Consider the following 72,089-nt stretch of genomic DNA (forward strand, 5'->3'; position numbering starts at 1 on the left):
ACATGAGTGAGCCATCTTTAATATTGTGCGTCTATAACAAGTGGGACCAGAAGCTGTTCCACCACCTCGTCTCTAACTTTTATTACCCGATACAACATGCCCTGATTCATGGCGAAATAAGGGAACCGATTCTCAGCCCCAGGATTTTGGGGGACCCCATTCACCACAGACACATTTTTGCGAGCATTTTCCAAGGTAAGATCAGTCAGTTGTTCGGTACCAAAATTGTCCCGTGACACCCCCAAATCAAGTATAGTGGGGTTTTGCGGTAGATCCTCCTCTTCATCCCCTATTAACACTGTCCAGGGAAATTCTGTTACCTCGACTGGGGTCTCTACCCCAGTTTCTGAAGTAGTATCACAGGATCCTTTAGGATCCCCCAAGGCCCCTGGGAAGTGTAACTCGAGACCACAAATCCCAGAATAGCGGAAAGTCTCTCCCAATAATAGTGGGGTGCACCAAATTTCCCACGACCCCAACTTTATGGGGGACCACCCCACATTCGGTGTTTATAGACACTTGAGCCACAGGATAGTCCTTTGTATCCCCATGAATACATAGCACCCTCATGCGTTCCTGTGGAATCAACACATAGGGAAGGGAGGCAGACACCAAGGTGATCAAACTCCCGGAGTCCAGCAGAGCATTGACAGTCACATTGTTAATGCTCACTTGACATAGTTGTGGCTGTTGCTCCAATGAGAAAACTGCATCGTACACGGGGTGTGCGTATAGAGAACGGCGGCGCCCATAGGAGCAATCCATTGGTTCCATAAGGGTAGGGCAGCGCGCAACAACATGGCCTGGGCCCTGACACTCCCAGCAAACAATGGGGCCAGTGGGACTCTGTCCAGTAAACTCAAACCTCTCCTTATTCCGCCGCTTCCACTCTGGGGAAACTTGGGGCCTTGTTCCTCTAGGCTTGGCGCCCTGTTTAAAGCCGCGGTAAGGAAGTCTTCCTCCAGCAGAGCCGACTAGAGTGTTCTCCGCAGTGACATATCGTTCTACCAGCTTCACCAATTGATCTGCGTTTTGCGGGTCTCCCTGAGCAACCCTGCGCTGTATGGATTTAGGTAGACTGAATAAATTTGTCAACTACCATTCTTTCTATGATCTGCGTAGGGGAGGAAGTCTCAGGCTGCAGCCATTTTTGAAGAAGATGAAATAGATCGAACATCTGTGACCTGGGAGGCTTATTATTGCTATACATCCACTGGCGAACACGTTGAGCTCGGACCACCATGTTTACTCCCAGGCGAGCAAGAATCTCTACTTTTAGCTTGCTATATTCCTTTGCGTCCTGTTGGGTCAGGTCATAATAAGCCTTTTGAGATTCTCCCGTTAAGTAAGGGGCCACCACATCAGCCCACCGCTCAGAGGGCAGTTTTTCCCTCTCTGCTATTCTCTCATATATGGTTAGGAAGGCTTCCACATCATCCTCTGGGGTCATATATTGTAAAGCCCCTCTCACTGCTTTCAGGGCTTCTTTACCAGTACTCTGATCAGAGAGGACTGCAGTCTCTTTCACCCCAACTGACTCTGTCAGCATAACAAGCTGCTTCACAAGGAGCTGATTTGTCTCCTGCTGCTGTACAGTCGTCTGTACTAGTTGCTTCACCAACTCCTCCATACTTGCAGCGGTTGTTTGCATTTTAATTGCTGTTTGGAGCCAGGACATTCACCAATGTATAAATTAATGCCGTAAGCAGGATCCACAACAGGTATGTTTCCGCTGTAGGCAGTCCGGCGGGAGCAGAGGCCGGTGATGGTAAAGCAGGGGGATTTATTGCCAAACTCTCAGTCATAAGCAAACACAGGCTTTCTCCAGCCATATAATGTCCATAAGGCACCCACAATAACAGTCTTTGTAATCTGATGCAGGGATTGTCACCCAACCTTTTTCCTCAGGGTTTTGCTTCCCTCAGCTCTCCAGGTTCTCTTCACCTGGCTTTCCAGGGACTCTGCACACAGTCTGTCCTCTCTCTGGTCCGGCTGAACACACTCTGCCACAATCTCTCCCTTACTGAGCTTTTTCTGCTTCTTTTTCAATTATGTTTCAGCTGTGTTCCAGGTTCAGGTACTTCCTGGACTTAAATATTCGTGTGACCTGGACAGCCCTTGTCTCATGCAAACTCCGGAGGTATATCCTGGAGTTTACCCCTTACTTCACTACAAAGGAGGGAATGGAGAAGAGGACATGATGGAAACTTTTATATATGTTGCAGAAAGGGAGAGGAGAGACATGATGGAAACCTTTATATATGTTATAGGAGGAGAGAAGGGAGAGGAGGACATGATGGAAACCTTTATATATGTTATAGGAGGAGAGAAAGGAGAGGGGGACATGATGGAAACCTTTATATATGTTACAGGAGGAGAAAAGGGAGAGGAGGACATGATGGAAACCTTTATATATGTAACAGGAGAAGAGAAGGGAGAGGAGGGACATGATGAAAACCTTTATATATGTTACAGGAGGAGAGAAGGGAAAGGAGAGAAGGGAGAGGAGGGACATGATGGAAACCTTTATATATGTTACAGGAGGAGAGAAAGGATAGAGGGACATGATGAAAACCTTTATATATGTTACAGGAGGAGAGAAGGGAGAGGAGGACATGATGGAAACCTTTATATATGTTATAGGAGGAGAGAAGGGAGACAGGGACATGATGGAAACCTTTATACATGTTACAGGAGGAGAGAAGGGACATGATGGAAACCTTTATATATGTTATAGGAGGAGAGAAGGGAGAGGAGGACATGATGGAAACCTTTATATATGTTACAGAAGAGAAGGGAGAGGAGACACATGATGGAAACCTTTATATATGTTACAGGAGGAGAGAAAGGGAGAGGGGGACATGATGGAAACCTTTATATATGTTACAGGAGGAGAGAAGGGAGAGGAGGACATGATGGAAACCTTTATATATGTTACAGGAGAGAGCGGAGAGCAGGACATGATGGAAACCTTTATATATGTTACAGGAGGAGAGAAAGGAGAGGAGTACATGATGGAAACCTTTATGTATGTTACAGGAGGAGAGAAGGGAGAGGAGGACATGATGGAAACCTTTATATATGTTACACTAGGAGAGAAGAGAGGAGAAGGACATGATGGAAACCTTTATAAATGTTACAGGAGGAGAGAAGGGAGAGGAGGACATGATGGAAACCATTATATATATTAGAGGATAAGAGAAGGGAGAGGAGGACATGATGGAAACCATTATATATATTAGAGGATAAGAGAAGGGAGAGGAGGACATGATGGAAACCTTTATATATGTTACAGGAGGAGAGAAGGGAGAGGAGGGACATGATGGAAACCTTTGTATATGTTACAGGAGAGAGGGGAGAGGAGGACATGATGGAAACCTTTATATATGTTACAGGAGGAGAGAAGGGAGAGGAGGGACATGATGGAAACCTTTATATAGGTTACAGGAGGAGAGAAGGGAGAGGAGGACATGATGGAAACCTTTATATATGTTACAGGAGGAGAGAAGGGAGAGGAGGACATTATGTACCCCTTTATATATGTAACAGGAGGAGAGAAGGGAAAGGAGGGGCATGATGGAGACCTTTATATAAGTTATTAGCTTACACCTCTTAATACATGTGTTGCCATTGCACTTATGTACTGTAGACCAGCATATGAAACACCAGTCTAAATAGATATGCCTATAGATGTATAAAACATATAAGTAGCAATGCACAGATAAAACAGGTTTAAGAAAAGTACAAAAATAAGCGAAAATAAAGTGCTCCATATTTGGCCTCTTTTGTACTAAAATATGAACCGAAATGTTTCTGAATAGTAAAACTTATCCATACAAACGCTCCTATATGTGGAAGTTTGCGCAGTCTACACACATTTCCAAGTCAGCCTGTTGTTTGTTTGATTTGTATGAAGCTGACGAAGAAATGCGTTCTTTAGAAATGAATTGTACTCCAAATAAATATGTTTTTCCTGTTCTTCAGGTCTGGCAGCATTTCCATTTCTGGTGGGTTTTTTACCTAATATACATCAAAATAGTGATTGTCCTGTCATTAGCTAAAACAAAGCATTTAGCGGTTCGTGGTGACGCTGCAATAACCACAAAGCTGCTGCCACTTTAGCCACCCGTGGAAACCAACGATTGCTCAATATTGCTGAGATTATCTGCACGATCATGCAGCCGTTGGCTGGCACAGGTTGGCAGGGTTGCCACTGCATGGTAGTTATGTCAACGTCTGCCTATACCCTAAAGGTGCTTTCATGCATCCACCTGTGTAACGTCACTCGTTTCCACCAATCGTTTGTACCTTTGCACATTTTGATTTTTAACCCCATTTTAACCCCATTCTTTATTCAACCATGTCCCAGGCCTCCCAGTTCAGTTTCACATGGTGATAATCAGATCAGCAAGTCGGACCTTTAAAAAAAAAAGGCATAGACATACATACACACACATATAGTATCTACAGGCTGGGCCACAGAAAAGTATCCTGGCACCATGCTCCTATTAAAACTGTCAAAATATAATCTGTCTTTGTTGGCAACAGCAACCAATCACAGCACAGTTTTCATTTTTCTACTGCTGGGATTAAATAAATGCTGCGCTGTGATTGGTTGCTGAGGGAAATAAAGATTTTCTTTTAGATATCTTTACTAACAGTGAGGTGTCGGGGGATCTTCAGTGGCCCACCCTGTACAACCAACTTCACTGGAATATTGCGTAAAGGGAAATAGTTTAATTAAATGTACTAAGAATAAAAGAAAAACCTGTGGAGGCGTCAGAAAAATTTCACTGACCACCAATTAAGTCAGTAGGGCGACAAAGGAACCTCCATGTTGGTTTGCCCTGAGTATTTCATGCATGGAAATAGCCAACGTCTTTATATTGTAGCGACCATTCCTAATTCCACTCAACTTTCCTGAGCACGGACATTTTTATTTTAGAGAATATATAGCTGCTTTGTTCTAGAAACAGCGCCCCAACTGCCCATGGTTGTGTCTGGAACTGCAACTCACACCCACTGAAGTGAATGGGGATGAATTGCAATACCTGCAGACAGATGTGGCGCTATTTGTTTACGAAAGCAGCCATAGTTTTCTAATCCTGTGCAACACCTTTAGCAAAAACCAAGACAACAGTCTGGACCCTGGGGCTCCCGTGCTTCTGCAAAACTACAAGTCTCAGCATGCTGTAAAAGCTGCAAGCTGTCATAGCACAGTGGTGCTTGTTATTTCTTAAAAGCCTGAAAGACCATGGGATGTTTACTGTAGTAATATTTTATTAGAAAATCATCCTTCTGATAGTCTGGAACGTCTCCTGCTACCCTGAGAGCGTCGGATCATCAGATGTGCATAGCTTGCAGACATAGTGATTATTCCTGAGAAGTTGTAATAAACACACAAAGTGCCCTGAGATATTAGATTCCCCGGAGGAGGAGGTCATGTGCCGTCGGAGGCCGTCCAGCTGCTGTGTTACGGGGTGAGCGAGTTTTGGTTGCACTTATTATAAATGTCTTACTCTAATTAAGACATTATAGTTGTACCATCCACCGCTGTCATTTCAGAAGCTTGCAGGAACAAGGATAAAGGCAGGTAAGACATGGAGGGTCTTGGGAACCCAGGAACGAAGGTCTTACATATCATAGACCAGCCCTATAGCTGCTATAGGGTCCAATGAAAGAAGGCGGGGGGTCACATTGCCCCATCTCTCTTCTTCATGGGGGGCAGAGTAGGACAACTAGCACTGGACCCTCCTATCCCAACATGGGGTAGCATGCTTTGGGCCCAGGATTGTCCAATCACTATACTGTACACTAGTGGGGATCATTAAAAGGAAGAAGATCAGATATCCTATGAATTTGCATTGATATTCCTTCCATCAAGGAAGAACAGACTTGAGGATTCCTGAAGACCCCTCTAACTGTTCCCATTACAAAGTCCATGAGAGACGATAGCGGCATTGGCACCTGAACCTGAGTCAGACAGGATGGTGTATGTGAGGTGGGAGTGATCTATGCACAAGAATATCTGCTCCTTGTACTGTCTATATGTAGATGGAAGACATCACACTGTCATCTGGACTTGACCGGGTCATAAACCGCCAACAAGAGGAACCAAAACCCATCGAGTGACCAGTTTTCCAGTAAAATCCCAGATAATACTGGTTGTTCCTTCAAGCCTTAAGGTCCATATCCCACATCTAGGATTGTTGTTAGCCAAGTCCTGGTGTGTGGTCAAGATCTGGGCTGGAGTTCTTATTTATAGAGAGCCATCCTCTTACTCTGATACATGTACATATAGGCATCACAGAAGAGGCGTTTGGCCACTCCTTTCATTTCACGAGGGTTCTGGTTCATGAGATCATTGAGTGGAGCAGCCAGGTAGGTCGCCACCTCCGGACAGAGAGTCACTCTGGGGATATTGTAGCCGTTCTCACTCCCTGTGGACACAAAGAATTATATAAGTAGTTATACCTAAATAGCGTGCTAGAACCCAACACACTCCCAAGAAGCTTCATGGCACACCACACACTTCTGACTGTCTCTAACAAGAGCTTCGCGCTCCATGGCGAGAACCATCGGTACTGCTGGAAGATCTCTGTCAACAAAAAGTTTCATGGGATGCCACTGAGATGGGGCTCTACCTAAATTACAGGCTAAAACCCAAGCACACCCAACAGGCTCCATGGCACAATGGATACGTCTGTCTCCAACCAGAGCTTGGAGCTCCATGCCAAGAACTACTGGCAGCGCCAGAAGATCTCCAACAGCGAGAAACCCCATAGGATGTCACTGGCTGGTAGCCAAGAGGTTCAAGTGACAAAAATCTCTATGAGTCTCAACAAGCAATTTAAGAGTAGAACAAGACAACTTGACTGAGTAATTGTAACCCTTAGCAAAACAAATAATAGATAGCAGCACCAATGTCCCTCAAATGGATAAATGCAACAAGACCGTTCCAGATGGCTGGTCCCACCTCATCAAAGTGCAACAGTATACCAAAAAGATTGAAATCCTTAGATGCTCACCAAATCGGTCGGCCATGCTATCAAAGAACATCCAGCTTCCCTTCTCCGTCCCATACTTCACAAAGGAGACATAGTGGCTGGTCTCTATCGACAGCACGGCAAACAGCTCCAATGTCTCTCGTAGGATCTTATTCGGCGTCTTCAGGAAGCCTTCTGGAATTTTTAGAGGGGTAGGCTTGTGGTTCTTCCGCTTGTGATGCGAATGGACCTTTGAAGAAGGCATATACACCAATCGTCATGTATGTTAGTTTAGAGACCTCACATTGGACCTCCTCTAGTGCAAAACATGGCTTTCCTATTTGCCCTATTTACCACCTCCTTATTTTGCCATTTGGGGTGCTATTTAAAAAGGGGTCATCATCAACATCTCCGCAAGATCTCAGTTTAGATTGCAAATGAGTGCCTGTTAGAGATGAGCGAGCACACTCGTTTAAGGCTGATACTCGAGCGAGCAGCGGTCTTCTCGAGTAACTGATTAATCGTCCGAGCAAATGCGGGGGGGAGGGGGGGAGAGCAGGGTGAGCGGGGGTGAGAGAGAGAAATCACTAGCCCACCCGCATTTGCTCGGACGAGTAATCAGTTACTCGAGAAGACCGATGCTCGCTCGAGCATCAGCCTTAAACGAGCATGCTCGCTCATCTCTAGTGCCTGTGTTTTGCAAAGCCTTTGTCAGCTCTACAGAGCAAATGTCCTTTTTTGACTACTTTGGGGATCCAGTTGGGCACATAGAAAGCCTGATAATATTAATGGTCAACTATTGAAGGACCTGCTGGACTATTTAGAGGCCCTCTATTTTGCACACGGAGGTTAAGCCGTCCCATCAGCCCTTCTGTCCATATATTACCTGTTTACTGCACACCAGACAGTACTGCTTGAGGCCATGGTCGGAGAGGATCACGTCCTTGAAGCACTCGGCACATTCAAGAGTGGCCAGGTTCCCACACACCACACACTCCCGGGGACCTGACAAGACAGAAAGGATGACCCCAATCAATATTCTCTGATTTAAACCTATAGCTCCCAAAAGTCTTGTTTGTTTTCAGGACTGTTTCATGGGACACACCCACAAAGGGGCTGGACATATGTAAATGTACCCAAAGCAGGTGTGTCTGGAAGCTTTTGTGGGCATTTCTGGGTGGATCAGGTGTGGTGCTTATAACTGTACCAAGAACGGGTTTGTGCTTCCAATAGACAGATGACAGAAAGGAGACATAGTGCTGGACCCAAAGACAGAAAGCAACATTCAGTGAGTGGTCTCCGAAAAAACACTGATCACCATAGTGAAAAGTGTGAACATTTTCAGAAGTAAAAACATCTGACTGAAATCTACCAGGTGTACAAGGCCAACCCACAGCAGCTCAAACCCAGGATAGAGGAAAAGTTCTGCAGTGTTCTGCTATACAGTACATTCCTTTAAAGGAGTTGTCCCGCTTTTAGCCGTTTTGCTGCCGTACGCAGACAGCGCCGTACATTCTGCAGTGGCCCAGGCTGGTACTGCAGGCGTATTCCCATTCACTTCAAAGAGTCTCAGCCTATAACACCAACCCCGGCCACTGTGCAATGTACGGAGCAGTTTGTTTTCTGCAGTGAAACAGCTAGAAATAGGACAGGGCTACTGCCAGCTCAGACCTTCATGGCACGTCCACAGGATATGCCATAAAGGTTAGGACGTGCACCTATCTCTGAGGCCCGCACCATCTTTATAGTACTCGCATCCAATGTCCTTGGCTTGGTTATATGCAGTAGTCTGGAGGGGTTGGGGAATACAGAACAGCTGAGCACACTGCACTATTTCTGTAACTCCCATAGACGATAATGGGAGTTATAGAAATAGTGTAGTAAGGTGACCTACACTCTTTCTGCAGCTCCCAGAAATAATGCAGCTTGCTGTCCTATATTGTTCCCATAATGACCATTCAAGTCTACATACATACAGAAGTAAAACTAAATTACAGAATAAAACAACAGTATATACATAAGAAAGAAAATAACCCAAAACCGTCACTATAAGCGCCCTGAAATCCAAAACCATAGATACTATATATCAAAACCTCCGAAACAAAATGAGGAACCCGTTCCCTTACTTTATTTCAGCATACATACCGGTATACTCAATTTAAAAAAAAAGAAAAATAACTAGAAATTTAAAAAAAAAACAACATTTTTTTTAGCTTTTCACCCCCAAAAAACTAGAAAACGGAAAAAAAGTCAGTGAAAATGATATTTAAAAAATTGCCCTATATGTCACGGGAAAAAAAACGCAGCAAAAATAATTTTGGCAGCAAAAGGAAAAAAAATAAGGCAGTAAAACCACCACTGGGTAAAATCCGTAAAAAGTGTCTGATCCTTAAGGTACAAAACTCTCTAAAAACGCACCTCTTCAGGGAGGCATACCGCATTCCCTAAACAAACCCCTCTGTACTCTGCCTGATAACATGCTCCCTGACCTACTGACTGCAATCCCTGCTAGCCATAAAAAACGCTCCTACAGTCATACCGATTCAGCCGTCACACGGCTAAATGTCTGACCATTGTCTATGTGTATATCACCCCTCACTCTCCACCTCACCATACCTGCACATCTCCAGCCCCTTTACCTTCTGTATCACCCCATTACCTGTAGTATGTAAGCTCGTTGGAGCAGGACCCTCACCCCTATTGTTTACATCAACTGATTACTATGTAACCGTGGTTCTGTAATGTTTGTACTTTTGTCTCTCTGTATTCCCCCTGTCTATGTAAGCGCTGCGGAATATGTTGGCGCTATACAAATAAATTATTATTATTATAACTATAGTCTCCAGCCAGTGCATGGCGGCGGCGTTTGCTTTTCTTGTACTTGTGATAATGTGACATCTATTTTATAATTTATACAAATCCATATATATATATATATATATTAGTCACTGGTAATGTGGATGTGGCTCTGCAGCTCTGCTATATCAGGGGGTGACACGCTGATCATGTTATTGCCAGGTCCAATAGGGGCCGTGTACAGTGGTTAGGGGGTTAATCCAGCATCAGTAAGACCCGATATGTGCCAGATTATCAGATAGTCCAGATTATCGAACAGTCATAAAAAAGTCTATGAACCCAAATGATAAAATTTAAAAAAATCTTCAGGAAAATCTGTAGTCACCACAGACTTGGGCGCCATAACGTTGTACTTTAACCCCTTCCTGCGGCCCTTTTAACTTCATTTAAACTTTTTTTTTATTCCTATATTTAAAAAGTCGTAACGTTTTAATGTTTCTAGTGATATAGCTGCACGAGGGCCTGTTATTTGCTTTGTGAGATGTAGTTTCAATGCTACCAATTAACAGATCATATAATGTATTGGAGAGCTTTTAACCCCTTAGTGACCACCCTATCATGTTATAATGCAGGACGTGTATGGAGGGAGATAGTGCCGCTATCTTCCTCCATACATCGCAGGTGTCAGCTGTTTATTACAGCTGACACTTGCGGTCAACAGCCTCGTTTGGCTGCCTGGCTGATCGGGACTGTTAACCCTTTAAATGCCGCTGTCAAATCTGACAGTGGCATTTAAATCCCCCGAACGACGTTCGGGGGTCCTCTAGGGGCCCTGGCGGTGAGATTGGGGGAGCCGTGCGGGTGTCATGGCAGCTGGGGGCCTTCCCCGTGGGGTGGCTTGATAGACTGACTGTCAGAATGCAGTATGATGTAATGCTATGGCATCGCTAGCTGTTGTCCCTCAAGAATCTAGAAGAAAAAGTAAAAATAGGAACAATTAAGTTTTATTAATTATGTAAAAAAAAGTTATAAAAGTTTTAAAAAAAACCCTTTTGACATATTTACAATTTAAAAATCTAAATATCTAAAAATACATATTTGGTATCGCTGCGTCCGTAAAAGTCCGATATATCAAAGTAATGCATTATTTACCGCGCAAAGTGAACGTCATCCGAAAAAAAATAAAAACCACCAGAAATGCACTTTTGTCAAGAAAACACCCTGTTGTCAAGAAAAAATCTAATAAAAAGCGATCAAAAAGTCCTATGTATTCTAGAATGATACTAACGGAAACTACAGGATGTACCGCACAAAATGAGCCCTCACACAACTATATAGACGGAAAGATAAAAAAGTTATTGTGCGCAGAAGATGGAGACAGAAAATAATTTTTAAAAATTAAATATTTTAAAAAAATATATATAAGTAGTACAGCAAAAAAAAAACTATACAAGTTTGGTATCGCAGTAATCGTACTGACTCATAGAGTAAAGTTATCAGGTCATTTTTGTTGCAGTTTATGCGCCGTAGAAACAAGACGTGCTGAAAGATGGTGGAATGTCTTTTTTTCCCATTTCTCTATGCTTAGAATTTTTTTTTAAGTTTTTCAGTACATTATATGGTACATTAAATAGCATGATTGAAAAATACAAATCGTCCCGCAAAAAACAAGCCCTCATACAGCGACGGCGATGGATAAATAAAGGAGTTACGATTTTTTAAAAGGGGGGGAGGAAAAAACGAAAATGGAAAAAAGCAAAACCGTCTGGTCACTAAGGGGTTAAACAATATCTATGTGGGACAACATGGAAGAAAAAAAAGACAAAAACAAAACTTTATAGATTTTCAGTTATGTTATCTTTTATCGGAGGGTCGGTACGATTATGACGATACCAAATTCACACCGTTTTTTTAATGTACAAAACAAATGTGTTTTTTACATTTTTGTCGCCATCTTTTGACTGCCCCCCCCCCCACTTGTTTTTTTATATTTTCATCAATGGCGCTCTGTGGGGGTTCGTATTTTGTGGGGTTACCTGTAGCTTTTATTGGTTTTAGCTAAATCGGATATCACAACGGCTGTGGAGAGGCGGCGGGTCTCCTGCATGTACTGTCCTGCCTCTCGGCAGTGCTGTGCCTGTGGGGGCACAACCAGGATGGTGAGTCAGCGACACTGTGCTGCCATCAAATATTGATAGGCACTGATAGGCGCTCTGCATAGCAGCCCTGGGGCCTTTCAGAAGGCCCCCGGCTGCCTAACAATCGCACAGAGTCCCGCGGTCTTATCCCGGGACACTGTACGGGCCCCCTGAATGTCGGGTGCCGGCTGTTTCTTACAGCCGGCATTTGGCGGCAGCAGTTCCGATAAGGGGAATGTAAGAACAGCAGACACCTGACGTTGTATGGAGCGGGATCCACCCGCGATCCCGCTCCATACAAACATTTGTTCAGACATGTAGGGGACCATCTGTACTAATAATGAAAAAAAAAACTACTAAATCTTATCTTTACTTTTTTCAGTCCTCAAAGAGGCCCTGCATTAGGAATCAATTGATCACTTATACAACATACTGCAATACTTCCGTATTGCAGTATATTGTAATTTTACCAACATCCTATTAAGCCCTGCCTAATATGCTGAAATCCATTGCAGTCGTGAGGACCTTCACAAGGCCACAGGCTGCCAACTTAACTAAATAGCAGCTAGTGAATTTCTTCCGGGGGGCGTACCATTGGCAGCAGTAGCCCCTTCCCTCTGTTGGGCCTTTTAAAGAGGTTCTCCAGGTATTGTCATCTGATGACCCATCCTCTGGATAGGTCCTCAGCAGTTGATCACTGGGGACCTGCTGCCAAGATCCTCATGCATCAGCTAATCGTCCCACCTGCTGTCAGTGCAGCGGGCCAGACGTCATCATCGGTGGTCAGGGAAGGCAGCGCCGGCTTCTATAACACTTCCTGTTCCTCTTATGGTAATGACCCGCGGACATCCTGTCCGATCCATAAAGAACAGTAAAAGATGTAACAGAAGAGCGGCGCTTCCTCCTCTGCCCACTGATGACAACATCCAGCCCTCTGCACTGACCGTGGGCCGGACGATAAGCTGATGGATGGGAATCCCGAGCAGGGGACCCCGTCCATCAACTGCCATCGTTGAGGTGTATACAGGAGAGGAGGCCCGGGACCGCCATCATTGAGGCGTATACAGGAGGGGAGGCCAGGGACCACCATCACTAAGGTGTATACAGGAGGGGAGTCCCAGGACCGCCATCACTAAGGTGTATACAGGAGGGGAGTCCCAGGACCGCCATCATTGAGGTGTATACAGGACAGGAGGCCCGGGACCGCCATCATTGAGGCGTATACAGGAGGGGAGGCCTGGGACCACCATCACTAAGGTGTATACAGGAGGGGAGTCCCAGGACCGCCATCATTGAGGCGTATGCAGGAGAGGAGGCCCAGGACCGCAATCACTGAGGTGTATACAGGAGGGGAGGCCAGGGACCACCATCACTAAGGTGTATACAGGAGGGGAGTCCCAGGACCGCCATCACTGTGGTGTATACAGGAGAGGAGTCCCGGGACCGCAATCACTGAGGTGTATACAGGAGAGGAGGCCCGGGACCGCCATCATTGAGGCGTATACAGGAGGGGAGGCCAGGGACCACCATCACTAAGGTGTATACAGGAGGGGAGTCCCAGGACTGCCATCATTGAGGTGTATACAGGAGAGGAGGTCCAGGACCGCAATCACTGAGGTGTATACAGGAGGGGAGGCCAGGGACCACCATCACTAAGGTGTATACAGGAGGGGAGTCCCAGGACCGCCATCACTGTGGTGTATACAGGAGAGGAGTCCCGGGACCGCAATCACTGAGGTGTATACAGGAGAGGAGGCCCGGGACCGCCATCATTGAGGCGTATACAGGAGGGGAGGCCAGGGACCACCATCACTAAGGTGTATACAGGAGGGGAGTCCCAGGACCGCCATCACTGTGGTGTATACAGGAGAGGAGTCCCAGGACCGCCATCAATGTGGTGTATACAGGAGAGGAGGCCCGGGACCGCCATCATTGAGGCGTATACAGGAGGGGAGTCCCGGGACCGCCATCACTAAGGTGTATACAGGAGGGGAGTCCCAGGACCGCCATCATTGAGGTGTATACAGGAGGGGAGGCCAGGGACCACCATCACTAAGGTGTATACAGGAGGGGAGTCCCAGGACCGCCATCACTGTGGTGTATACAGGAGAGGAGTCCCGGGACCGCCATCACTAAGGTGTATACAGTAGGGGAGTCCCAGGACCGCCATCATTGAGATGTATACAGGACAGGAGGCCCGGGACTGCCATCATTGAGGCGTATACAGGAGGGGAGGCCTGGGACCGCCATCACTAAGGTGTATACAGGAGGGGAGTCCCAGGACCGCCATCATTGAGGCGTATACAGGAGTGGAGGCCCGGGACCGCCATCACTAAGGTGTATACAGGAGGGGAGTCCCAGGACCGCCATCATTGAGGTGTATACAGAAGGGGAGGCTTGGGACCGCCATCACTGTGGTGTATACAGAAGCGGAGGCCCAGGACAGCCATCACTAAGGTGTATACAGGGGGGGGGGGGTCGGGACCGCCATCATTGAGGCGTATACAGGAGGGGAGGCCCAGGACCGCCATCACTAAGGTGTATACAGGAGGGGAGTCCCAGGACTGCCATCATTGAGGTGTATACAGGAGAGGAGGCCCAGGACCGCAATCACTGAGGTGTATACAGGAGGGGAGGCTTGGGACCGCCATCACTGTGGTGTATACAGAAGGGGAGGCCCGGGACCACCATCATTGAGGTGTATACAGGAGGGGAGGCTTGGGAAGGCCATCACTGTGGTGTATATAGAAGCGGAGGCCTGGGACCGCCATCATTGAGGCGTATACAGGAGGGGAGGCCCGGGACCGCCATCACTGTGGTGTATACAGGAGGGGAGGCCCAGGACCGCCATCACTGAGGTGTATACAGGAGGGGAGGTCCAGGACCGCCATCACTGTGGTGTATACAGGAGGGGAGGCCCAGGACCGCCATCACTAAGGTGTATACAGGAGGGGAGGCCCGGGACCGCCATCACTGTGGTGTATAGAGGAGGGGAGGCCCAGGACCGCCATCACTGTGGTGTATACAGGAGGGGAGGCCCAGGACCGCCATCACTAAGGTGTATACAGGAGGGGAGGCCCGGGACCGCCATCACTGTGGTGTATAGAGGAGGGGAGGCCTGGGACCACCATCATTGAGGTGTATACAGGAGGGGAGGCCCAGGACCGCCATCACTGTGGTGTATACAGGAGGGGAGGCCCAGGACCGCCATCACTGTGGTGTATACAGGAGGGGAGGCCCAGGACCGCCATCACTAAGGTGTATTCAGAAGCTGCACTTAAAACCACATCAAAAAGTTTTAGTCTAGTTTTTGGTGCAGTTGCATTTTTACAGCTACTGCGGACAAACCGCATACGTTTTTTATCGCCTCCGTACATCCGTAATGAAGCACTATGGACAAACGGAATAATGCAGACTGAACGCAGTGATGAGCCGGTGAGGACTATACCCAGGACTAATGGTTCCATCCCACAACACTCACTGTCCGCCAGCAGGTCGGTGATGTCCAGCTCCAGAGACGGGACAATCTTACTGAACATCTTGTACTCCTTCCCGAACCGCGGCATCTGGATAATGAAGCAGGAGGGGACCTGGAGGAGACGAGGAGATACATTACTGGTGATCCTGCCAGAAACTAACCCACAGCTGATAACAGCTAGCAATAGATCCACCTGTCCTATAGTCAGCCTTTCTCCAGCCAGAAATGGCTGATAACAGGAAGTAATAGCCTGCCAATTGCAGGACGGGTGAATACATTCTCTAAAATAGCTAATAACAGAGAGCAACAGACAGATGGAAATGCGCTCTGATACGCTCTTGTATTAGCTATTGTAAAGGAAGTTAACCGTAGGATGATGAATGCAGTTAATTGCTCCCTGTTATCAGCCATTCCAGGCTAGATTGAGGGTAGTAGACTGTATTCACCCATGAGCCTCTCTGCAATTAGTAATGGCTTATTCCAGGGTGTAATAGATTTAGGCCAGGCTTACACGGGGGGAATTTTAATTGCAGAATCCGCAATCGCAGTCCGTGCGGAAGATCCATAGTAAAACGCGGTCATTGCAAGGCATGTATTTGCGCTTCTTCGTTCACACTCGCCGATACTAATTGCATATTCTGCAAGTGGAAGACAAATCGCAGCATGCTCTATTTTAGCATGGATTCCGTGCGGACGGCCCCAATTGAAATCAATGGATGCAAATAATCCAATGTGAATTGTGTGTGAGCGGCAGGAGCGCTCACAACTTCAGAGGAAAATAGATAGAAAAGCCGAAATTCTGGCTGGAAGAGGAAAAGAGATCTTCCCTCTGCGTGGACGATATGTGCTGCATATGCGTACATCCATATGGAAAAATCCCTCGCATCCGCCATCGTTCACAATTACTTTGCGTGAAGGATCGCAAATCTTCCACTGCGGAAATCCACAAGTGGACTCCGCCCTGTTCGCGTGCGCCCGGCCTAACAGTAGGACAGGTGAATAAAAGGCACCTTTATACAGGACTATATCGCCAAAATAATAGCTGGAGACGGGGATTCTCGGTAATAGTCATCCCATTTACATGGCCGCCAACAGGGCGCTGAGCGACAAATCACTGATTAGCTGCTAGTCGCTTCGTTTCAGCTCACTGAACTAGCGAGCTCTGACTAACGAACGATTTCTCATAGGCGTAAACAGGCAGACATACATCTGCAAACGACTGCCTGTTCACAGTGAATGGAGATGAGCGGCAAGAAGAGATGAGCGGCAAGAAGAGATCTCCGTCGCACTCCCCTCCATTCTCTCAATGACTATCGCTCCTGTGTGAAAGCACAAGAGCGATCACTGCTGGGCCTTTGGCCTACCAATACCAAAATGCCCAATACATTGCACCCCCTGTGATTTACTCATAGTTTCCCTATCCTGAAATGGCTGATAACAGGGAGCAATACACTGTATTCACCTGTCCTACTGCCAGCCTCTATCCCAGAAAGCAATATTTTGCATGTATCTGTCATACAGTTAGAATTGGCTGATAAAAGGGAACAGTAGTAGTGTACCTCACCTCAGCCAGCTTCAGCTGGGAGTGATGGAAGCTCTGCTCCAGGAGCTGCTGGACGTTGGGCACCGTCATCTCCTGCTGCTTCTCTATGAAGATCTGGTAACAGTAGCACTCTTGTACCCGCTGACCCTCAGATCTGCCAGGAGGAACAACCATAGGAATCATTAGAGAGCTCCTCCATGTGACGCTTCATGGCCGTATAGTGAAGACTTCTGCAACTTTCTACTCTACTTCTGGTTCTAGATCTCTGAGTAGAAGCATTGTTATATCCGGTCAGACTGAACAGCTGCGCCGCCCCAACTTCTCACAGCTGAGGGACTGCTACAGTTGTATCCAGGCCTGGAGCCATGTTGGGCAGATCCCCAGCGGGCTGCCCCTCCCAATCCTACACTCTTAGGCCTCATGTCCTCTAGAAAAATACGATCCGCGCAGAATCTGCTGCAGATTTGCTTTAAATGTTTTTTTTTTCATGCGGGTATCCGCACCCATTGCTAGCAATGTGATAGCAATGTGGCCGATCCGCGCGGAATCTGCGGTAAAATGGAGCATGTCGCGTTTTTTCTCCCATGCGTGAAAAACGCAAATCTATTAAAATGCCATCCGCGGGTGCAAAATTCAATTTAATTGACCGTGGAGGCCAATGAGTCCCTATGGGCAAAATTGGATGCGTATTCCGCGGGTGAAATCCGCAGCGGAATCCGCAATTCAATTTTGCTAGTGGACATGAGGCCTTAGGGTGCGTTCACACGGAAGAACTCGCAACAGAATTTTCGACATTAACCCCACCTCTAAAAACTGCGTCAAAATGCGTGGCTTTCTGCAGTAGCTTTTGGCGCGGATCCGCGCGCTGATTTAGCTGTGTCTGTGGGCAAAACCTTCATGCAGAATGCTGACCCTCGTTTCCACGCCACAATTCCACATCCAGATTTTGCCCATTGATGGTTAAATCCGCAGGTGGACCCGCGCTAAAAAATGCCAGAAAGACGCAGATTTTGAACGGTTTCTAGAAGCAGCATTCATGTGGTGTTGCGGCAAAATGCCACCAGAGGGCGCAAGCGTGGCGTTACCAAAGAATGACGTCATATGGTGGAGGAACATAATAACGGAGCGCACACAAGTATGGCTTCAGTAAAATATTCCCAGCTGACCAATCAGGCAGCTTTATATATAGCCCCCATACATTGGGGTGTCACAACATCATTGGACGGTTCTCAGTCCCACATCTGATTGGTTACACACTCATTGGATACATTCTGATTGTCTTGACAGATTTCCAAGTGGCGCAGTAGAGGTTTCTTACAGTTCGTATCTCTTCTCCACACGTGTGTCCCTGCTCATAGCTGATACCACACGGTCACGTGGTTTATCTAGTACTCTGTGGTGTAGGGAATAATGCAAACATCACATATATATATATTATTCAGTCCATGACGTCCTTCACATGTGGACAATCCAGTCGTGTGAACGGCCATCGGTCTGCCAGCATGTAGACATTGTGCGCCACCGAGGAGCGTGCTCACACATCATCATGTGCAGCTCGGACCGCCCCTAATAGTCTAGACTCCGCCTCATTAGTTTATTAGTGCCGTCCCACTGCTGACCCTCGAGCTCCATCCTCCCCAGCAGAGTGGAGCTGTTCCCCGTTGTATGGGGGCAGGAGGAGCCGATTACTGATCCCCCTACAGAACGGTTCTCAGCCCTAACAAGGGGCCACTGTGGCCCTCCGTTTCTCCGCAGTCCTACTAGGGTTACACATAGCGCAATTGATGCAAATTGTCCGCCATGGAAAACGCAAAACCCATCAAAATCAGCACCATTGTGATTTTGATGCCGATCCAATTGAGCCCCCCCTCCCCCACACACACTGCGATGCCACCAGACAATCGCAGCACAATTGCATCTTCTTCTTCAGCGCTTTTCGCACGATTTTTAGCACAAAAGTCAGCAGGACTTTCTAACGTTAAAGACGCATCGCACGAAAATCGCAGGTTCGTGCTTCATGATGCGATAATAAGGAGGCTCCACAGTGCAACATGGGCGATAAAAAAGGGAACCGCAGAAGGATAGAACAGGCTACGATATTTAACCCACGCCACATCGCAGGAGGGAAATGAAACCAGTGGAGATCATCGGTTTGATATGTCTGCGTTTTCACTCACTAACACATCGCGCAATTTTATTGCAAGTGTGAAATCTGTGGCGGATCCCCGTCCCAGTCCACACTACAGGGCGGTGTTACACGCAGCGCCCCGGCATTTTTCCCACTTTTCTGCGGTATAAATTGCCGTGATCAGTCCGTTTTGCGTGATTTCTCCTGATGTTTCATCGTCACGCGCCAAGAACCATAACACTTTCTTTTTTCGTCCACATATCCGTATGAGGGCTTGTTCTTCTCAGGGCGAGTTGTATTTTTTAATTGCACCACTTTTAGGGCGATATGATGTATTAACCTTTCAGACAACCTCCGCTCATCCACCAGCTTGGGTCTCATCATTTCTGTAATACACTTGCATTACAAATGTTGTTGCTTGCTGTAAATCGCGTTTGGAGTGGCTGCCACTAGGGGTCTCCCTTCCAGCTTCTCTATAATCCACTGTCTGTCATTAGGTACAGAGCTTCCTTAGTAACGAGGACACAGGAATGTTTCCATAGCAACAGGGGGAGGGCCTATTTTCTGAGGCAGCTTTCGTCCACTGAAGGTCCATTCACAGACTCCAATTATCGCTCAAAATGTGTCCAAATAAACGTATTTGCGAGATAATTGGTACATGTAAACGCGGGCAGTCGTCGCGGTTCGCTCACTTGTCGTTTAGGGCTGTTTTTAGCTGGCATAAAGATATAGTCGTCAGGCAGTTCAAGATTTGCTCCATTTGAATTGGAATTGTTCAGTCGTTTGAGCAGCTGGAGGACATTGGAGGGGAAGGGTACCTTTCCAAACACAATGAGTACATTGTTTACACATGTCTGCTTAAGACAATGGATCTCTTCATACTAATTAAAATCCTCCAGGCCAGATCAACATACGGCCACCAGAGCAAACAACTACTACTGAGTAAAATAGAGACGACTTCAAACAATTATATTTTATGCAAAAAATGCATCAATTCATTCAGTTATTTGGCTGTTTTAGCGATAATCGTTGCATGTAAAAGGGCCTTCACACTGACAGATCTGCAGACATTGTGATAACGATCTCCACCTCTCCTACTGTTACATGTGTATGTGTGTACTTATGTTTCTGAATGCCTGAATCATCCTGTGAGGAGCGGGCATTAAGATACTGCCTCCCTGCTGAGAGACAGTGCAGTGCAACATGGGAAGTAATGGCAAGGAAGTGCAGGACAGTGAACTTCTGGCAGAATGCTATTTTTGTTCGAGAATCAGACACGCTGCAATTTTGTTTTTTACTCAAGACTGTTTTTCCACGTTTAAAGCAACAAAAAACATGTGATACACCCCTTCAAATGAATGCGTTCCATTTCCGTCTGATGTTTGGACAAAAAAAAATTGGTCTGAAAGCCAGACGGCAAAATCGGCCATGTGCATGCAGCCTAATGGGGGTTTGTAAGAAAAAGCGCGCTCTCTTTTTATACTCTGGATTTTTAAAAATGAAACATTACTTGAGCGCTACTGGCTGCGGCATGTGAGGGGTTAAACACCTGGAATTGGAGGCTTCTCCACTCTCGAAAGTTAGAGCAGAAACCCACTTCTTCTAAACCTAGATAGCCCAGGCCTCACATCGGAACACAAACCCATTCTCCCATTCTTCATAAATGGGGCTAAGATCCTAATCCCAAGGTATTGGAGGGACAGCGCCCCCCCCCCCCCCCCCCTCCATATCGGAATGGTACAAAGAGGTGAACAGGATCTGTTCCTTTGAGAGAGTCAAGGCCAAACGAGTAGGGGTCTCAATGAGATTTGAAATGTTTGGCTCTCCTTCATACATAGCCCATCTTCGCGACCCACTGCTACCCCTTGGCCAACGAGGTCTCCCTTTAACCACGCATTAGCTCATCATACACTATCGCTGTAGCCCCACCCGGCTTCCGCCCCTCGCAGGCTATTACTCGCTGTACTTTCAACAGAGCTGTCACCGTTTCCTGTTTGTTATGTATTTGATTATTTTATTTGTGATCATCCATTGTTTTTCCTGATTTCTTCTGTAACCCCCCCCCCCCCCACTTCTTTTTACCAATCAAAAATAAAGAATGTATACAAAAAAAAAAAGACCCCCACCTCTCAGTAGACAGCCGAGCCCCCGCTTTCCCAGTACTGGTCTCCCATGCTGGCCTCACCCTAGACTGCTGTGTTATGTTCACGGTGCTCTATCTGAAGGCCCCTTAGTGAACACCGTAAACTTACATATTTCTGATCACTAAAATACAATGCAAAAGTTTTTGTGTGTTTTTTTCCTCACTTTAGACATTTTTTTTGCTCGGTTTTTTCAAAACTCAACGTGTTTTCTGGTGCGTTTTTTTTCAGTAAATCAGAATACAAATTGCGTGCCGCTATTCCTATATTTGGGGTGGGGGTTACAGCGATATTGTATGAGGGGGAGGGGTTTGTGTGCCAGGGCTGCGGTGTAGTCCCAGTCCGGCCCCGATTGTGTCTAGTATGGACAATCCTCAGAGAGCCGAGTACAGCAGCAGCACAAATCTCTCCTGTCCTGATAGTTTGTTACAATGTATCAGTGCGGTAACATGTATCAGAAACCAGGATGCTTGGTTCACAGAGGCTGTCTGGACTGAATACAACTGTAGCAAACCCTCAGCTGTAAGGAGTCAGCGAGGGCCCCTCCTGAACTTCCCCATTCTCACTGGATGCCAGGACAGCTGTCTGCAACTTACTGTAGTTTTAAGAGAGGATCCGCCCCCAGGATACGATGCATGATGAGGTTCAGGAACTCCTCCGGGTCTAAGGAACAACAACAGAGACTACAATCGTATAAACAGCTATATACCAAGGAACAGTCCACAACCATACTGCTCCCATAATATACTCAGAATAGTGAGTGCAGCTCTGGGATATAATACAGGATGTAACTCAGGAGCAGTACAGGATAAGTAATGTATGTACACAGTGACTCCACCAGCAGAATAGTGAGTGCAGCTCTGGGGTATAATACAGGATGTAACTCAGGAGCAGTACAGGATAAGTAATGTATGTACACAGTGACTCCACCAGCAGAATAGTGAGTGCAGCTCTGGAGTATAATACAGGATGTAACTCAGGATCAGTACAGGATAAGTAATGTATGTACACAGTGACTCCACCAGCAGAATAGTGAGTGCAGCTCTGGAGTATAATACAGGATGTAACTCAGGAGCCGTACAGGATAAGTATTGTATGTACACACTGACTCCACCAGCAGAATAGTGAGCGCAGCTCTGGAGTATAATACAGGATGTAACTCAGGATCAGTACAGGATAAGTAATGTATGTACACAGTGACTCCACCAGCAGAATAGTGAGCGCAGCTCTGGAGTATAATACAGGATGTAACTCAGGATCAGTGCAGGATAAGTAATGTATGTACACAGTGACTCCACCAGCAGAATAGTGAGTGCAGCTCTGGAGTATAATACAGGATGTAACTCAGGATCGGTGCAGGATAAGTAATGTATGTACACAGTGACTCCACCAGCAGAATAGTGAGTGCAGCTATGGAGTATAATACAGGATGTAACTCAGGATCAATACAGGATAAGTAATGTATGTATACAGTGACTCCACCAGCAGAATAGTGAATGCAGCTCTGGAGTATAATACAGGATGTAACTCAGGATTGGTGCAGGATAAGTAATGTATGTACACAGTGACTCCACCAGCAGAATAGTGAGCGCAGCTCTGGAGTATAATACAGGATGTAACTCAGGATCGGTGCAGGATAAGTAATGTATGTACACAGTGACTCCACCAGCAGAATAGTGAGTGCAGCTCTGGAGTATAATACAAGATGTAACTCAGGATCGGTGCAGGATAAGTAATGTATGTACACAGTGACTCCACCAGCAGAATAGTGAGTGCAGCTATGGAGTATAATACAGGATGTAACTCAGGATCAATACAGGATAAGTAATGTATGTATACAGTGACTCCACCAGCAGAATAGTGAATGCAGCTCTGGAGTATAATACAGGATATAACTCAGGAGCAGTACAGGATAAGTAATGTATGTACACAGTGACTCCACTAGCAGAATAGTGAGTGCAGCTCTGGAGTATAATACACGATGTAACTCAGGATCAGTACAGGATAAGTAATGTATGTATGCAGTGACTCCACTGTGTATAGAGTAATTCTATATGTGACCTGTACAGTAGTGATCAGAGGTGATATACACTTTAAGGGCTCTTGCTTTATACCTTTCTCAGAGGTGGTGAAGCTGGGGCACTGACTCTTCTCCATCAGCTGGCAGCGCAGGTTCATCACACTGTCCGCCGACACAAAGCCTTTCCTGTGAAGAATGATTCTGGTTTAGTGCATGGAGGGAACAGCTGACCAGTAATAATACTCATCTTTCTGTTCTTGTACCACTTAAAGGACCAGTGGAGTTTATGTAAATGAAGCTTAATCATCATACAATCCTCACTCACTTGCGCAGGGGGTTGACAATTTCTTCCCTTAGGGTTTGCTGGATGTTCCCATCAGGAAGAGATGAAGGTTTGAAGAGCAGAGAATCCAGTACAGAACTACAGGAGAAGAGACTGCACAAAAAGAAACAGAAACTAATAAAGTCAATTAATTAACAGGCTAATTCTTAGTCGCTCAAGAGCTTTATCAGATAATTAGCAGATAAGGACTACATTCTATTACTACCAATAAGAACCCATTCTGTCTGTTCTAGGAAGTAAGAACATTCAGTACTATGCATGAATGTTCCGCCCCCGAGGAGCATCTCACTAAGACCCTCCCATAAGTTACCTAAGAAGTGCAACGTCCAGATAGTAAGAACTGAAAATAATATCCATTCTGAAGACACAAATAAAACACCTGCTAGAAGCCATCATGATGCTGTGAGGGGCAACATAGCCAGCAATGAGGAGCGCTTGGTTAACCCCCAACAGCCATGTTAAAATTGGAAAACCCTACTGAAAATGACACTTTTATTGTAGATTTTGAATCTATATCTCATGTAGCTATATTTGACACAGAACCCAGTCACTTTAAGTACATATTTAACCACTTAGCGACATTACAAAATTTAGCATTAATTCCAGTAAATGATATCCCCTTTTATGTTCCAGCGGCCATAACCTCTTTTCTTTTAGCAATGTAGCTGTACGGCATCTTGTATTTTGTGCGATGAGTTCCAGTTTTAATAGCCTACTGAATAACTTTATTGCATTTTCTTAATTGCTGGAAGCAGTGAAAAAAGAAGTAATTTCACTATTGTTTTGGGGGGTTATTTTTATGGCGTTCACATTGTGCAATAAATGTTGTTACCTTGATTCTACAGGTCAGAGTCTGTAGAGGTTTTATTCTGTTTTACTACTTTTGCACAATAAAAACCTTTTTTTTTTCTTAACAGAAATATTTTTGTGGTGCCACATTCCAGGACTAGGGCAGTTTTATTTTACCATCGACAGAGCTGAATGAGGGCTTAATAGTTTGCGGGACAACTTGTAGTTTTTATGGCTACTATTTTGAAGTATGTACAACTGCTTAAAGGGGTTGTCTCGCGGCAGCAAGTGGGGTTATACACTTCTGTATGGCCATATTAATGCACTTTGTAATGTACATCGTGCATTAAATATGAGCCATACAGAAGTTATTCACTTACCTGCTCCGTTGCTAGCGTCCTCGTCGCCATGGTTCCGTCTAATTTCGGGGTCTTCTTGCTTCTTTAGACGCGCTTGCGCAGATCCGTCTTCTCCCTTCGGCTCCGCTCGGCAGCATCAGCGATTTGGCTCCGCCCCCTTCTATGCATCATCGCGTAGCTCCGCCCCCGTCACGTGCCGATTCCAGCCAATCAGGAGGCTGGAACCGGCACACATCATGGGGCGGAGCTACGCAATGATGCGTACAAGGGGGCGGAGCCAAATCGCCGATGCTGCCGAGCGGAGCCGAAGGGAGAAGACGGATCTGCGCAAGCGCGTCTAAAGAAGCAAGAAGACCCCGAAATTAGACGGAACCATGGCGACGAGGACGCTAGCAACGGAGCAGGTAAGTGAATAACTTCTGTATGGCTCATATTTAATGCACGATGTACATTACAAAGTGCATTAATATGGCCATACAGAAGTGCTTAACCCCACTTGCTTTCGCGAGACAACCCCTTTAACAATTTTTTATGCCTTTTTTGGGGAACTGAGAGGATAAGAAAACTGCTATTTTAGCATTTTTGTTTCTTACACAGAATTTACCGTGCTGAATAAATGATATAATATTTTATAGTAGTATGGGGTTGTTATGGATGTGGAGATACCAATTTTGTGTCGTTTTTTTTGTTCTAATTTTTCAATATTTGAAACCTCGTTTAAGGGTAAAAAAGTTTTTTTTTTTAATAAATTTTCTGTAAAAACATTATTGAAGTGATTAGATAAGCAAGATCTAATCATTTCACTCCTTTTCTGGAAAAAGTTCCCATATATGACAATAACGGTGGCATACGCACGCACAAAAACTCGCTTGTATTTGTAACATTGCATTCCCTATGGTGTGTTCTCATGTCCGTACTTTGCAGGCGTGTGCCTGCAAAGATAGGACATGCGTGCACCATTGGGAATGCACGCATTGCTTTCAATGGAGCCGCGGTTGCTGCCGGCGGCTCCATTGAAAACGATGCTCTGTCGGCCCCCTGCATTCTTTTTCAGGGAAGGGCTTTACATATAAGCCCTTCCCTGAAAAAGATTTATTTTAGTGTAAAAAAAAAAAGTACCTCTCCACATGCGGCAGATGTTTCCTTCACCCCCGCTAGTTAAAAGAATTCCCTGCTGCTACATCTGCCACACATGACATCTGTGGTAGAGAATCCTGCTGCCGGCATCCCCGTCATTGGATTTCAGGGAAGGGCTTTAAACATAAGCCCTTCCATGAAAATCGAAATAAAATAGTGTAAAAAAAACCAAAACATACTGACCTCCCTTCAGCTGCCGGGGCTCAGCCGCGACTTCTGCCGCTGTCCCAGGCTCTGTATTTCTCAGCTATCAGCAGCCGGGAACTTTAAATCCCCGCCTGCTGGTAGCTCTGATTGTGATTGGCTGAGCGCTTCAGCTAATCACAATCAGAGCTACCAGCAGGCGGGGATTTTAAATCCCCGGCTGGTGATAGCTCAGAACTACAGAGCCGGGGACAGCGGCAGAAGTCGCGGCTGAGCCCCGGCAGGTGAGTATTTTTTTTTGTACACTATTTTAAAAGGCTTTTTCAGGGAAGGGCTTATGAAGCCCTTCCCTGAAAAGCCATTGACGGGGATGCTGGCAGCAGGATTCTCTACCGCGGCTGTCATGTGTGACAGCTGCGGTTGAGAATTGAAGAATTCCTCTGCTGCATCTGCCACAGATGTGGCAGATGTAGCAGCAGGGAATTCTTCCAACTATCGGGGGTGAAGGAAACATCTGCTGCATGCAACAGATGTGTTCTTCATGCCCGCGGGGGTCACGGCAGCGGCAGAGAGGTATGTTTTTTGTTTGTTTCCTTTACACTAAAATGTTTCGTTTTCAGGGAAGGCCTTATATGTAAAGCCCTTCCCTAAAAAAGAATGCAGGGGGTTGGCAGAGCATTGTTTTCAATGGAGCTACCGGCAGCAGCTGCGGCTCCATTGACAACAAGCACGCAGCTGTGTTCACGCGTGTTTTTCTCGTATCTAGGTGCACATGTATGTACGCACGTAAGTATGCACAAAAACACGCTCGTCTGAACCCACCCTAAGAGAGTAAGTATGCTTTCTGATTGATGCAGGGGGTGATAACATGTCTCCCCCAGGGACTGCAAGATATACAGGAGAATCCCAAAGCTTTTCTGCTGCTGGCTTGTCCCGTTCTCCTCTGCACAAAATGACTGACTGTTGACATTGTAAATTCAGTATCCCCCCCCACCCCCACACACACACACACACACACTTCAAACTGCTATAGCTTCGGTTCTGTAAGGGCTACAGAATCTTTTAGTTTTTCCGTAGTCCTGATAGAACTGGAGCTCCAGCCATTTACAGTATAAGAAGCTCTGTTCATCCAAAACTGTAATGCCCTTTTCCTGCAGAACAGAGCTTGTCCTAAACTGCTTGGAGGCTAAGCAAGGACACCCCGATACACACACAAGAGTTACCTAAAACCATCCACATACTAAGAACTGCAAAGTAATGCCTTTGAAATATTAACTAGGTTGACTCAAGTAGGAAACCAATGTTTAGTTTTCCCAGGAACCCTCATGATGTTCTGTTCTGCAGCAATGCCCCGCCCCCGAGGAGCAGGTGACAAACCAATTACTTCCTTTCAGTTACCTAAAAAGTGCAGCATCCATGTAGCAGGAATTGCAATGACCTTGAATACCCCTCATATCTCCTTCCAAAATATCCACAGCAGCAGCACCCTGCAGAGGAGGAACCTTCCCCGGTACCCTGTGGCTGTCATCTCTACCTGAAACAAAGAGAATTCCTGTAACCAGCTGCACGGCTGCATTCACATGGCTGGCAGAGCCTCTTTACAGCTGTCCTGATGTTACAGCACAGATGCTCTATAAGTTAATAGCGAGCAGCGGGTCATGCAGGACGTCTGTGGTATGGGCAAACTTACTAGGTTTTGGGCTCTCCAGGCTCTTAGGTGAACAGTCTCTACTGGACAGGAAGCGAGTGTCCGGCTGACAAGCTTTTAACTTCAAAAAAAGTCCTCGTCTTGGTGGGCAGAAGAAATACTGGTGACCCCACCAGCTGCCATCAGTGCAACCTTTGTCTTCTTCCTGTAGGACCAAGAAATGAGACATCAGCACTTATCGGACTGCGGTACTCTGGGTCTAAGTGAAAGGAGTAGGACCCTCAGCTGTACAGGAGATTTCAGGAGATACGTATGCTAGTTTTATGAGGGGCATGATGTGGTCCAATCTACATGTTGTTAAGATCATATGTACCAGCTCCACTCCAGCCATGACATCGTCTATCTGAGGCAGGTACCCCAACCAGCGGATGATCCCGAAGGCCAGCTCGTCTCCTTTATACTGGATCTGCACCAGGGAGTCCACCTCCAGGTGCCTCTCTCTAACGTTTACTTTCACCGGTTCCTCTCTCCCGGCAGGCTTCCCATCCTTCACGGGGCTCTGATGATCTACCAGTAAAAGAGACAAGAAGCTGCAGAGACGCGACGTCAACAGGATCCCCGACAAAAACTTTACAAGCAATGAACTACATGCTTCAATATGTCTGCTTGCTGTTAGTGAACGGAGACATTAAGAAGCTGTGAAACCCATCCTAATCCTGTCCAGTACTGCGCTGATACTTTGTATCCAGCCATGTACCCGCGTCACATGATCAGCTTCTGGATGTAAACAAAGGTTTTTCCATTCGCCAACAGCAGGTAAACATCTTGGAAATACACAAGAATTAAAAAAAATGTCTTAAAAAGTTGCAGAAGGTTTCAATACACAAGAATTAACCCTTTCCAATCCAGTATCGGACCTCATCCGACATGCATAATTCTCTGCATGGCTCTGATATGGGGCGAGGTCTGACACGCGTGTCTAACACTAGGACAGCGCAGCTGTTCTATATATGTATATTATAGTATGCAGGACGGCGCTGCCTGCTTCCAGTAGCACACCTGTCTGTGGGTTGTATCTGGTATTGAAGCTCAGCTCCGCTAAAGTGAATATGTCTGAGCTGCAATACCAGATAGAACCTGTGGACAGAGGAGGCGCTAAGTTTTAAATAAAACAGACAATTTTTTCTAAACCTGCACAAGTAACATCACTCCTTAAGGAGAGCACCAAAAAGGTGAATGAGGAGACTTACAAGGCCATGCATGCTCCTCTGGGAAATATGTAAATAAGGATGATGGAACAATACCTCTGCAGCGCCACCTATTGGATGGCAACATTCCTACAAATCAATGCCTGACCCTTTCTACAGGTCTTATATTGGTTTTCAATTACCAATCATTGCTCTAAAGACCTGTAGAAAGGCTCGGACATTGATTTGAAGGAATGCTGCCATCCAATAGGTGGCGCTGCAGAGGTATTGTTCCAGCTTCCTTATTTGCATATCATGTCATGTGATGCTGGTACAGTGCACCGCGGGAAGAATGAAGCAGAAGTAGGCTATGGGACCCTCAATGACAGCCGCTCTATTAGTACAAGCAGCACTGAGAGAAGGCAGCCCAAGTCGTAAAGTCCCATTACCGGCTTATGACTTTGCATCTGTTCTGCTTTGCACCTTACCAGGATGGATCACATTATTGAACCCGTTTGCAGGGGGGTAAATGCGCCGGACCGCTGTGACATCAGATGATTTCTTACAGAAACTGACTGATGCGATTCACGCCGCCAGCACATTTACTAATGTGAGGACCGTGCTGGCTGACAGGGTCGGTGGCTGCCGTATGTGTTTACGGCCGTGTACGCTCCCCTCCGGGAAACTAATGAAGTTGTGGTGGCGGCTGGGAACACTTGTAGAGCTGCAGCGGCTGGGAATTCTGAAGCAGAACCACAGTGGCCAATGAAAAGCCTGTTTTTGCAGTCAGGGGGCGGGCTCAAGGAGATTTAAAAAAATAAAAAAGGAAAAATGCTCCAGATACCGGCCTCCTCTATTGGCTCCCACCTTCTGTCTGCCATATTATTGGCTCTGCAGACGCGGCTGGGGGCGGAGTCAGCACAGCGGGAATACTGTGTGCTCTCTGCTTGAAGCAGCGTGGCGCTGCGGCTGGCATTATAATAAATAAAACAATTTAACAATTCTTTAAAAAAAAAAAGGATAAATTAATTACATTTGATTAATTGCCCAGCCCTACTTCCAGGCAGAGCTTAGCGGCGGACAATGCCTGGCCTTAGCCATTCCAATGCTAAGAGTAGGGATTGGCCACACAACAGTCACGTGATGTGATCACACTACCCAGAGGTGAGCTGGGGTAACAAGGGGAACGAAATGGGTGGATATGGGCTGCTTTTTAAAATTTTACTGCAGAAAAAGGGGCAATATTGAGCAGCGGCATTATTACTCGGGGGGGACTATTCCAAGAAGGGGACATGTGGGGGGCACTATTCCCGTGAAAAGACACAAAGGGTGTGGCTTAGTGTAAAGGGTGCAGCCAAACATAATTAAAAGTTCTTCTCTTCACTGTTGGTGTGAGGTACCTGGGGTCGCGTTTTCCTCCTTCACTATGGAGTCCAGGGGAATTTTCAACAACTCGCTTGATGGGGCTTCCTCCTGCCAAGCGGGAAGCAGAGATGAACACAGTAAAAGCAGATACAAAGTATTTATACCCCCTGTCCCTTCTTTCCTTATCGTTCTCATAGGTGAAGGTACATTATGTAAACCATATACTACGGTGTAGTGAAAGCTGAATTTGAATTACTGGTGACAGGAAAACAACTACAATATATTTGACCTAAATGAAAAACCACCATCTCCATTGTAAAGTCTTGCGGAGGCAGCATCATGATGTGAAGGCACTTTGCTGCAGCCGATTCTCAAAAAGGTTTGTAAAGAAAGAAAGTAAATGCAGCAAGTTTCCACAACATCCTTGAGGAAAACCTGGCGAGAGAACTGTCACCAGCAGGAAAACCTGCTGCAGCGCGCAAGAGAACTGTCACCTGCAGGAAAACCTGCTGCAGTATGCAAGAGGACTGTCACCAGCAGGAAAACATGCTGCAGCCTGCAAGATGACTGTAACCTGCTGCAGTCTGCAAGAGAACTATCACCTGCAGGAAAACCTGTTGCAGTATGCAAGAGGACTGTAACCTGCAGGAAAACCTGTTGCAGTATGCAAGAGGACTGTAACCTGCAGGAAAACCTGCTGCAGTCTGCAAGAGAACTGTCACCAGCAGGAAAACCTGCTGCAGCACGCAAGAGAACTGTCACCAGCAGGAAAACCTGCTGCAGCCTGCAAGATGACTGTAACCTGCTGCAGTCTGCAAGAGGACTGTAACCTGCAGGAAAACCTGTTGCAGCCTGCAAGAGGACTGTAACCTGCAGGAAAACCTGTTGCAGCCTGCAAGAGGACTGTCACCAGCAGGAAAACCTGTTGCAGCCTGCAAGAGGACTGTCACCAGCAGGAAAACCTGCTGCAGCCTGCAAGAGAACTGTAACCTGCTTCAGTCTGCAAGAGAACTGTCACCAGCAGGAAAACCTGCTGCAACCTGCCAGAAAACAGTCACCTGCAGGAAAACCTGCTGCAGCCTGCAAGATGACTGTAACCTGCTGCAGTCTGCAAGAGAACTTTCACCAGCAGGAAAACCTGCTGCAGCCTGCAAGATGACTGTAACCTGCTGCAGTCTGCAAGATGACTGTAACCTGCTGCAGTCTGCAAGAGAACTGTCACCAGCAGGAAAACCTCGTGCAGCATGTAAGAGAACTGTCACCTGCAGGAAAACCTGTTGCAGCCTGCAAGAGGACTGTCACCTGCAGGAAAGCCTGCTGCAGCCTGCAAGAGGACTGTCACCTGCAGGAAAACCTGCTGCAACCTGCAAGAGGACTGTCACCTGCAAGGAAACCTGCAAGAAAACTGTCACCTGCAGGGAAACCTGCTGCAGCCTGCAAGAGGACTGTCACCTGCAAGGAAACCTGCTGCAACCTGCAAGAAAACAGTCACCTGCAGGAAAACCTGCTGCAGCCTGCAAGAGGTCTGTCACCTGCAAGGAAACCTGCAAGAAAACTGTCACCTGCAGGGAAACCTGCTGCAGCCTGCAAGAAAACAGTCACCTGCAGGGAAACCTGCTGCAGCCTGCAAGAAAACAGTCACCTGCAGGGAAACCTGCTGCAGCCTGCAAGAAAACTGTCACCTGCAGCGAAACCTGCTGCAGTCAGGAAAAGAACTGTCACCTGCAGGGAAACCCGCTGCAGCCTGCAAGAGGACTGTAAAGAAAGAGGGTGAAATACCTACAACAAAATACTATGACATCCTGGAGGAAAACCTGCTGCAGCCTCAAAGAGAATTGTCACCTGAGAAATTAATTTTCAAACAGGACAACCACTAATTTATATAATAGATTCTGATGAAGATATCCAATTCCAAGTGAAAACTTGTGGCAGGACTTGATAACAAATCTGTCACTGATGTCACGAGCGTCTGGTCAGGAAGCAAACTAATAAAGATTCAGGTTTTACTTCCTGTTTTGCTTCCTTTTTCGTTTGCAAAATCATAAGCCACATGTAATATCAGCAGATTCCTGCAAAGTCTGCACATACAGCAGCACATAGCCGTAGAGATGAGCAGGTGGTCAGACACGGAACCCATAGAAAGGTGATTCTACAACACAAGTCCATGCAGGTGGGAGGGAGGAACCTAATCAGCCGCCCCCCAAGCTTCTCAATGCTTGTGTTTGTACATGACACCACACTATCCAGAAAGCTAAATGGAAAGTAAAAATATCTTTCTTTACTCAAATGCCTACAGAGAGAAAGTGGGTTCTATCGCGAGTTGGATCCATACCTATTTTGCACGGTCATCTCATTTTACATAGGGCCGCCTTCTATGCAAGCCTCACAAACAACACTGCTGACAAATTAATAACAGCACTACACTTGTGTCTAAAGTCATACCCATAACCCAGTGGTAGCTCTCAAAGAAGAAAATCTGGGACCATTACATATTAACTGAATTACATCCTAGAATACGGAAGGAAGCCGCAGAGGAAATTGCTGAACCACTTGTCGTAATCTTTGAAAATACCCGGAGAACAGGAGAAGTCCCAGAAGATTGGAAAAGAGCAAATATTGTCCCTATCTTAAAAAAATGGAAGAAGGTGGATCCAGGAAACTACAGGCCTGTGAGCCTGACTTCTATACTGGGAAAGATCTTTGAACAAATCATTATGAATGCTAGTACTTGGATGAGAATGGAGTAATTAACCAGAGCCAGCATGGGTTTGTAACAAACAAGTCATGCCAAACGGATCTAATTTCCTTCTATGATAGTATCACTGACTGGGTTGATCAGGGAAATGCGGTGGATAAAGTATATCTTGACTTTAGTAAAGCATTTGATAAAGTATCTCATACTATACTTATTGAAAAATGACCAAATATGGGATTGACAAGGCAACTGTTAGGTGGATTCACAACTGGCTGAGTGATCGTACTCAAAGAGTGGTCATAAATAGCTGCACATCCAAGTGGAAGAATGTATCAAGGGGGGTACTACAAGGCTCTGTCCTAGGCCCAGTGTTGGTCAACATTTTTATAAATGATCTAGAGGAGGGAATTGATGGGAAACTGATCAAATCTGCTGACGACATAAAGCTAGGAGGGATAGCTAACACTAGGGAAGAGAGGGAGTATTCAAAAAGACCTAGAAAAGCTTGAACAGTGGGCGGCGACTAACAGAATGGTATTTGACAAGGAAAAATACAATGTACTACATCTGGGCAAGGAAAATAAAAAAAAAGCACATACAGAATGGGAGGACATGGGAAAAAGACTTGGGTATACTAATAAATCACAGACTGAACATGAGTCAACAATGCGATGCAGCAGCAAAAAAATAAACACAATTTTGAGATGTATTAAGAGAAGCATAGAGTCTAGATCACGTGAGGTCATTATCCCCCTCTACTCTTCCTTAGTCAGACCTCATCTGGAATACTGTGTCCAGTTATGGGCAACCCAACTAAGAAAGCACATTGACAAATTGGCACAAGTTCAGAGAAGAGTCAGCAGGATGATGAGCGGTCTGCAATTCATGTCCTATGAGGAACGGTTAAAGGATCTGGGAATGTTTAGCTTGCAGAAGAGAAGGCTGAGAGGAGACTTAATAGCGGTCTACAAATATCTGAAGGGCTGTCACAGTGCAGAGGGATCAGCCCTATTCTCATCTGCACAAGGAAAGACCAGAAGCAATGGGATGAAACTGAAAGGGAGGAGACACAGATTAGATATTAGACAGTGAGGGGGATCAATGAGTGGAACAGGTTACCACGGGAGGTGGTGAGTTCTCCTTCAATGGGAGTCTTCAAACAGAGGTGGACAGACATCTGTCTGGGATGATTTAGTGAATCCTGCATTATGCAGAGGGTTGGACCTGATGACCCCGGAGGTCCCTTCCAACTCTACAATTCTGAGTCATCGCTTGCCAGGACTGTGTAGTTGTGAAAGGTGCTTAGACTGTCAAAGATATATATTGATAGCTGTCATGCACCTAGATCCTCTATTACATAAGCTGCCAATGACCTCCTTACCGGTAAGACTTCAACGAAGCCCGTAGCTGCTTGATTACTTGAGAAAACAACTATTCCTCGCTTTAAAGAGTCCTCAACAAAGAACATAACCTTGTCCCCGGGATTCACCGAACCGCTCAATGTGGATCCGGCATCATCTGGTGGGGGGGCCCCGGAGAAAATGACCTTATTAAAAGGTAAGAGGAGGCCGCTGCTCTTCCTACATTTGAAGAATGTCACTCCTTTATAAGAGCCGTCCATGTTACCACGACCTTCACCTTCACCCTGTGAAACAAACAGCACAATGTCAAAAAACAAAAGCCAGTTCCCTCCCAGCCTAAAACCAGTTTTAACCCTACATCTCCCAAGCCTAAGGTCAACTCTAGTCCTGTGCCTGTTCCTCCCGAGCCTAAAGCCAACCCTAACCTTGAACCTATCCTCCTGAGCCTAAATGTGAACCCTAACCCTGCAACTATTCCTCCCAAAGCTAAAGCTAACCCTAACCCTGCACCTATTCCTTCTGAGCCTAAAGCCAACCCTAACCCTGCAACTATTCCTCCCAAAGCTAAACCTAACCCTAACCCTGTACCTATTCCTTCCGAACCTAATGTGAACCCTAACCCTGTACCTATTCCTTGAGCCTAAAGCCAACCCTAACCCTGCACCTATTCCTCCCGAGGAGAAAGCTAACCCTAACCCTGCACCTATTCCTCCTGAGGCTAAAGCTAACCCTAACCCTAACCCTAACCCTGCACCTATTTCTCCCAAGCCTAAATGTGAACCCTAACCCTGTTTCTATTCCTTCCAAACCTAATGTGAACCCAAACCCTGTACCTATTCCTTCTGAGCCTAAAGCCAACCCTTACCCTGTACCAATTCCTTCTGAGCCTAAAGCCAACCCTAACTCTGTACCTGTTCTTCCCAAGCCTAAAGTCAACCCTAATCCTGTACCTATTCCTCCCAAGCCTAAATCCAACCCTAACCCTGTACCTATTCCTCCCAAGCCTAAGGCCAACCCTAACCCTGTACCTAATCTTCCCAAGCCTAAAGTCAACCCTAACCCTGTACCTATTCTTCCTGAGCCTAAAGCCCTAACCCTACACAGAGTCCTGCTCAGCCTAAAGCCAACCCTAACCCTACACCTAGTCCTCTCCAGCCTACAGCCAATCCTAACCCTACACAGAGTCCTGTTCAGCCTAAAGCCAACCCTACACCTAGTCCTCTCCAGCCTACAGCCAATCCTAACCCTACACTGAGTCCTCCCCAGCCTGAAGCCAACCCTAACCCTACACTGAGTCATCCCTAGTCTAAGCCAACCCTAACCCTTCACCTATTCCTCCCGAGTCTAACACCAATCCAAAATTTATGCCTGAAAAAACAACTCGTCTTTATCGACCTATATCCCAAATAATTCTACTTAAGCGCAGCATCAAGTCAACCCTAACCCTACACCTCCCCAGCCAAACCTGATTCTACTCTACCCTAACACTACCTGTCAATAGCATCACTAGGCTCCAGCCTAAATAACCATTGTTGCCTCAATGATAGTACTGTGCCCTCACCTACAGCAACATCCATGCCCACTAGTGGTAATCCTACACCATCCCTCACGTGGAGCCAGGCTGGTGTCGTCTATAGCCGGCTCCATAGCTCTGCAATCATTCACCATTGGAGACTACTTCCTGTGAATGAGAGGCGTGACCCAGACTATACATTATGTTATAGATCTATTATATTATGCTGCACTCATATTAGTAGGAAACTACCATGTAATACTCATCATTTGTAGCCATCACCCACCTCAAGCTCTACTCCAAAGTACACGGGGGGCAGTAGGGTGCTGGTATCCAGGGTATTGCCCACATAATGGATTAATGCAGGGAAGAGTTTCTGCTCGTGCTCCACCAGGACCCTCTGGCCGACCTCGGCCTGCACGGCTTGCTCCAGAAGACCCCTCTCCAGGAAGCAGTTGAGTCTCTCGGTGGAGTTGTGGATGGCCAGGAGAAGGGCGGCTTGTCTCTGGCTTAGAGGGTGTAAAACGTTGACATCTACGTCTATCAGGATGTTCTCCTCGATGACGGTGACGCTGAGGGACGGAGCCGGGTCCTGGTCCCCAGTCACCCTCTGGAGATAGGACTCCTCGCTCATGCAGCACAGTCTGCCGGACTCCACCGTCCGAGAGCCCACCGGGATCTTCTCCATCAAGATGAAGTACATGAGGAAGTCATCCACCTCTCTGCCCACCTGGGCCATGTTGTCCCTCCGGGCCGCCCAGGGGTCCTGCAGATGGCGGACAGACGACCGCTCGGTCTTTACCTGCAGAGAAAACTTTCACGGGTCACTAAAGAGATCTTGTGTGTCAGTAATTCCCATAATCCCGCAGCGCTGCCATAGAACATAATCCCCCACCGGCTCTGAGCAAGACGTAATCAGGGAGCGGTATGAGAAGATAAGACCCGACTGTCCCTGATACTTGGGGAGCGGCCAAACCCCAAGTCACCCTGAGACACCGACCACGAGAATGTAGCAGGGCTGAGCTTGTCATGTGTTATCTGGGGGTTACATGGGACTGCAGGTCACATCTACTACATTATCTGTGGGGTTACATAGGACTGCAGGTCACATCTACTACATTATCTGTAGTGTTACATAGGACTGCAGGTCACATCTACTATATCTGTGGTGTTACATAGGACTGCAGCTCACATCTACTACATTATCTGTGGGGTTACATAGGACTGCAGGTCACATCTACTACATTATCTGTAGTGTTACATAGGACTGCAGCTCACATCTACTACATTATCTGTAGTGTTACATAGGACTGCGGCTCACATCTACTATATCTGTGGGGTTACATGGGACTGCAGCTCACATCTACTACATTATCTGTACTCCAGAGAGGTATCACTGTGTTATCTCTGGGGTTACATAGGACTGCAGGTCACATCTACTACATTCTCTGTGGGGTTACATAGGACTGCAGCTCACATCTACTACATTATCTGTAGGGTTACATAGGACTGAAGGTCACATCTACATTATCTGTAGGGTTACATAGGACTGCGGGTCACATCACTACATTCTCTGTGGTGTTACATAGGACTGCAGCTCACATCTACTACATTATCTGTAGGGTTACATAGGACTGCAGCTCATATCTACTACATTATCTGTAGTGTTACATAGGACTGCAGCTCATATCTACTACATTATCTGTGGGGTTACATAGGACTGCAGGTCACATCTACTACATTCTCTGTACACTACGCAGCAGTACAGCTCTGCTACATCTGTAACCGGAGCCGAGGCGGTGTGCGGGGCTTCCCGTATAACATCGCAGCGCCCCCCGCCGTCTCCATATTCTGGGGGGTTCAGTTACTTTGTGTCTTCATTATCTTATATTCTATGACTGGCGCTCACCGCCAGCCACAAACACCTGCCAGCTCTGCAAGGACTACAAGTCCCAGAGTGTCCGCACAGCACCAGTACTGCACGTCCCTGTACTTCCTGACAGCCCTCTAACAAGACTGCAAGTCCCAGCAGATTACAGGGGGACTACAAGGCTCAGCAGTGCCGCTGGCAGCTGTGTATACTGTATATGGGGTACTCACCGTCCAGCAGGTGGAGCAGACCCCCGAGCTGTACAGGCCTGCGGTGAGGGGGGAGGAGCTCAGGCCTGTCACCGGCTGGAGGTGGGCTGCCCCTCCCTGCAGGGAGGTGGAACTGCAACTACAACCTCCCCCAGAGACAGCCCTGCCATACTGCAGGCATGTGTGATACAGTCTGCTGAGCTGCTGTATCTAATCCTATCATGTGTGATACTGCCTGCTGAGCTGTGTATCTAACCCTATCAGGTGTAATACAGTCTGCTGAGCTGTGTATCTAACCCTATCAGGTGTAATACAGTCTGCTGAGCTGTGTATCTAAGCCTATCATGTGTGATACTGTCTGCTGAGCCGTGTATCTAATCCTATCATGTGCGATACTGTCTGCTGAGCCGTGTATCTAACCCTATCATGTGTAATACTGTCTGCTGAGCTGTGTATCTAACCCTATCATGTGTAATACTGTCTGCTGAGCTGTGTATCTAACCCTATCATGTGCGATACTGTCTGCTGAGCTGTGTATCTAACCCTATCATGTGCGATACTGTCTGCTGAGCTGTGTATCTAATCCCATCATGTGTGATACTGCCTGCTGAGCTGCTGTATCTAACCCTATCCTGTGTGATACTGCCTGCTGTATCTAATCCTATCATGTGTGATACTGAGTTGAGCTGTGTATCTAATCCCATCATGTGTGATACTGTCTGCTGAGCTGCTGTATCTAACCCTATCCTGTGTGATACTGTCTGCTGTATCTAATCCCATCATCTGTGATACTGCCTGCTGAGCTGCTGTATCTAAGCCCGCTCTCACACGGCGTTCGGTCGGTTCAGGGTCTCCATCTGCCTGTTGTGATAAAGCTCGTCTATTACTCCCCTATTGAGTTCCATGAGGTTTCAGTTCACACCCTGAGAGCCGATGGAGGCCTCAGTTCGCTTCCATTCTGTCAGATTTCAGGTTTTTATGGAAAAACACATCTGCAGAGCGCGCTATGATCACTTCTCAAACAGCGACACCCAACGGAGTGGAAGCGGAAGGCATTTAGATCAACGCAGCAAAAAAAGCCATCCGTTTTTTTCCCATTTTATTTGTTTTTTTTTTCCTCCAAGAACGGAACAGAGCGATGGAACCCTGAAGGCCCCTCAGGCGGACGTCACACTGGTGAGCGCCCTATGGGGCCGTGAATCACGCTCGCCCGTATCACACCCGCCATCAATGTGAATTCCATGTCAGACCAGCCTTGCATCACTTCGGGGATGTAACGATCCCGACGATCACAGAGTTTCTGCCATTGTTTTCAGTGGGAGACCTCGCTGCAGCCGGCGACGGGAGACCTCGCTGCAGCCGGTGATGGGAGACCTCGCTGCAGCCGGTGATGGGAGACCTCGCTGCAGCCGGCGACGGGAGACCTCGCTGCAGCCGGTGATGGGAGACCTCGCTGCGGCCGGCGACGGGAGACCTCGCTGCGGCCGGCGACGGGAGACCTCGCTGCGGCCGGCGATGCGAGACGAAGGCGCACGTGAATATTGCCCGTGTGAACGTACGCTTACTGGGTTATCATGGTACACGACCAGCGGAGCTCAGCATATGACATGGAGTGATGGCGGAGCAGCGTACAGCCGGACACATAGCGCCTCTCAGGGCCACCAACCGTCCAGAAATTCATGGACGGTCCGTAAAAATATGAATATTTTGATCGGGTCATTATGGCTGTAATTATCCGTCCTGCAGTCGGCCATCACTGTGAGCCTTCATTATGGTTTTCCAGTATGTCCGTGAAGTTGTCCAGGAAAACACTAGATTCTGGTTGGCAGCGCCCTCCTTTACCAAAACCATCCAGCAGTACAACCATCCTGGTCACTCCTAGCAACCAATCAGAGGGCAGATTTCATCTCTTACACTGCTTAGGTAAAATGAAAGCAGCGCTGTGATTGGTTGCCATAGTCTTCCTCATAGATGAGGCCTGCAGAGATTGGCAGTTTCTATGACAACCTAGTACTAAGTAAACAAGCCATAGGGCTATTGTCATCTCTGGCTCACCATCTAGTTAGAGGCCATGGTGGTCCCTATGAGGGGTTTAAGGAGCCGGTCAGGCCCCCACAGCGACATAAACTAAGGGCCCGTTTACACGGCCAATAGATCGTTCAGATTCCTGCGTCCAGCAAGAATCTACATGATTACGGTTCAGGTTACACGCACAGAACTGCAGCGAGGACTATACCCTGCACCCATCACAGTCATTTCTGAGGAAGGGGCTGCGTCCCCAAAACGAGGAAAATATTGGCTATTATTTTAAACCTTTGATAAAGATGAACCGGACAGAAACTGCCGACCGAATATCATGTGTAGAGAGTTACTTCTCCAGGTCCTCAAATGTATTCCTTTCAATCGAGTACCCTGTTGTACCTCCTCTAGCTTGGATATAAGATGTGATACAGGGGGTGAATTGAGTCTCTAGTATCTTGTACCGCCTCTAGCTTGGATACAACGTCATACGGGGGGCCATGGAGGCTTTAGTACCCTGTTGTACCGCCTCTAGCTTGGATACAAGATGTGATACGGTGGGCCATGGAGGCTCTAGTACCCTGTTGTACCGCCTCTAGCTTGGATACAACGTCATACGGGGGGCCATGGAGGCTTTAGTACCCTGTTGTACCGCCTCTAGCTTGGATACAAGATGTGATACGGTGGGCCATGGAGGCTCTAGTTCCCTGTTGTACCACCTCTAGCTTAGATACAATATGTGATACGGGCGGGCATGGAGGCTTTAGTACCCTGTTGTACTGCCTCTAGCTTGGATACAAGATGTGATACGGTGGGCCATGGAGGCTCTAGTACCCTGTTGTACCGCCTCTAGCTTAGATATAATATGTGATACAAGCAGGCATGGAGGCTTTAGTACCCTGTTGTACCGACTCTGGTTTGGATACATGTTTATTTGGCAATAAATCTGGTGACCAGGCAGCCACAGAGGTGTGACAATGTTGTGGGGGCTCCTGGGACCCCCTTGTGTATGCGGCCGAGCATTATCCTGATGCCTCTTGGCTGCCATAAGAGGAACACATGTGGCTGCAGGATATCGCTGAGCTGTCATTGTCCCTCGTACCACTACTAGGGGTGACCGACTGTCGTATGCGATGGCCCCCCCAGATCATCCCACCAGCAGGGGGCAGTGTGCTGCTCCACAGCAAAAGCAGGATTGAGGCGCTCACACCGAGGTCTCCAGAGACCAACACGGCCGTCATCAGTGCCCAAACTAAACCGAGACTAATCGCTGAAGATAACCCAGTGGCCCCATCACCCCCTAACAGTCTGATCAGATGCTCCTCTTTACTGGTGGTCTGTTGGGGTCCTGAGCTCGGTCGTCTAATGTGCCCCCATCCACTAGTCCCAACACCTTCTAACAGTCTGGTCAGGCGCTCCTCTCTACTGGTGGTCAGTAAGGGGCATGCTAAGCCTCGTCGCCTTGTGTGCCCCCATCTACTGGTCCCAACACCTCCTAACAGTCTGGTCAGACGCTCCTCTCTAATGGTGGTCTATCGGTGGTCCTGAGCCTGGTCGCCTTGTGTGCCCTCACACATCCACTGGTTCTAACACCTCCTAACAGTTTGGTCAGAACGGCCTGTGGGGGACAATTCATAGATACAACCATCCAGCTTCTCACATCCCAATAATGCGCCCCCTTCTGGTAACAGGGTGATATCTCTTCTCTGCGCCGTAGAGGCATCTAGTGGTCAACAAGCTCTACAAGCGGAAGAAGAGGTCATTACACACAATGGGCCTCCGAGAGCCTCTTATAGGCCGAGGGGGAACCACTTTTAGGGCCTCCGGTGACAAGACCGTCCATCTAATCACCACAACTCTCATCATTTACAGATCTGCCTGAGATGGAACAGCGGGACGGGTTTTGCAGCCAAATAACTTCTTCTAGGAGCCAGATTCTTTTGACAAAGAGTGTTCATCGTAAGGAACCTCCGCAGGAGATGCTGCCAAAACTACTGCAAAGGTAAGAAAATAATCCAGATCACAAGTGCCGATTTACATCCAAGGAGATCCGACTTGATGCTTCTCCCAGTTATGACCTTAAACCCATCTTTCATGTAGGAAAACCTTCCGACGCATCTGAATTCCAGTGGTTTTGTGGAAAAATGCAGCAGAAACATCTACAACAGGAGAACTGGAAAGTTTAAAGGGGTTTCCCAGGGAGCATACTACTGATGAGCCATCCTCAAGATAGGTCATCAATAGTTGATCGGCTGGGGTCCGTCACTCAGGACTCTGACCGATCAGCTGAGCGGGTACATGCTGTTAGCGCCGCAAATACACAGAGGTCGGAGCGGAAGCAGTGGAAGTGTTTGTGCCGACCTCTGTGTAGTGGCCAACGCTTGTAACTGCAGGCTGGGGTTTCATCAACACAAGCTGTGCCTGCAGTTACAAGTGCCCGCCACTACACAGAGGCCGGCGCAGAGACTTCAGCTGCGACCCCTGTATAGTTGCTCCTCAGTAATGGACCCCAGCCAATCAATTATTGATGACCAATCCTGAGAATAAGTTACAAAACAGTAAAAAATTGTCATGTCACGTATACTGCATGATGAACGCCATCAAAAAGTAATGGCAGAATTGAGGAGTTTTTTCTCACCCTGCCCTTCAAAAAGATTAATAAGAGTTATACAATACAATATATGTACTCCGAATTGGTACCAATAAAGCCTACAGCTCGCCCGCAACGAACAGGCGCTGATATGGATATGTTGGTGGTTAGTTATCACTTTTAAAAACTGGAGATGAAAATCCCTCAAAATCACTGCATCCTTAGGGCGCCTACCCACTTGCGATTTTTTTTTCCTGTGATGTTTTGCGTTTTTTCTCAAGAGCAATTAGTATAGAATGTGTTCTTGTCCATCTGGGTTTTTTTTTCCGTTTCGTGGGGTTTTTTCACATAGGAACTGTCAGTTGCATATGTCTCCTTATTTTTCTCTTAATGCACCCATGATTGTCAATGGAGGGCTGCAAAAAACGCTGTGAAAAAAGTGCAAAAAACGCCGCGGAAAACGCGTGAAAACACTGCGTTTTTCACACGCGAAAATCGGCAACGCAAGTGGGTAGGCGCCCTTAAAGGGATATCCGTGAAAAATACTATTGACCTATCCTCAGGATAGATCATGAATAGTTGATTTGCTGGGATCTGCTGCTCTGGACCCCGACTGATCAGCAGATTGTGCACCCGCTAACAGCGCCACAATTACACAGGGGTCAGAGCGGCAGCAGCAGAAGTCAATGGGAACTGTACCTGCAGTTACAAGTGCTGGCCACTACACAGACTTGGGAGCAGACTTCAGCTACTTCCGCTCTGACCCCTGTGTAAAGGCCCATTTACATTGAAAGATTAACAGATTTAGCGATCATTTTGCATAAAGGGTTAATGGACACTAATGCCCATTAGCACTTTATCAGCTTCATTTGCGTATAAACAAGCCTCCAGGAGCTGCTTGCCAAACTCAGCAGGTGGTCAGAGCTCTGCAATCAGCTCCTTTGTTCTCCCATGGGCTATCAGCTGAATACAATGTAATCTCCGACTCCCATGCAGAACACAGCTCACCTTAAAATCATCATTCAGCCAAAAAGTAAACGATGGCAGCATTTACAAGCAATGATTACACTGGCCAACAAATGTTTACTAAAGTCAACGTTACTGAAATAAAATGAGTCATTTCTTATCAATTTTTATGCGCTCAACATGAATATGACTGTCAGAATAAAAAATTGTCTCTCTTTTTTTTTGTAATCTGCAATAATTGTTTACATCACGAAATGCAAGCCAATAGTAATGGGCCGATGGTTAATACCTGTAACAAGTCATAGACTACGTCTTAGGCTGCCTGTCCACGGGCGATTGTTTACTGCGTCATCCGCGGCGATAATCTGGCCACGGGTAACGCAGTGAACGCTTTCCATAGCGTTGCTATGGAAAGCGCAGCCCCCTGTCCATTCGAGGAGAATCATACAGATTCTCCGCTCGTGGAACTCAAATTGTGGCATGCCGCGATTCTCATCGTGGTGCCTATCTGTCAGATAGGCTCATCGCAGAGACCTGACAGGTCCCCCCCCCTCGTCCCCCACGGCGGAATATCACTAGCGATATTCCGCCTTGCCTGTGGACAGAGGGCCTAAGATCTCTTTGCCTGTCTATTGTGCAGCTGTTCGGGAGCATCTCTCTGGAGTGTCCCGCAGTAGTCAGCCAGCATGGTAGTGGAGTGTCCAACAGTAGTCACCAGCATCGTAGTGGAGTGTCCGGCAGTAGGCAGCCAGCATCGTAGTGGAGTGTCCGGCAGTAGTCAGCCAGCATGGTAGTGGAGTGTCCGGCACTAGTTAGCCAGCATGGTAGTGGAGTGTCCGGCACTAGTCAGCCAGCATGGTAGTGAAGTGTCCGGCACTAGTCAGCCAGCATGGTAGTGGAGTCTCCAGCAGTAGTCGGCCAGCATGGTAGTGGAGTGTCCAGCAGTAGTCGGCCAGCATGGTAGTGGAGTATCCAGCAGTAGCCGGCCAGCATGGTAGTGGAGTGTCCAGCAATAGTCAGCCAGCATGGTAGTGGAGTGTCCCGCAGTAGTCAGCCAGCATGGTAGTGGAGTGTCCAACAGTAGTCACCAGCATGGTAGTGCAGTGTCCGGCAGTAGTCAGCCAGCATGGTAGTGGAGTGTCCAGCAGTAGTTGGCCAGCATGGTAGTGGAGTGTCCAGCAGTATTCAGCCAGCATGGTAGTGGAGTGTCCAGCAGTATTCAGCCAGCATGGTAGTGCAGTGTCCAGCAGTAGTCAGCCAGCATGGTAGTGCAGTGTCCAGCAGTAGTCAGCCGGCATGGTAGTGGAGTGTCCAGCAGTAGTTGGCCAGCATGGTAGTGGAGTGTCCAGCAGTATTCAGCCAGCATGGTAGTGGAGTGTCCCGCAGTAGTCGGCCAGCATGGTAGTGGAGTGTCCAGCAGTAGTTGGCCAGCATGGTAGTGGAGTGTCCAGCAGTATTCAGCCAGCGTGGTAGTGGAGTGTCCCGCAGTAGTCGGCCAGCATGGTAGTGGAGTGTCCAGCAGTAGTCAGCCGGCATGGTAGTGGAGTGTTCAGCAGTAGTTGGCCAGCATGGTAGTAGAGTATCCAGCAGTAGTCGGCCAGCATGGTAGTGGACCATTTGTCCTGCCATCTTTGTTCCAGTATTGCGATATCTTGATGAACCGTTCGCCATGTTCATCACTGACCTCAGTTGTGTGAGAAGAAATCCCGATGGAAATGAAGGAAGTGGATCTTTAGAGACATATTGCAGCCAGGTTTGAATGAGTTTTGAGCGATAACACTGGGCAACACAATTATTGCAGCGGATAAGCAGATAGATCGCGTATAGTAACTTTAATGCGCTGAATTCAAATATGATAGCCCTTTTTTTCTGCCACGTAAGGTTTTCCAATTATGGGGAATAATGTAGGCTCCAGTAGGCTCACCATTAACCTTGCTTAATAAAAACAAAAAAAAAGTGATTGCACAACTATTTCGCAAACACTGTTACACACCGCATGCTGACTGAACACTATATGGGTAGGTTTATGTAACTTATAGGGTATGTTTCCACGTGGCAGAAACACTGCGATCATCCACCAGTACGTTGTCATTCATGAACTGTGTTTTTACAGGTCATTGGTTAGACTAAATAAATCATAAAACAAAAATACATGTTTAGTATCGCTGCATCCGTAAAAGTCCGATCTATCAAAGTAACGCATTATTTACCCCGCACGGTCAACATCGTCCGAAAAAAAAAATGAAGAATGCCAGAATTGCACTTTTTGGTCATTCTGTCTCCAAGAAAAAGTGCAATAAAAAGCAATCAAAAAGTCATACATATTCCAAAATGGCACCAACGGAAACTACAGGACATCTCGCAAGAAATGAGCCCCCACGCAACTATGTGGACGGAAAAATAAAAAAGTTATTGCGCGCAGAAGATGGCGGCAGAAAATAATTAAAAAAATACTAAATGTCTTTGGAAAAAAATAAAAGTAGTGCAGCAAAAAAAAAAAAACTATATATGTTTGGTACTGTAGTGATCATACCGACCCGTAGAATACAGCTATCATGTCATTTTTGTTGCAGTTTGTGCGCCGTAGAAACAAGACGCACCGAAAGATGGTGGAACTTTGTTTGTTTTTTTATTTTACTCCACTTAGAACTTTTTAAAGGTTTTTCAGCGGGGCCGGCGGCCGGTGAGCGACGTTTCTGTGCGGGGCTTGCAGAGCCCCACACAGAAATAGGGCATGCCGCGATTTGTTTGCCGTGCGAGATTTCGAGCGGCCAAATCGCGGCCGTCTGCATAGGATTGTGTTTGTTAAAGCAATCCTATGGCAGCTTCCAGGGGCGGAAATCCCGCCGCGGAATTTCGGCCCATCTGCAGGTGGCCTAAGGGGTTAAGGCTTCTACTTACTGACATGGAAGTTGTTTCTTTGCACCGTGTTCTATAATAAGCAGGCACACAAGATCTCATTATAAGGGTTGACCCGAATGGCGTGTAGTCGCAGTCTCTACCCTTTCGTGAAATTTAAAAAAATATTTGCATCCACCTAAAAGTAGGAGCAGAAGTAACTGTCTCGCATGTTCTCCACCCACCAGATGAATGTTCCATGTAAGCGGTAGGGAACATAGTTTGGGCTGGAAAATGCTGTAATGACAGGGTGAGTTCAGAACATGCAAGACGTCATATAATAGAAGGCTGCAATTATAGGACGGCGACTCCTGCTGGAAAGACTCGTGGCATCAATAAGCATCCAAACATAGTCAAAATGTTCTTCAGTATGAAGTATGAGTGCCACGTGCAGAAATACACGCACTTATACGTCCTGGCATACCGTCATTGAGGCTATTAATGGTTGTCTGAGGAATGTTCTGCCACGCTAATGACGTCCCTGATGTGCTCGATGGTAGACAAGTCCAGAGACGCTGCAGGCCGTGGTTGCACAGTTAGGCCTCTGAGGCTGCTCACAGTTGCATGAGCAACACGTGGCCTGGCACTGTTATGTTGGCTCGGAGAAATAGCGGTACCACTGGTTCCATGACCAAATCAATGTAATGCTGAGCTGTTAGCATACGTGACATGAAGACTAGAGAGTCCAGCTACCGTACATTATGCCACCCTACACCATAATCCTGAGAGTAGGACCAGTGTGACGTTCCCTCATGAAGGCCTCCTCATGGCGCTACCCAAGTGGTTTCCAGCTATCATTGCATCTGAGACAAAAGTGGGACTGATCGCTGAAGAGGACAGACTCCACTGCCATCTTGCTCTGCGGTGATGTGAGGTTGATGGACATCTGGCTCGTACCCCAATGTCATGCAAGCCCCCTCTGATGGTTTGTGTAGACACTGCTCAACGCCTGAGGCTTGGGAAGTGACGTCAGTTTCACTTGCAGTACAGAATGGATCACTATGCGCCATTCTTCTAATCTGACGGTCCATCCGTGCAGAAGTTCGCCTTTGTGCACCTCTTGTTGTCATTCAAATCCGTCATTGTTCTCCCAACCATTGGGGCACACAATGTTGAACACTGCTGACATCTTGGCCTACGCATGTAAGTCGCTCAGTTCAAGGATTCTGTCCCTCTCAGTTTGCAACCGTCATGTCAACGAACAGGGGGCATCGCACAATCAGACCACAAGACTTTACCCATTTTCTGAGGTTTCATGTGGCTAAAAAAATTTACTTTCGATCTGTCTTTGATACATTGAAGCCCCTCCCACATGACACAGATTGGAGCTAGGTGCTTGAAGATGCAATCATTTGCATATCTTAGCAACACCTTCAATTTCTCGATTTGCATCAGCTTGTAATGTGGCCTTCTTGGTGTTGAAATTTCAATACTTAAAAGTGTATATATTAAGGGTTGCCAACCGTCCAGAAATTCCTGAGCAATCCGTAAAAATACTGCATTTTTTCCATAGTCTGTGAAAAAAATAGATGTTTTTGTGAATTTTCTGTGGCTGGAGATACTTGAGTAGGTCAGTATGACTTCAATTATCATCATTTTACATCTCAGAATCAATGCTTGCCGTGAGTTTATATCAGTGTCCGACCTATGGACGCTTCTAATCTTTCTCTTTCATTATGGTTTTCCAATGTGTCCACACAAAATGTTGGTTGTCGGCGTTTTTTTGATAAGTTGTCCAGAAAAAAGAAAAATTCAGGTTGGCAACACTATATATACTGCTTGGAAAGACGAGGGACAAGGGAGGGGACACTGAAAACATATTTGTAGTCATGGGACAATCAGTGTTATGCCACAAGCTGCTACAATGTAGAAACCGTAATGTAACACTTAGGCCTCATGTCCACTGGGAAATGTTTATTTAAAATCCGCAGCATTTTTCCTGCACGCGGATCCGCGCCCCATAGGGATGCATTGGACACCCACAGGTAATTAAATACCTACAGATGTAATTTTTCCCGTCAGGCGCAGATCCGCCTGCGGGAAAAAAAATGGACATGCTCCATTTTCGTGCGTGTCTCCCGCACGGACGGCTCCCACAGGCTTCTATTGAAGCCTATGAAAGCTGTCCGGATCCGCGGGAGACCTAAAATAAGAATGAACTCACCTGCTGCGGGCCGTGCGTGTCCTCCTTCCTTCCCGGCCGGATCTTCTTTCTTCGGCCCGGGGGATGTGCCGGGCCCAAGAAAGAAGATCCGGCCACGAAGACGAGAAGACACGCACGGCCCGCAGCAGGTGAGTTTATTCTTATTTTCAGCCCCCATGTCCACGGGGCAGGAGGGACCCGCTACGGATTCTCCATGGAGAATCCGTAGCGGGCCTGATTTTCCCCGTGGACATGAGGCCTTAGGGTGATCGCACACCTGTGTCGGGAGTTCCGGTTTCCTTCTCTGTTCAGGAAGCAAGAAAAGGGAATCCTTGCGGCCAAACGGCTCCATTTTAGGATGGAAGCGAACAGCGCAAATGGACCACATTGAATACAATGGGGTCCGTTCACGTTCTGCTCAGCTGCCCGGCTTTTGGCATGCAGCACTTTTTCTTCTGCTATTTTGTGCCCGATTTGCGATATGGAATCTCCGACCAGAGGCTCCAACGCAGATGTGAAACCACCCTAATAAACACAACCCTTTATATACCATTCTATATGATCTCCATGATCTCTTTCTTGTAGACTCGTTTTTGTCTTGCAGTAAAACTCAATGAAACCTCAGCCTATCGACAGCCAATGGAACCTTCTTCCTTGGAGCTCCATGTACAACATGGGTCCATTATATCTTCTGTAAACACAATAAAGACCATCATGCATCAGTCATACGTGGTGGTGGTAGTGGAGCAATAATGAGGTAGGGAAGTCTGCTGGTGCCCCCGGATTAGGATGACTAGATATTGATGGATTATGCACTATACTGATCCAGTGCAGAATCCAATAATATCCAGATCCGAAGGCAGATTCCACTCTCACTATGGTAAATCCTATGGTAACATGTATGACTGTTGCCCAATAGTCTTTATTGGGGTTACGGCAGATATAATGGAGCCATGTTGTCCACAGAGCTCCACTTCTGGCACTCTGTCCATAGACTGTTCTCCATTCAGCTCCAAGGTTTTATTGCAGGCCGGGCATTGATGTTCTTCCTGGATATCAGTGCTCTCCTTCTATAATCACTTGTTGGATCCCAAGCACCGACTGCCATTGAGGCTGGAGAGCTTGTAGATCTCTGGATCTTCCGTATAGATTAATCATTTCTAGATCCTTGCAGTGATTTTGGCAGCAGATGCTCCTGGAAATGATTTGTCACTGCTTCAGGTCTTCTCCATGTGGAGATGATGGACCACTCTGAAGTTCTGTGGAATCCAGACTCTTTGAGATGGTCATGTAACCGTCCAAGAATAAAAGAGTTCAGCAACTTGTTTCTGAAGTTTGTTATTATGGTAATTATTTATAAATATAGCGCCGTTTTCTTCCACGCTTTATGCTATTTTTCCAGCTCATTTAATTGGGTAAATTTGCCCCATTGATCATTCCCATGAAGTAAGAGATATATAAAGAAGAGTTCTTGCCAAGTTGCATGTGAGGAGAATAAGATTAAAGAATTGTTTTGGGTTAATTATAATGCAATTAGTTGTAATTAGAAGATTGGGCAATATGTGATATTGTAGCCAACCACACCTACTCTGCATATGTTACATTGCTGCACTAGGCGGGCGGTGATAGAAATGCTCATTAATGTATTTTTTTGCATCACCTCATATAGGAGACTTACTGTATGTCTGATCGCCAGTAAAGGAGTCTTACCTGGGTAACCCCTGTTTGTATAGTAAACTCTACGGGGACCTATGGGACCTATGGGCATCCTCCAGGCCACCCCACTCTTTTAGACTGAGTGAAGAGTTTCTGCAAACACAGCATCTCTTGCAGTTGGCAATTCATTCAAGTGGGTAACATGTAAGAGCTGCAGCTTTATACAGGAGAGGTCATGTTGGGAAAACTGTTTTAATTCTGCTTGCTATACATTGGGGTATATTTACTTCTTATGTAAACCATGGCCAGCCTTTGCTATATGCAACCGATGCGGCCGCACAGGGTGCTGGCTCACAGCTTATAGAGGGTGGGGGGCACCAGGCGGATGTAGACTAGGGATGATCGTTCCCCTTAGGTCCACCTGGCGAGATGATTTTCTTTCTCAGTGGGGCAGCATTTTATGGCGCAGCATGAATCCTCCTCCTCCTGGCTCTGTCTCCTTCCCTCTGATGTTCTGAGGCACCGCTGTCAGCCCATCGGTGCCCATGCAACACAATTACTTAGCCCTGTTACTGTATTTTTGAGCTTGGTTCAACTATTGTGTCAATGTACTGAGGTTGGTTCGTACCATATTTACACTTTGTTCTGGTACTGTATTTATGTACTGAGCTTGGTTCTGGTGCTGTATTTATGTTATCAGCTTGGTTCTGTACAGTATTTCTTCACTGAGCTGCGTTGGTGTAGATATGTTCCTATATGAAAAATGTAAGTATAAGAAATGTCTTTAACCCCTTAGTGACAGCCCTATAGTGTTTTTACGTTCTGCCGTTGCAAAATTTGTATGGAGGTAGATAGAGACGCTATCTCCCTCCATGCAGCGCAGGTGTCAGCTGTTTATTGCAGTTGACACCTGCGGGCAATAGCTGCAATTAGCCGTGTGGGCGATCGCGGCTATTAACCCTTTAAATGCCGCTGTTAATTCTGACAGCGGCATTTAAATCCCCCGAACATCGTCCCGTACGCGTCCCCCCCCCCCCCCGCAGTGAGATCGGGGAGCCTTGTGAGTGTCATGGCAGCCGGGGCCTTCTGAAAGTCCCCAGGGCTGTCTTGGCAGTATGCCTATCAAGTCATCTCCTTGGGGTGGCTTGATAGACTGCCTGTCAAAATAGCATTACATCATACTGCAGGAGCGATCAAAGCATCGCTAGTTGTGGTCCCCCCTGGGGACTAAAAGTAAATGTAAAAATAAAAGCAATAAAGTTTTACTAATTATGTAAAAAAAAAAGTAAAAAAGTAAAAAAAAACCCTTTTGCCATATTTACAATAAAAGAATCTAAATAATAAATCAAAAATACGTATTTGGTATTGCTGCGTACGTAAAAGTCTGATCTATTAAAGTAGCACATTATTTACCACGCACGGTGAGCGGCGTACACAAAACAAAGAATGCCAGAATTGCATTTTTCTGGTCACCCTGTCTCCAAGAAAAAATGTAATAAAAAGCGATAAAAAAGTCGCATGTATTCCAAAATGGTACGAACAGAAACGACAGGAAATACCGCACAAAATAAGGCCTCGCACAACTACCTCAACGGAAAAATAAAAACGTTATTGTGCGCAGAATATGGAGACAGAAAATAATTTAAAAAAATTAAATATCTTTAAAAAAAAATACAAGTAGTACAGCAAAATAAAAACTATATAAGTTTGGTATCGTAGTAATCGTACCGACCCGTAGAATAAAGTTATCAGGTCATTTTTGTTGTAATTTGTGCGCTGTAGAAACAAGACGCACTGAAAGATGGCGGAATGTCGTATTTTTCTCATTTCTCTCCACTTAGAATTTTTTAAAAGTTTTTCAGTACATTATATGGTACAGTAAATAGGATTTTTAAAAACTACGACTCGTCCCGCAAAAAACAAGGCCTTAGACAGCGACGTCGATGGATAAATAAAGGCGTTTTAAAAGGGAGGAGGAAAAAACAAAAATGGAAAAAAACAAAAAAACTCCGTCACTAAGGGGTTAAGAGTACTTGCGCTTTCACCCTGGAGCACTTGTGCTCCGTCGGCCGGTTTCTCTCCTCCCGGCGGCTGAAGACGATCCCATATAGCACTATATAAGCACTATATGGGGCCGTCTTCAGCTGCCGGGTGAGCCAGAAACAGCTGGCAGCGCATGAGTGCTCCAGCGTGAGGGTGCAGGTACTCTTTAATACATTTGTTACCTCTGGCGGCACCTCCATGCACCACATACAAGCTGGAGTAGGTTCAGCTAAATTTAGGCTAATTACTGGTGTAAATTATAGTAAAACTACCACACCTACTATCTCTAGGCCCCACCCACATCTTGAAAAAGCGGCAGGGCCTGAAGTAAAACTTCAAAAAGTCTCAATTTAGGTGCTTGTGACAACGTTGCAACTTTTGGCATGCAAAGCATCGTACGTATGCCCCACTCTTCTTGGCTCCTGTGCCTTTTTCACACGGTCTTCGGTAGTTTCATCTTGAATACACAGGATAGTTTCCTCCTGGTGGTTTCTGCCGTCTAAGGCTTTATTCCCACGAGGGCATATACGCCGCATTTTCACTCCTGGGTGCATATAAAGTACCCATGTGAAGCATTGGTTTCCAATGCAGCCGTTCACACGGGCGAATATAAGGCGCCTAAATATGCCAGCAGCGCGAAAAATAGAACATATACGCGGCCGGCGCATAAACGCTCTGCCAAAACATAGTTCTGGAACTATGTTTTGGCCAATATACGCCGGCGGGTCCCAGAGACTCCTATGGAAACAGGGAAAAAGAAGGGAGGGGGAGGCATTTATGGAGCGTCCAACGCTGTGAAAAGCTTACAGGTGCCTCTATATGGGCACTGGAAGCATCCCGAGGATTTTGGCAGAGTCAGGGGTTTCCGGGGTGCGGCATATTTGTTTGCTAAAAACAGCGGTCGTGTGAATGGATGAGAAAACGCTGGCCGTATTCGCGGGAAAATGCCCATTCAGGCGCTTATATGGAACAGGCGTGAAAACGTAAAAATGGCGTCGCTGTATATCCGCTCGTGGGAAAGAGCCCTAAGCGGGAGGAACCTAAAGCAAATTAGTGCAGCACAAGGAAGTAATCCGCTCTGAAGCAGATAGAAAGCATTCCTGTGACCACATTAGTACACGTAGGAAGGAAGTTTTCTTATCAAGGGCATCCATGGCACTTAGGGCAACGGGATTCCCTCTTCTCCTGAGGATGGAGTTACCTGTGATCTTTTGTGATGACTAGACGACTGGTCTTGTGGGGTATTCATGTATGTAGTGGTTGGTACCTACCAAAGTGCTCCAAGGAAGGAAAGAAGGATATCTAGGGACTCGAAGACAGGGTGATGGGCGCCCAAAGCCTCATTAATCTGTGTAGGGGTGAAGGCTTCCCATGTGATCTGATCCCACAGAAGAGCAACTGTATTATGTAGGATGAATTACTGATAAAATTCATGCTGACGATGATAAGAAGGTGTCGGATCACATAAGGCAGGGGGTCAGACTCATTTTCACCAAGGGCCACATCAGCCTTTTGGATGCCTTCAAACAGCCAGCGCAAATACGTAGGAAACCTGTGTATTCAGTGCACATTTGCGCACCGTTTCAATGGCCATGTCTTCATTTTTTTTGTGCATTCACATAAAAACGCCCTGGAGCACCCGGAAACGTGGGTGTAACTGATTTTCAGTTGTGCAAAAATAGTGTATTTGCATGACCAAAATGCGCTTATACCCATGTGAACGAGCCCTAACAATGACCTCCATAGTAGCGGCAGTAGTAATAGTGCCCCCCTATCGGCCTCTAGCCAGGCAGCTTCCCTACAGACATTCCACTCACTGAGCCTGCAGTTCTGATCCGGCAGCCGCTGCCGAGTCTATGACTGCTGACTAGGGATGAGCGAGTATACTTGCTAAGGCACTACTCGCTCGAGTAATGTGCCTTAGACGAGTATCTCCCCGCTTGTCCCTAAAGATTCGGGGGCCGCCGCAGCTAACAGGTGAGTTGCGGCGGGGAGCAGGGGAGAGCGAGAGAGAGTGAGAGAGAGATCTCCCCTCCGTTCCTCCCTGCGGCGGCACCCAAATCTTTCGGGACGAGCAGGGAGATACTCAGCTAAGGCACATTACTCGAGCGAGTAGTGCCTTAGCAAGTATACTCGCTCATCCCTACTGCTGACCTCTCACCTCAGCATTAAAGAACTGCCACATTTATTAAGAGGCGTGCGCCTTTTAATACATTTGGCGCATCTTACTCTGGCACATTGTTGCTAATGACTGCCGTGGGATCACCACTGTTTAGTAATTCCCCCCCCACTACCCATGACTTAGTGATTGATCTTCCAAAGGGTTGCACTTTACTAAGTGGTCCATGGACTAGATGTGGAAACTCTTGTACTCCATGGATCCACATTTCGTGCTCCCATTCTTCCTCCGTAGACATGGACTCATCGATCAGTTGGCTCTCCCCTCCAGGGACACAAGTGATGTCGTCTTCTTGTATTTTTCCAAGATGCAGCTCTTTAGCTGAGTTACAGGCGGCAGCAGAGAACTAGCCATTCCTGTTGTGGCCTGACCTGAAAGCTCTGGAATTGTGTAATGATAATATATATCTTACTATAAGTATATAAGCCGCCCGACTCGTGGGATCTGCAGGAGCTGATAAGACAGTCAGGATGAATCTGTGCTTAGGACTTTTAGTAGCTGCCGCTGTGTGCGCAGAGATCGGTAAGGAAGATATTTCTAATCACCTCATTAGCTGACATGGAATGAGAGCTATAAAAAATGCATGTAATAAGATATGAGATATATGCACAGACATGTAATAACATAGGTGCAGATATGAGATAGATCCAAATATGAGATATAAGCACATACATTAACAAGATAGATGTACATATGTGCTATAGGTACATAAATGTAACAAGAGACACGGATGTAAGGTCTATGCAAATACATGTAACGAGATATATGAGATACATGTAGATACATTGTAACAAGATAGACACAAATATGAGATATATGCACATACATGTAACGAGATAAATGCAGATATGAGATACATGCAAATATACGTAACGAGATAGATGTACATATGAGATATATGCACATACATGTAAAAGAGTCAAATGCAGATATGAGATACATATAGATAGATGTAAGGCGATATATGCACATATGTGAAATGAAAAAGAGGCAGATATGAGATATATGCACATAAATGTAACAAGAGACACAAATATAAGATCTATGCAAATACAAGTTATGAGATATATGAGATAGATGTAGATACATTTTAACAAGATGGACACAAATATGAGATATATGCACATACATGTAAACGAGAAATATGCAGATATGTGATAGATGTAGATACATATATGTAACGAGATAGAAGCATATATGAGATATGTGTAGATATATTGTAAGGAGCTAGAAGCAGATATGAGATATATGCAGATACATATAATGAGATAGATACATATTAGCAGATAGGTGCAGATATGGACGTTATGTATGTAAATGAATAGAACTAGTTATTTCGTGTACGGGCTCCTGCACACTTGTGTTTTTCTTGGGCTTTTTTTTTCACGCGATGATCAATGGGTCTTCCTAATGTTAAAAACGCATCGCACAAAGATTGCAGAGCACCAACTTGCGATGCGTTTTTAACATTAGAAAGTTCCATTGACAATCGCATGAAAAACACAGCGATATTGCGTGAAAAAAATGCGCAAGAAAAACGCAAGTGTGCAGAAGCCCTTACACATATGGAACTTGAAGTATCTGCTATAGCTTATTGATGGCTTGCATTTTTATAGGGGTTGTGTAGTTTGGACAATTAGACTCTGGGTCCCACAAAGTAACTCTGATCAGCTCTCATTATTGCATTATTGTCATTACTGTCATTATTACAATACAAGCCACCCAAAAAAAAACCATAGGTCACGTGCATTGTGGTAACGCTGCGGGGAAACAAAGCACTGAGATCAACAAGCCCCGGGGGTCCGCCACATGCTCTGGTGAATAGTACAGGGTCCCTATATTCAAAGGGGCTGTCTAACCCAGACTGCAGCACTAGACACACCTGTATTGTGTAGATCCAGCTCTTTCTTTGGATATATCTAGTTGCAAGAAAAAATAAGTGAACCCTTATGTAGTTCCCTGGATTTCTGCATTAAATACTAATAAAATGCCTCAATTATAGACAAGTACAATATAACGGATAACACACAGACTGTTATACTGATCATGTCTTTTATTAAGCACAGAAATCATTCACAGTTCTAGAGGAAAATAACCTGTAGATCCCCCTTTAGCAGCTATGGCCTCCACCGGGCACTTCCTGGAGCTACAAATAAAATTTGCAGAGCATTGAGGAAGAATTATGGACTTTTCCTTCCTTCCATTCCATTTCATCAATATTTCTGGGATGCCTTGTGTGCACAGGATTCTTCAAGTCATGCCACAGCATCTCCATAGGGTTAAGGTCAGGACTTTGATTTGGCCTTTCCAAAATACAAATCTTCTTTTTCCCGACCATTCATTAGTTAATTTCCTTGTGTGATTTGGGTCAATGTCTTGTGGCATCACCCAACGTCTCCCTCTTGAGGTCATGCATGACTGCTCTTACAGTCTCCTGTAAGATGTTCTGATTCACCTTAAAATTCTTTGCTCCCTCAGGAACCACAAGGTGTCCAGGCCCTAAAGAGCAAAGGTGGATATAGTATATCTTCACTTTAATAAAGCATTTGACAAAGTATCTCATACTATACTTACTGAAAAAATGACCAAATATGGGATTGACAAGACAACTGTTAGGTGGATTCACAACTGGCTGAGTGATCGTACACAAAGAGTGGTCATAAGTGGCTGCACATCCAAGTGGAAGAATGTATCAAGTGGGGTACCACAAGGCTCTGTCCTAGGCCCAATGTTGGTTAACAGTTTTATAAATGATCTGGAAGAGGGAATCGATGGGAAACTGATCAAATTTGCTGACGACACAAAGCTAGGAGGGATAGCTAACACTAGGGAAGAGAGAGAGAGAGTATTCAAAAAGATCTGGAAAACCTTGAACAGTGGGCGTCGACTAACAGAATGGTATTTCACATGGAGAAATGCTACATCTGGGCAAGAAAAATAAAGGCGGCACATACAGAATGGGAGGAATTGGGCTAAGCAGCAGCACATGTGGAAAAGACTTGGGTATACTAATAGATCATAGACTGAACATGAGTCAACAATGTGATGCAGCAGCCAAAAAGGCAAACACAATTCTGGGATGTATTAAGAGAAGCATAGAGTCTAGATCACGTGAGGTTATTATCCCCCTCTACTCTTTCTTAGTCAGACCTCATCTGAATACTGTGTCCAGTTCTGGGCGCCTACTTTAAAAAAGACATAGATAACCTGGAGCAAGTTTAGAGAAGAGTTACCAAGATGGTGAGCGGTCTGCAAATCATGTCCTATGAGGAACGGTTAAAGGATTTGGGAATGTTTAGCTTGCAGAAGAGAAGGCTGAGAGGAGACTTAATAGCTGTCTACAAATATCTGAAGGGCTGTCACAGTGCAGAGGGATCAGCCCTATTCTCATCTGTACAAGGAAAGACTAGAAGCAATGGGATGAAACTGAAAGGGAGGAGACACAGATTAGATATTATATAGTGAGGGGGGTCAATGAGTATAACACGTTACTATGGGAGGTGGTGAGTTCTCCTTCAATGGAAGTGTTCAAACAAAGGCTAGACAGACATCTGTCTGGGATGATTTAGTGAATCCTGAATGACCCTGGAGGTTGCTTCCAACTCTTCCATTCTATGATTCAAAGCAGCCAAAAAACATGATGCCCCCCCCCCCCCACCACACACACACACAAACACACACACACCAGCAGACCTTCCACCACAGCCTCAGACCATGATAACCCACCCACCATAGAAACAAACCAGAATGCCTCTGCACCATCTTCACAGTAGGACAGGTTTGGTGTTGGTGTGCAGAGTTCTTCCTCTAAACAGAGCTTTGTGCGTTTGTGATAAAAACTTCCTCTTGTGTCTCACCCCTCCACAGAACAGTTCCCAGAAGCATTGTAGACTATCTACTTGGTCGGAGGTAAACTTGAGACAGACTGCAATGTTTTGTTAATTTGGGGTAAAAGTGGCTTCCTTCTTGGTGTCCTTCCATGATCACCATTGTTGGTCCGTGTTTCTCTAATAGCGGACCTATGAACAGAGGTTTCTGCAGTCTGTTGAGTCTTCTGTAGGTCTTTTGCGGTTCCTCTTGGCTTCTTTCTCTCCTCTTTCGGGTTTGCCTGTTCTGTTCTTGGAGTGATATAACAAGACGCTCTGCGGGAGAGTGGGACAACTCTGAATTCACATGGAAATTGACATGCAGCGCAAATTTAAAATCCACAGCATGCAAATTTATGTTTTGGTGAGTTAAGATCCCGGAAAGCAGACGTAAAACTCTCAGGAGAAGCCACACCCAAAGACCCCTGAGAAATAAGTCCTCAAAACTTTATGGTAATTAAAGGTACCATTACTATGAATGATAAACAAATGTGACAAACAGCATATAATACACCAGTACCCCATTCCATAGTCTCTTCAGCTATGTAGTCTCTTCGTTCTGTGCAGTCTCGGTGTGTGGTCTCTTTCTCCTGCACAGTCTCTCCTGTACCCCAAGTGTCAGAGTGTCATCACCCTGTACCCAAAATGCGTAGCACAAATCTCAATCGAGAAGCTCATGAGTCACATTGTTTGATCTTAGGGTTGCGGCTCACACATTATATAGCTTATAATGATCATCTGACCCCAGTATAGTATAATCCATACAGCTCCCTCTTTTGTTGGCAATTATCATTACATGCCATGTATGTGGGCACCATGTACATAGCCAGTATCTCATAATTACTGAGTGAACTAAGCCCCAGCATCCAGGGAGAAGTCATCTGGGTGTGTTTCTCAATACTATCATGTTCCCACTAGGCTGCAGCAGCGCGATACCTGGTCTGTAATAATAGGTTATCTGTTCTCGTCTCTTCGGGAGAGAGCTGGCACTAGGCCAACACAGTTCTTCGTATAATTACATCACTTGGGAGATGACTGTGAAGAGTTAACATGTTGTGTTTGTATTAATGAGGAATATACAAACTAGACCAATAAATCTGCATAAAGAGTAGTGTGTCCCGATACACCGCTGGAAGCCACTCCACCATATATCATAATGGTACGTTAAAAAGTGAACTCCCATAGAAACTAACGTTTACTATTACAATTACTCATTAGTGTGTACTTAACAAGTATGATAAACTATTATGGATTATATGAGAATACTAGTTGATATACCCGGCTTCGCCCGAGTTAATTTGGTACTGGTGTTTATCTGGTGTTCACACGGAAAATCTTATGAAGTCGTGGTTACTTTAGAGATACTGAGGAAAAACATATGTTCACCATCTTGCATAGTTCTCTGCGTTACCCAGGAAACACCACGTGGAGGCAACCATGCGACGTTTTCTTTATATAAAATGACATCAGGAGATTTAGATTAAGAGTAAGAGATTTAGATTACGTACATAAAATTTGAACGCTAATTATTTTGCGCTTAGAATTGAATAATCGAGTTGGGACCCATTAACTTTTCATATTTATGACATAATCAATGCTTGTGCCAAATTTCATGTTTCTATGACTTTGGGAAGTGAGAGATTTAGATTACGTACATAAAATTTGGACCCTAATTCTTTTGCGCTTAGAATTGAATAATGGAGTTGGGACCCATTAGCTTTTCATATTTATGACACAATCAATGCCTGTGCCAAATTTCATGTTTCTATGACATTGGGAAGTGAGAGATTTAGATTATGTACGTAAAATTGGATGCTAATTCTTTTGCGCATAGAATTGAATAATGAAGTTGGGACCCATTAGCTTTTCATATTTATGACATAATCAATGCTCGTGCCAAGTTTCCCGTTTCTATGACACCGGAAAGTGAGAAAATTACATTCCGCACGTAAAATTTGGACGCTAATTCTTTTGCGCATAGAATTGAATAATGGAGTTGGGACCCATTAGCTTTTCCTATTTATGACATAATCAATGCTCTTGCCAAATTTCACGTTTCTATGACACCGGAAAGTGAGAAAATTACATTCCGCACGTAAAATGTTGACGCCAATTCTTTTGCGCATATAATTGAATAATGGAGTTGGGACCCATTAGCTTTTCCTATTTATGACATAATCAATGCTCGTGCCAAATTTCCTGTTTCTATGACACCGGAAAGTGAGAAAATTACATTCCACACGTAAAATTTGGACGCTAATTCTTTTGCGCATATAATTGAATAATGGAGTTGGGACCCATTGGCGTTTCCTATTTATGACATAATCAATGCTCGTGCCAAATTTCCCGTTTCTATGACACCGGAAAGGGAAAAAAATTGCATTCCGCACGTAAAATTTCGACGCTAATTCTTTTGCGCTAGAATTGAATAATCGAGTTGGGACCTATGAACTTTTCCTATTTATGCCATAATCAATGCTCGTGCCAAATTTCACGTTTCTATGACACCGTAAAGTGAGAAAATTACATTCCTCACGTAAAATGTGGACGCTAATTCTTTTGCGCATAGAATTGAATAATCGAGTTGGGACCCATTAGCTTTTCCTATTTATGACACAATCAATGCTCCTGCCAAATTTCGAGTTTCTATGACACCGGGAAGTGAGAGAATTAGATTCTGTACGTAAAATTTGGACGCTGATTCTTTTGCGCATAGAATTGAATAATCGAGTTGGAACCCATTAGCTTTTCCTATTTATGACATAATCAATGCCCGTGCCAAATTTTAAGTTTCTATGACATTGGGAAGTGAGAGATTTAGATTATGTACGTTAAATTTCAACGCCAATTCTTTTGCGCTAGAATTGAATAATCGAGTTGGGACCCAATTACTTTTCCTATTTTGGAGATAATCTATGCTTGCGCCAAAATTCATGTTTCTACGACTTCGGGAAGTTGGAAAATTTTGGCGAGTGAGTGAGTCAGTGAGGGCTTTCATCTTTATATATATAGATAAACTACATAAACAGTGGAGTCACTGTGTACATGAGTTACTTGTTTTGTGTGAGACTCCAGAGCTGCACTCACTATTGGAGTCACTGTGTACATACATTACTTATCCTGTACTGCTCCTGAGTTACATTATGTATTATACCCCAGAGCTGCACTCACTATTCTGCTGGTGGAATCACTGTGTACATACATTACTTATCCTGTACCCAGAATAAACAAGTACATTAGCAGTACCCAGGATGTATACAGATTCATTCTGTAGTCTACCATAGTCCACTTCTGGTGATTGTCTTGAAGTTTTGACAGGAGGAACTCTGGGTAGCTGATTTTTTTTCCTCCTCTCTATCTTCTTCAACTTGGGGAAACAATCAGGATGGTAGAGCCACCCATGACAATGTCTTTATGTATCACGCCATCTCCTTGGCTGTGGGCCTACTTCTCAGACGCTGCAGGGCGGAGTTATGGCATCACGAACAGGATGATTCCTGCGTACCTGTTCTTGAAAAGATGGAGAAGAAGTGCCTCTGCCATCTTTTCAGACCTGGAGAAAAGGTTGTGTGCCTGCGTTTCAGTTTCTATGGATTACTGTACCGATTTCCGGTCTTCCAGCTCTCTGAAAGAGTCACTGGAGAGACAAGGCTGAGATAGCTGCAAAACATGCAGTGAGAAGATAAAGACTCTTCATCTAAATCTAATTCATATGAGTCCAGGATGCATTATACCCTGAGACAAGGACGTGTTGAATTGTTAGAAAAAGTTGAGTTGCCTGACCTACATTTCATGACTGTTAGTGAAGAAGACAACATGGACACACAAAATGGTGCCAAAGGTTCTTCATCATCCTGTGCTTTAGGAGCCCATGAAAACTTCCCACCACCAGTTTCCCACCGTGGCTGAGGAAAAAGTAGGGGGGGTTGCCCCTATCGCGGAACAGCAGCAGAGTACAGAGGACTGCCACTGCTGGTGAGTGAGCTGCTTGACCTTTCTCTCCAGACCAGTGTAAGCACCCCTGCAGGTGAGATGGCGGTTAAAGTTCTTGTGAGAGTTCCCATAGGATAGCTTCCCGTCCAGACCCCGCTTTTACTGGAGTGTTGAGTCCAAGCTACAGGGATTAGTATCTCCACCTTCACCTGTTTCACCACCTCCTGAGGACCGCCTGAGGGAGCCCTCCAGATGGGACCCTATCCTGCCTGAGGGTACTTCTTTATCACCTACCCGTCCTGCAAGGAAGAGACTTCGAAGGCTGCAGAGATACTGTGCTAGGAAGAGTTTTCTGGAGAGCCAGTACCCCCCATGCATTCTGATCCACCGGGCTAATTAGGAGGTCAGGAACATTCTACCTGCGCACCTGTTGCCTTTCATACGGGTGTATGGGGACTCAAACTTCAATTTTGTGTTTGTGGACGACCGGAGGGACCGTTCCTCAAGACCACCCTACTTTGTCCAAGCTGAGGTACCCCGGAGTTGGACTCTAGACTGCTCTCAAGCAGCATAGGGAACCAGAGAGAGGTATGCCAGTCCAGTGGACTTATGTGCCTCATTGCGGCAACCCCTTTCAGTGCCTCGGGTGTTTTCTGAGGAGGACGTGGTTAGGCCTTCCAATGTGGCTACATCTTGGCGGCAGTTGAATCATGGCTGTTCTGAGCTGCCAGAAGACCCAGAGGACAGTGAGGACTCTGAGGTAAGAGCCTTCCTGTACAAAATTCCTTTCCTGTGTTCTTCCACCGGCATAGAGTCTTGGAGTACCAATCCTACACCCACAGGATTCAGTGTTGGATCAGAAGCAGAGGAGCCCACCATTCCCACACCAAGGTGACATGGTGCTAAGTGACTCCTGTATTGCTTTTTGGACTCTTTTTTTCAGAGACTTTGTTTTCCCCTGTTATGCCCAAAAGCCCCTGATGCATAGTTTAAATTTGATTTGATTTTGCCATGTTTAATGTACCATTATACAATGCTCTAGTAATGTGCAGGAGTGTGACAGGAGTTCAAAGTAAAAGTTTGCATTTCCACAGACTGTGTTTGTGTAAGTTTGAGTGATAAGAATAAATGAGTTAGCAGGTTTATCTGTATGTGCCCAGTAATCCACATAAGGTGTGCCAGTGCCTGACTATTATCTCGTTTGTCTCAGGGGATACAGCCTCATTAGCATTTTATTTAGTCAACTCGGTTGGGGGTATTGACTTTGTTATAGTAATGATATTTGTATGCTATATATCATTTATTATCTTGTCTTGTGTTTCTTATATCAGCTTAGGCAAATATATATATATATATATATATATATATATATATATATATATATATACACACACTCTGTTATATCTGCTCTCTTAGTAAAAGGTTAGCAGTTAAACGGTTAAACGTGTTCATATACAAACTTGTTCAGGATTAGAGATGAGCGAGCGTACTCGTTTCGGGTGTTTTTGCACTCGAGCACCGATTTTTCCGAGTAACTGACTACTCGGACAAAAAGATTCGGGGGGCTGCGTGGTGGAGCGGGGGTAGCAGTGGGGAACAGGGGGGAGCTCGCTCTCTCTCTCCCCCCTACTCCCCTCTGCAACCCCCCGCTCACCCCCGGCGCCCCCCAAATCTTTTCGACCGAGTAGTCAGTTACTCGGAAAAAGCGGTGCAAAAACGCCCTAAACGAGTAAGTTCGCTCATCTCTATTCAGGATGTGTTAGACCCTTGCATCTTCCTCCCACTCATGTTTCCCACAGAGCAGTTGTACATTCTGATTGTATAAGCTTGTCATTTACTGATAATATTATATGCTTCCTCCAAATTCTTTCACTTTTAATACTTTACTAACTTGTGAATTACCATATCCTGGGACTAACCAATCCTGTATGAGCATAATAACTCCTATTTTGTGATGTAATGTTTGTCCGTAAAAGCGATGGTATTCCTTTGAATGAATCAGAAGCGTACGGGCCTGATACAGAGCATTGTGTCAATCTGTTATCTTTTGTGCACAAACTTCTGAATATCTAATTTGGCCCATGCAGTGAACGTAAGAGGAGCCCTATTAGCTCCAATATCAACTTCCAGCTACTACCCTTCATATAGTTTTTCAGGGGAAATGATGGTCATTCCACTTATTCTCTAAACCTGCTAGTCACCCTCTTCTATTCTTTTGCTTAGCTACAGTGATGTATTCTCTTTTTGTCTTCTTTAGTTTTGGGGGAGAAATATGTAAGTGTAATAGTAATGTATTCATTCATTGGCACTAATACTTTGTAATGATTTGCTGCTTTTATAGAGTTGTCTTCTGTGATTGGACACTATATCTTTCTTTGTTCTACTTTGCACTATAAAAAAAGCTAACACTGAGCTGGGCCCTCAGAAAGAGTACAGTGGTGACTTCATAAGTTGATCTCTGTACAATAAATCCCGACTTCAAGTAACATAGACCTCTTCCCACCCCGTAAGGGCTCCGCACATGAGACACCAGAAGCCTTAGATGCCACAAGTTATCCCACAGTCAACTCAGCACATTACAACTGTTGTTGTTGTCAGCCGTTTAGTCGTTCACGACCCTCAGCGACCCTAAAGTTGAGCTCCCTCCATGTTTTTAATTTTTGCACTGCTTCTTTCAGTTGTGTGATATTCTTGCCAGTATCAGCTTTGACATTATCAGGCATTGTTTCCTTTGGCGGCCAGGACATCTTTTGCCACTGATCTGTATAAGCACTATAGATTTTTCTAGTGACTGAGTCTGGTCATCTTGTTCTCTGTGAGTCTGAGTCTGGTCATCTTGTTCTCTGTGCGTCTGAGTCCGGTCGTCTTGTTCTCTGTGAGTCTGAGTCCGGTCATCTTGTTCTCTGTGAGTCTGAGTCTGGTCATCTTGTTCTCTGTGAGTTTGAGTCCGGTCATCTTGTTCTCTGTGAGTCTGAGTCCGGTCATCTTGTTCTCTGTGAGTCTGAGTCCGGTCATCTTGTTCTCTGTGAGTCTGAGTCCGGTCATCTTGTTCTCTGTGAGTCTGAGTCCGGTCATCTTGTTCTCTGTGAGTCTGAGTCCGGTCATCTTGTTCTCTGTGAGTCTGAGTCCGGTCATCTTGTTCTCTGTGAGTCTGAGTCCGGTCATCTTGTTTTCTGTGAGTCTGAGTCCGGTCATCTTGCCCTCCAGTGATGTATAAGGACTTATACGATTCATGACTTCTCTGTTACTCTTGCTGCCCAGGGCATACGCAGCAGCTTTCGCCAGCACCACAGCTCAAACGCATCAATTCTCCTTCTATCAGTTTTTTTCGCAGTCCAGCTTTCACATCTATTCATGACTATGGGGAAAACAGTGGTTTGCACTATCCTGTGTTTAGTTGCTAATTCCTCACATTCATAACTCACAGCTAAACGTTTGCATCAGGTGTTGTCCTCCATCAACAGGTGCCTTGCTGCGCCTCTACAATCCCAGTTACTATCATAAAGATTACACAACACCATATAAATAATACATATAACATCACATCCTTAACATATCTACCCTGCAAGGCCTTGCATTAACCCCCAAAACGATGGTGCCATAATTTACAATCCCATAAGGGTCAAGCAAAATACACAAACTCCCACCCTGGCCAGGGATATACGAAACAGCATCACCAAGAGAACTTGGAGTCCACTAATGTAGCTGCTGTCATTTGCTTCACTGAGAATCAGCCTTTCTATTTTCACCACTGCTGCCTTCATGCCAGGAATTGTGGGCAAGGAGACTCCCTCTCCTCCCATGTACTGCTGGGTCCTTCGCCACAGTGGTCAAGTTGCACTTCCATAGCTGATGCTCAGTTCAGCCCCCAGGTCATCGGGGCTTATGAAGATCTCTGTGGTGCTCCCAAAGGAGATGGTCGCCACCACTTCAAGGCCTTGCTGGATCTGGCCCACACTCCTCTGCTACTTGGTGACTCTGCTCTATGCACTGCTCATATGACCTCTGCTCTGCCTTACTAAGGACCTGTGACGCAGTTCATGTCCTTATATAGGATGCTTGCAGAGTGCCTATACTGTTCCCGAATATTCAGAGGTGTGGGGCTTGGTAAATATTTGTGCGAATAAATGTTCACATTGACACGCAAAAATTTTTCCATGCCTTTGCATGGACCGTCTTACAGATTGCACCCCTTAATTTATGCCCATAATCTACCCGTTGCATTAACACATTTTGATGTTTTTGTCTTCTTCTTGCAGCTCAGGGGCTGTCATGTTACACCTGCGGTACTGAAACAACCAGCAGCGAATGCAACGAAAAGACCAACTGCTCAGCTTTATCTCCCAAATTAGCCTTTTGCAAGACGACAGTGATGTCACCAGATACGGGTAAGAGTCTTCTCTCAAATGGCTTGGTACATTCAGTAGGAGACTCTATTTGTATTTTACCATAATGCTCCCCAGTGGATGGTCTGCATCATGTGACCTCATGTGAGAAGTAACGGTGTCCTGTTTGTTCCAATCCCACAGGTTTTCCATTCACAGGACATGAAATTGTGCTTAGACAATGTGTGCAGTCGTGTATCCCCACCGGAGACAACTGGCTGGGTGTGACCAAAAGGATCATCTGCTGTAACTTAGACTTTTGCAACCGCAATGGAATTCAAGATGGGTCAAGCAGCAGCACCAGCATCAGTGATGAATGCCAGAAAAGCACTGCACAGACCGCTGCACTCAACCTCATAACGACAACTGTTCTTGTATTTTCTGCAATTATTTATTCAACACATTAAATACTATAAGCAAACTCTGTTCAATGTGCCGTAACACCGAACCCCGCCGCGCAGGGATGAAGGGAAACTCCACCTACATCATCATCCAGAGCCAGAAATTACCGATTCTAACTAGTCAAATTTCTATATTGACCTAAGAGAAAACTATTATAGTAGTTATATTCTTGTACATAGGGGGCAGTATTATAGTGATTATATTCTTGTGCATAGCATCAGTATTATAGTAGTTATATTCTTGTACACAGGGGGCAGTATTATAGTAGTTTTATTCTTGTACACAGGGGGCAGTATTATAGTAGTTATATTCTTGTACATAGGGGGCAGTATTATAGTAGTTATATTCTTGTACATAGGGGGCAGTATTATAGTGATTATATTCTTGTGCATAGCATCAGTATTATAGTAGTTATATTCTTGTACACAGGGGGCAGTATTATAGTAGTTTTATTCTTGTACACAGGGGGCAGTATTATAGTAGTTATATTCTTGTACATAGGGGGCAGTATTATAGTAGTTATATTCTTGTACATAGGGGGCAGTATTATAGTAGTTATATTCTTGTACATAGGAGCAGTATTACAGTAGTTATATTCTTGTGCATTGGGTACAGTATTATAGTAGTTATATTCTTGTACATAGGAGCAGTATTATAGTAGTTATATTCTTGTACATAGGAGGCAGTATTATAGTAGTTATATTCTTGTACATAGGGGCAGTATTATTGTAGTTATATTCTTGTACATAGGAGGCAGTATTATAGTAGTTATATTCTTGTACATAGGGGGCAGTATTATAGTAGTTATATTCTTGTACATAGGAGCAGTATTACAGTAGTTATATTCTTGTGCATTGGGTACAGTATTATAGTAGTTATATTCTTGTACATAGGAGCAGTATTATAGTAGTTATATTCTTGTACATAGGAGGCAGTATTATAGTAGTTATATTCTTGTACATAGGGGCAGTATTATTGTAGTTATATTCTTGTACATAGGAGGCAGTATCATAGTAGTTATATTCTTGTACATAGGAGCAGTATTATAGTAGTTATATTCTTGTACATAGGAGCAGTATTATAGTAGTTATATTCTTGTACATAGGAGCAGTATTATAGTAGTTATATTCTTGTACATAGGGGCAGTATTATAGTAGTTATATTCTTGTACATAGGAGCAGTATTATAGTAGTTATTTTCTTGTACATAGGGGGCAGTATTATAGTAGTTATATTCTTGTACATAGGAGCAGTATTATAGTAGTTATATTCTTGTACATAGGAGCAGTATTAAAGTAGTTATATTCTTGTACATAGGGGGCAGCATTATAGTAGTTATATTCTTGTACATAGGAGCAGTATTATAGTAGTTATATTCTTGTACATAGGAGCAGTATTATAGTAGTTATATTCTTGTACATAGGAGCAGTATTATAGTAGTTATATTCTTGTACATAGGAGCAGTATTATAGTAGTTATATTCTTGTACATAGGGGCAGTATTATAGTAGTTATATTCTTGTACATAGGAGCAGTATTATAGTAGTTATATTCTTGTACATAGGGGGCAGTATTATAGTAGTTATATTCTTGTACATAGGAGCAGTATTATAGTAGTTATATTCTTGTACATAGGAGCAGTATTAAAGAAGTTATATTCTTGTACATAGGGGGCAGTATTATAGTAGTTATATTCTTGTACATAGGGGGCAGTATTATAGTAGTTATATTCTTGTACATAGGGGGCAGTATTATAGTAGTTATATTCTTGTACATAGGGGGCAGTATTATAGTAGTTATATTCTTGTACATAGGAGCAGTATTACAGTAGTTATATTCTTGTGCATTGGGGACAGTATTATAGTAGTTATATTCTTGTACATAAGAGGCAGTATTATAGTAGTTATAGTCTTGTACCTGGGAGCAGTATTATAGTAGTTATATTCTTGTACATAGGAGCAGTATTAAAGTAGTTATATTCTTGTACCTGGGAGCAGTATTATAGTAGTTATATTCTTGTACATAGAAGGCAGTATTATAGTAGTTATATTCTTGTACATAGGAGCAGTATTATAGTAGTTATATTCTTGTACATAGGGGGCAGTATTATAGTAGTTATATTCTTGTACATAGGGGCAGTATTATTGTAGTTATATTCTTGTACATAGGAGGCAGTATTATAGTAGTTATATTCTAGTACATAGAGGCCAGTATTATAGTAGTTATATTCTTGTACATAGGGGCAGTATTATTGTAGTTATATTCTTGTACATAGGAGGCAGTATTATAGTAGTTATATTCTTGTACATAGGAGCAGTATTATAGTAGTTATATTCTTGTACATAGGGGCAGTATTATAGTAGTTATATTCTTGTACATAGGGGGCAGTATTATAGTAGTTATATTCTTGTACATAGGGGGCAGTATTATAGTAGTTATATTCTTGTACATAGGAGCAGTATTATAGTAGTTATATTCTTGTACATAGGAGCAGTATTAAAGTAGTTATATTCTTGTACATAGGGGGCAGTATTATAGTAGTTATATTCTTGTACATAGGAGCAGTATTATAGTAGTTATATTCTTGTACATAGGAGCAGCATTATAGTAGTTATATTCTTGTACATAGGAGCAGTATTATAGTAGTTATATTCTTGTACATAGGAGCAGTATTAAAGTCGTTATATTCTTGTACATAGGGGGCAGTATTATAGTAGTTATATTCTTGTACATAGGAGCAGTATTATAGTAGTTATATTCTTGTACATAGGAGCAGTATTATAGTAGTTATATTCTTGTACTTAGGGGCAGTATTATAGTAGTTATATTTTTGTACATAGGAGCAGTATTATAGTAGTTATATTCTTGTACATAGGGGGCAGTATTATAATAGTTATATTCTTGTACATAGAAGGCAGTATTTTAGCAGTTATATTCTTGTACATAGGGGGCAGTATTATACTAGTTATATTCTTGTACATAGGAGCAGTATTATAGTAGTTATATTCTTGTACATAGGAGCAGTATTATAGTAGTTATATTCTTGTACATAGGAGCAGTATTATAGTAGTTATATTCTTGTACATAGGAGCAGTATTATAGTAGTTATATTCTTGTACATAGGGGGCAGTATTATAGTAGTTATATTATTGTATATAGGCGCAGTATTATAGTAGTTATATTCTTGTACATAGGGGGCAGTATTATAGTAGTTATATTCTTGTACACAGGCGGCAGTATTATAGTAGTTATATTCTTGTACATAGGAGCAGTATTATAGTAGCTATATTCTTGTACATAGGAGGCGGTATTATAGTAGTTATATTCTGGTACATAGGAGGCAGTATCATAGTAGTTATATTCCTGTACATAGGCAGCAGTATTATAGTAGTTATATTCTTGTACATAGGGGGCAGTATTATAGTAGTTAGATTCTTGTACATTGGAGGCAGTATTATAGTAATTATATTCTTGTACATAGGGGGCAGTATTATAGTAATTATATTCTTGTACATAGGGGGCAGTATTATAGTAATTATATTCTTGTACATAGGGGGCAGTATTATAGTAGTTATATTCTTGTACATAGGGAGCAGTATTATAGTAATTACATTCTTGTACATAGGGGGCATTATTATAGTAGTTATATTCTAGTACATAGGGAGCAGTATTATAGTAATTATATTTTTGTACATAGGGGGCAGTATTATAGTAGTTATGTTCTTGTACATACGAAGCAGTATTATAGCAGTTATATTCTTCTATACAGAGGGTCAACAGTTTTACATAAGATGGCCAGCAAATATATCTACTATATGCAGGAATACAACTTCGTTTTAGGTCTCGTTCAGACGAGCGTGTTTTTAGCGCTTCTAAGCAGTGCTCAGATCGCGCTTCTATAGGAACCAATAGGTTAGTTTAGTAGTGTTCACATGGACGATTGTTAGACGTGCTGAATCAGCGTGCCTAATAAAGATAGGACATGCGAGTGCAAACATGTATGTCGGCTCCGAGCTGCGTTCAAAGATAGGACATGTCCTATCTTTGCTGCATGCTTTCCATAGGCTCCTATGGGAGCCTGGAAATCATGCATCTCGCACTTGCGATTGTGTGAACGGGCAGCTTCACATCGCTTGAAGTAGCGCATTCACGTGATCTTTTTAGGACTACTGCAGCTCTGTTTTCTTGCTGCCTAGCAGTGTGAAAACAGCGCTCGTCTGAACGAGGCCTTACCCAGTGGCTTTTATCTATAGAAATTGGTTTCTGGGGGGCTAAGAATCTCTCTGCTCCCTGAGGATCTCCTATGAAGAGTAGAACTGAGTATAACCAGTGGAGGATCCTGTTGCTCAGGGATCAGGCTGGGGTGTAGTGCGACTTTCTGATCAATGAGCTGTAGTGGAAATTTTTTGAATTACTTACTTTAATAGTAATTAAGACTTAATGAGTTTATTTATGATGGTGTTACAGTGTCAGTTTCTGCCCACATTATTGGCTCTTGCATGACAAGTCCAATCTACGTAAGATCACTTCACCTTGCAGGGCTTTGTCATCATCTGTTACTACACAACACTTTCTACAAGCGGTGTAACCAGTCATTAGTATAATTGTGGTTGTGTAATATTCACAATATAATATCCTGATTACTAGGAGATAAAGCCATAACTTTATCTGAGAGTTATTTAGGTCATACAAAAAGGGAGGAAAAGCAAAAGGTCTTACTGGAAGAGTAGGACAAAAACTTTCCTCCAACATAGAAGGACCTGTCAGTCGGCAATCTGGATGGAGGAGCATGCATATATACATATTCATGAACGTCTCCAGTCCAGCCCTGCAAAGTTCCAAAAGTAATATAGTAACATAATAGGCTGAAATAGACACATGTCCATCCAGTTCAGACTATTACCCCCAATGTTGATCCAGAGGCAGGCAAAACTCCCTATGAGGTAGAAGCCAATTTTCTTTATTTTAAGCGAAAAAAAAGTGTCCTGACTCCAATCTGACAATCAGGATACTCACTGGGTCATAACCCTTCTGAAGTAATTAGTGACTGTATTATGTAATAATATGATATTCCAGACCCCTCTTGTAGTGAGTTCATCATCAACACATCCTCAGGCCAAGCGTTCCATATTCTCACTGCTTTTACAGTAAAGAACCCCCT

General features: G+C 45.1%; 2 protein-coding genes across 2 annotated transcripts; one reads left to right on the forward strand and one right to left on the reverse strand.

Annotated features, from left to right (window-relative positions):
- Positions 1–5,262: 5,262 nt before the first annotated feature.
- On the reverse strand, positions 5,263–37,952 carry LOC136578574 (ubiquitin carboxyl-terminal hydrolase CYLD-like). Its single transcript, XM_066578716.1, has 15 exons — positions 37,872–37,952; positions 36,058–36,573; positions 34,279–34,542; positions 30,238–30,310; positions 28,024–28,217; positions 27,693–27,855; positions 27,401–27,536; positions 23,556–23,666; positions 23,325–23,416; positions 21,807–21,873; positions 16,963–17,095; positions 15,402–15,510; positions 7,873–7,991; positions 7,029–7,236; positions 5,263–6,440 (listed from the first exon to the last, which is right to left on the reverse strand). Exons 2-15 carry the CDS (start codon positions 36,508–36,510, stop codon positions 6,256–6,258), a joined length of 2,307 nt encoding a protein of 768 aa, XP_066434813.1. The 5' UTR covers positions 36,511–36,573; positions 37,872–37,952; the 3' UTR covers positions 5,263–6,255.
- A 16,763-nt stretch (positions 37,953–54,715) lies between these two features.
- LOC136578875 (ly6/PLAUR domain-containing protein 2-like) lies at positions 54,716–66,944 on the forward strand. Its single transcript, XM_066579056.1, has 3 exons — positions 54,716–54,866; positions 66,403–66,531; positions 66,673–66,944. Exons 1-3 carry the CDS (start codon positions 54,815–54,817, stop codon positions 66,933–66,935), a joined length of 444 nt encoding a protein of 147 aa, XP_066435153.1. The 5' UTR covers positions 54,716–54,814; the 3' UTR covers positions 66,936–66,944.
- The last annotated feature ends 5,145 nt before the right edge of the window (positions 66,945–72,089 follow it).

This window comes from Eleutherodactylus coqui, chromosome 9 (genome assembly GCF_035609145.1).
Source record: "Eleutherodactylus coqui strain aEleCoq1 chromosome 9, aEleCoq1.hap1, whole genome shotgun sequence".
Taxonomy (NCBI): domain Eukaryota; kingdom Metazoa; phylum Chordata; class Amphibia; order Anura; family Eleutherodactylidae; genus Eleutherodactylus; species Eleutherodactylus coqui.

Excerpts from the sequence above, each read along its gene's own strand:
- LOC136578574 (XM_066578716.1), bottom strand. The coding sequence starts at position 36,510 with ATGGCCCAGGTGGGCAGAGAGGTGGATGACTTCCTCATGTACTTCATC. Across the intron at positions 27,537-27,692 it reads CCTGGAGAGCCCAAAACCTA|GTAGAGATGACAGCCACAGG; the intron begins GTAAGTTTGCCC and ends TCTTTGTTTCAG. Across the intron at positions 7,237-7,872 it reads GTCTGGTGTGCAGTAAACAG|GTCCATTCGCATCACAAGCG; the intron begins GTAATATATGGA and ends CCTTCTTCAAAG.
- LOC136578875 (XM_066579056.1), top strand. The coding sequence starts at position 54,815 with ATGAATCTGTGCTTAGGACTTTTAGTAGCTGCCGCTGTGTGCGCAGAG. Across the intron at positions 54,867-66,402 it reads CGCTGTGTGCGCAGAGATCG|CTCAGGGGCTGTCATGTTAC; the intron begins GTAAGGAAGATA and ends TTCTTCTTGCAG. Across the intron at positions 66,532-66,672 it reads AGTGATGTCACCAGATACGG|GTTTTCCATTCACAGGACAT; the intron begins GTAAGAGTCTTC and ends CCAATCCCACAG.